At 43.9% G+C, this 70,741-nt stretch overlaps 4 protein-coding genes across 10 annotated transcripts; 2 read left to right on the forward strand and 2 right to left on the reverse strand.

The window, feature by feature from the left end:
- The first annotated feature begins 3,544 nt into the window (after nt 1-3,544).
- On the forward strand, nt 3,545-23,019 carry slc44a1b (solute carrier family 44 member 1b). 4 transcript variants are annotated; one of them, XM_027016366.2, is made up of 16 exons: nt 3,545-3,650; nt 5,343-5,432; nt 6,198-6,340; nt 9,533-9,669; nt 11,435-11,528; nt 11,684-11,853; nt 12,433-12,522; nt 12,844-13,010; nt 13,143-13,329; nt 13,764-13,932; nt 14,337-14,493; nt 14,849-14,932; nt 15,214-15,351; nt 15,472-15,708; nt 18,404-18,508; nt 19,676-23,019. In XM_027016366.2, exons 1-16 carry the CDS (start codon nt 3,591-3,593, stop codon nt 19,697-19,699), a joined length of 2,052 nt encoding a protein of 683 aa, XP_026872167.2. In that variant the 5' UTR covers nt 3,545-3,590; the 3' UTR covers nt 19,700-23,019. The 4 variants fall into 4 exon arrangements, with proteins under 4 accessions (XP_026872167.2, XP_026872166.2, XP_026872169.2 ...); XM_027016368.2 differs by having other exon boundaries at nt 3,575-3,795; XM_027016367.2 differs by lacking the exon at nt 3,545-3,650 and adding an exon at nt 4,085-4,623.
- A 118-nt stretch (nt 23,020-23,137) lies between these two features.
- Nucleotides 23,138-37,331, reverse strand: tbc1d2 (TBC1 domain family, member 2). The gene is given in 20 exon segments (XM_035536015.1): nt 23,138-24,270; nt 25,023-25,144; nt 25,307-25,492; nt 25,586-25,706; nt 26,993-27,111; nt 27,113-27,165; nt 27,168-27,249; nt 27,251-27,286; nt 27,288-27,391; nt 27,394-27,420; nt 27,423-27,517; nt 27,709-27,877; nt 28,142-28,256; nt 28,738-29,130; nt 29,259-29,479; nt 29,591-29,757; nt 30,346-30,469; nt 34,688-34,835; nt 35,654-36,121; nt 36,877-37,331. Coding segments are annotated over 20 exon segments (2,976 nt in total). The 5' UTR covers nt 36,907-37,331; the 3' UTR covers nt 23,138-24,074.
- Nucleotides 37,332-37,827: 496 nt separating this feature from the next.
- On the forward strand, nt 37,828-49,436 carry elp1 (elongator complex protein 1). Of its 4 annotated transcripts, none has more exons than XM_027016345.2 (37): nt 37,828-37,916; nt 38,338-38,502; nt 38,628-38,780; nt 38,891-38,972; nt 39,093-39,173; nt 39,291-39,376; nt 39,812-39,911; nt 40,000-40,090; nt 40,293-40,416; nt 40,570-40,663; nt 40,817-41,047; nt 41,321-41,491; nt 41,624-41,708; nt 41,860-42,021; nt 42,152-42,258; nt 42,448-42,551; nt 42,643-42,696; nt 43,061-43,166; nt 43,737-43,852; nt 44,034-44,107; nt 44,229-44,307; nt 44,398-44,477; nt 44,573-44,719; nt 45,042-45,175; nt 45,259-45,407; nt 45,555-45,678; nt 45,778-45,875; nt 46,286-46,487; nt 46,806-46,867; nt 47,113-47,175; nt 47,285-47,345; nt 47,453-47,566; nt 47,716-47,827; nt 48,020-48,147; nt 48,741-48,892; nt 49,182-49,260; nt 49,347-49,436. In XM_027016345.2, exons 2-37 carry the CDS (start codon nt 38,353-38,355, stop codon nt 49,412-49,414), a joined length of 4,023 nt encoding a protein of 1,340 aa, XP_026872146.2. In that variant the 5' UTR covers nt 37,828-37,916; nt 38,338-38,352; the 3' UTR covers nt 49,415-49,436. The 4 variants fall into 4 exon arrangements, with proteins under 4 accessions (XP_026872146.2, XP_026872147.2, XP_026872148.2 ...); XM_027016346.2 differs by having other exon boundaries at nt 46,286-46,454; XM_027016347.2 differs by having other exon boundaries at nt 45,042-45,127.
- A 14-nt stretch (nt 49,437-49,450) lies between these two features.
- Nucleotides 49,451-54,163, reverse strand: smu1a (SMU1 DNA replication regulator and spliceosomal factor a). The gene is made up of 12 exons (XM_027016352.2): nt 54,076-54,163; nt 53,198-53,408; nt 52,923-53,075; nt 52,392-52,502; nt 52,102-52,230; nt 51,759-51,878; nt 51,494-51,610; nt 51,250-51,377; nt 50,705-50,831; nt 50,346-50,513; nt 49,915-50,067; nt 49,451-49,787 (listed from the first exon to the last, which is right to left on the reverse strand). Exons 1-12 carry the CDS (start codon nt 54,099-54,101, stop codon nt 49,689-49,691), a joined length of 1,542 nt encoding a protein of 513 aa, XP_026872153.2. The 5' UTR covers nt 54,102-54,163; the 3' UTR covers nt 49,451-49,688.
- Between the last annotated feature and the right edge of the window lie 16,578 nt (nt 54,164-70,741).

Here is a 70,741-nt window from a genome sequence, read left to right on the forward strand (position 1 = left end):
AATCCGAGGTTATTTGCATGGGTGTCGTAAATCAGTTGTAGCTATGCATATCGATTCACCGTAATTATCCACATGTAACCTTTGTCTTTTAATATGGGGGAAAAGTTAAGTGACGTCACACCCCCGTACCCTGCGTTTGCTCTCGAACAGACGTCTGCTCTAGAATATTCTTAGCCAGCGCCGTCTGGAGGAAGTCATAAAATGCTTGTACAAAATTTTTAAGTAAAGGCTAACAACATTGAGGGGTGAGCGGGAAAGCGAATAATCCTGATAACAGGTCTCTGGCGGGTCAGCTGTTGTGGCGCTTCCAGTAAACTTCGGTGAAATTGAGCAAGTTTTATTTGCTACAACTAAATGTGACGCAATCAACAACTAGAACGTTGGAAGTAGGATATTTTGTTTTCATGTGCTGATATTTAGACCACTTAAGATAGGCTGCGTAGAGGCCTAGCGTAGCTTGGCATATTATTGATTATCCAGTTTCATATTGGAATTTAGTGTTACTTAAATGCTGGTTTGCCACTTGTGTTAATGAGAGAGTTCTGTTGTCTGTGCTCGGACTAATATTGATTACTAGTCTGTTTGGGAAATGTTGGTGAGAAAAGGCCTCAATTGGACTTGTGTTGAACTTGTCCTTCATATAAACATACTACGTCATACACACTTACTATAAATATCTTTATATGCTAAAATCCTGTTAAAAATCTGTAATGTGTGGGTATTGTAATGTTTCAGTTTGACAACACAAGTAGACCAAAGCCTTCTCTAATAGGTGTTTCTTTGTAAATTTAGCAATCCTTAAAAATATTTAATTGTATAATCTCATTGGATGAATGCAGCTGACTGTAATAAACATTCCATTTTAAACGCATTGCACAATGGATTTGAGTTTAACTCTTTTAAATCTTGTGAGATGAGTAAGCCTCTTGAATTCTGTGGAGTAAATGTGCACGATGAAGTAACCTGAGGAAGTTTTCCATTCTCTGTGCCTGAGCTCTGCTTGTCCTGAGGGACAGTACATTGTTCCTGCAGTATTTAGCAAGCTATTTCTCGGGATCAGGTTCACATAAAGTCAACCTTTTGTTAATACAGCAGGTTTCCAGAGGGAAGCTCACATAGTAAAATTACATTTACAACATTTGTTTTTTAAATGTTTTATTTAATTTGATATATATCCTTTTTAAACATGTAACTTATAAATGTCTTTACTGTAAGTATAATTCTATGATGCCATATGTCATATATGACATACAACAGTATGTGAGCTCTCTGGCATTCAAATTCATGACTGGCATCTTGCTCTACCAGGTATAGCCATTCATAATGAAATTTAATGATTTTTTGAATATATACACGGAATGGCCACTTTATTAGACAGAGCATATAATCAGAGTGAGAAAGCTTTCCGTGGATCGGTGTTAGTGTGAATCTACATGAGAATGGGAAAATTGATTGATCTAAGCAATTTAGATCGAGGCATGCTCATCGTTGCTAGACTAGCCAGGTACAGTATTTCAAAAACCACCAATCTTGTGGGGTTTTCTCGTGCAGTGGCTTTGTGAGTATCCAGAGATTGGCATGATGGAGGAACAACGTCTGATGAAAGGATGGGCTATAACGGATGGCCTATAACATCAGATGACCATTTCGAGTGCCATTGTTGTCTAAGCGAAACATAAAGGCAAGACTCCAGTGGGTGAAGGAATGCAAAAATTGGAACACTGAGTAGTGGAAAAACATTTCCTTGTGATTTGAATCCTGATTTTTGTGAATCAGTGAGCCCTTCCTGTCAGGGGTCAACAGTTCAGGCTGGTGGAGGTGGAGTGATGGTGTGGGAATGTTTTCTTGGCACACCCAGGGTCCTCTGATACCTGTGGATGGAAGTTTGAATGGTAGAGTTTACCTAAGCGTTGTGGCCAACCAAGTTCATCCTTTCATGGCAGAAGGACACTTTCACCAGGACAGTGAGCCATGTCACAAGGGTTGTATAGTCATGGATTGATTCCAAGAACAAGACTGAGTTTTCCTTGCTTCCTTGGCCTGTACAGTCCCCAGATTTTAATCCTATAGAGCAGCTATGGGATGAAGTAGAACAGGCTATTCAGAGCATGTCAGTACCTCCATCTAATTTGCAGCAACTGTGCGAAGCTGTCCTGTCCGCATGGGCCAAGAGTTCAACTCCTAGTGAAATCTATGCCATGATGAATTGCTGTGGTTCTGAAGGCTAAAGGAGGTCCAAAGCGCTACTAGATGGGTGTGGCTAATAAAGTAGCCATTCAGTATATATGTAAGTTCTTCAGGCAATCTCAACCTGTCCCTTGGAAGATCTGGTCCTCCTACGTGCTTAAATCTTGACAGATGCCCAGGCTGCAATGCATGTACAGAATAACAAGGCCTGATTTCACATAGAAAAACTGAAGAAAAAAAAACCCCATTGTATTTATCTGGGTTGATTCATGACATCTGGGGTAAATGTTCAGATTCATGGAATATAAGGAAGAACAGATCCTCAGTGCCTGAGAAGGGGGTAAACAGATCCTTACACCACAGAAACCATGTACTCTGTCATATTCAGTGATGCTTTGTGTCCTTACAGACTTTACAGAAGCGGGATGCCGTGCACTCAGTACCTTCTCAGCAGTTTGCTTTGAATTTGCTCTAACTAGGCATAATACCCATAATCACCAATTTTCAACAAACTTCTTCCTGGTTTTATACTTTTCTAAATCTATTTAGACATTAACTTAGTTAAACATAGTCAAGTTTTAAAAAATGCACAATGCCATCTGTCCATAAGAATTGGCCACATTGGTCTTTCCTTTCTTGAGACAGAATAAACAGCTAATTTGGTATTATTCACATCACTGCAATGGCATATAATTGCATTTCTGAAAGTCTTTTTACCTCGGTCATAATGTGTGGAGTCCCCCACAGCTAAACTGGGATCTGGCCTGCCAGATGAAAATTAATCTTAAACTAGATTAAGAAGGACTTTCAGTGTTGAATCGTCACTATCAGTAAAACAAGACTAGGCTGGTAACAAAAGAGAAGGTGCGATCCATGTCCAACAAAGCAGTCCTGTATTTCTCAAGACAATACTTTTTATCTGTAATTTACAATTAGAATCCATTTGTTAAGGTACGTTAATATTTTTAATATCACTAACACATTTTAGTCATATATTATGTGGGATTGCTTGTTTGTAGCATCGGATTCCTTGGTCATTTATTGAAAAAGGGACAATTTACAGGACATAGGCCGATATCTTGTATGTTGCCATACGTGACTGCTCTCTAGTGGACAAAGAGATCAATGCAATTTCCAATTTGACAATCGAATTGTTTGCTATTGGTGTTTACAGTAATCTGGGTGGGATCTATTCATCTGCCAGTATTCCACCTCCCCCACTCTCTCTCATACGCGCGCACGCACGCACGCACACACGCACACACACAGTCCCTGACCCATGCTCACCCTCTCCCTGGTACAACAGCAAACAATAGAACAATGACTCCATTCACTCTCTCGGCTTGGCAACTCTGCGGTAGCCTATGGCTAAACTCCTCCTGTAATGCAGCAGGCAGACGAAGATGAGCGAGCAGAGGAGGACAACATCAAGTCCCTATCATCCAAGGACCATTTGGAGAAAGGTGGATTAATTACTTTGACGACTGACAGAAGAACAGATAAGTTGCAAGCCAGTGGTTCTAGGTTTTGAACGGCCAACCAGAGACATTTTGGGAAGGTTAAAGCAAAACAAGAGAGCAGTGAATCATCATGTTGACAAAGCTTTTGGTGTGTTGATGAAGCTCAGAACTTGGCTATCTCTGGTCATTTAAGTGTAGATTCGAATAGTTTCCTGGTTTTTATCCTGGGCTTTTGTTTAAGATTATAGACCAATATTACCTTTATAAAAAGGTTCATAAAAATACTTTAAAACGGGGTGCGGACAAAGCTCTTACTATAATTCTTATATATATATATATATATATATATATATATATATATATATATAAAATATGCATTTGTAGGCTATCTCAGCGATATTCATAGTTTCTGACGTTGTCAAGCGATGAAAGGAAACGTTACGCGCGTTACGCGCGACATGACGTTTCGGTCCATTTCGGAACAGGGCTGCGATTGCTTGCGAGCGTCCGGCGCTGTCGCTGACCGTGGTGCTGATGATTGTACAGTTATGGAGGAGTTTAAAGTAGCTCCATCAGCTTGTCGTCAAGGTTTTGAAATTCGCGGCTTCCTCCAGTGTCCCACCATTCCGTGTGGGCGCCTCCTCGAGCTGCTCCTAGTGTGAGTGGATGAGGCATTCCCTTTCCGGCTACACCTGCTCGATCCACCAGGAAGTGTAGCGCGACAAACCCTAAAGTAATAATCCCTTTCACCTGGCGCAAGAGGACCGAATAATACTATGCTGCGTTCACGGAGAAATCCGCTTGGATGGTTAATCTAACGGGTATATCGTTTTAGTGAGTGACACACAATTAATGCAGGGTAAAAACGTACCGTCAACTCCCTGTAAGTTGGGGTTATTATTTTCTTGTGGTGTAGCGTTTAGTTCTTTGCTATTCTAACCTCTCGCCTGCAATGGGATGCTGCGGTAGCACAGAGGTAAGGGAATCATGTCCTCCACCTTCGATGGCCCTATGTCGAATAGGCTAATTGCAGAAAATCCTGCATAGATGTGGTGGTGCTTTGTTGCGGCCGCTCTGTTCACGTCTCTGCTATGTGCGGGTGGGTTTAAGAGTAGGCTGCAGAAGGTACGATTGTGTTGTTTGCTCCCGTTCATTTTCCCGTATCGATGCATGCATTCGACTCTCCGCCGATGTTTAGTCATTTTGCATCTTTATGTGTGAGTGGGCATCCCAAGTTCTGTAAATTGCAGCGCACTGATGGACGAAACATCGATACAGCTAGTTGCCTGGTAAACATGAGCTTGTCGTGCTCAGGTTGCGAGGCTTCTGGATAGGGGGATTTCAGTGGGGATCCTGGACACACATTAAACCCGTAGGAATACATATGTTTTAGGTTGATGTTACCGACAGCCATATTCACTGTAGTGCTATTTAGCAAAGTAGGCGCTATTCAGGGCTTTGCACAAAAAGGATGTTCAGTGTGCCGTCAGATTCTGTCAAAACATGTCATGTATGCAAACCCACTCAGTGGACAGCTAACAACGGTTTTTTTAGGCCTTGTTTTGAATCATGAATACATTAAGCCTATTTTCTTATGCAGGAAATTTGAAGTAAGCAACAGTACAAGGTTATGCTATGTAAATCAAATAATGTGATGGCATCTCACTTGGATGACATGGTATTTCTGTATTTTAGAGGGCAAAAAGAGAATGGAAACCCCTGGAGGATCGAAGTTGCACAGATTTGCCATGGTTCCTCTTATTCACATTGTTCTGCATGGGAATGGTGAGAAACTTTTTTTAATTTTTAATTTTTTTTTATTTTAGGTGTTAGAAGTCTAATGAATCATGGTTCTGTCATCAACATATATATTTATCATATTTAAGATAATCACAGTTTAATCTAGACGCTGTCAGAAATTGAATGATTAGCTAATTAGATGTTTGTATCTTCGCTTTGCTTCGTGAAGGGCAGTGGTGGTAGTGTTGTTGTTCAAAGCTCTGTTATCATTACTTATTTATCATTTGGGGAAATTGTGCCATATCAGCTGTTATAGAGGATCGTCAGGGATTTGCATGCTTTATCAAAGCATTTCTGCTGCCTGAAAGGGATATATTAAAAGTGTTCGGCATGTCGTGCTTACCAGTTCATAAATCATAGAAATAACGTCTAAAGTCTTGTTCACAATTCCAGTGGCCTCTCTCCTGTAGCATTGATGATTTAAATGCTTCATAAAAACAAATTAAAACAAGCAAACAACAACAACAAAAATACATACAGTGTAACAGCACTGTTGTAGCTCATAATAGCGCAGAATGGAAAAGGAAAGGTTCCATCTTAATGTGAAATTTATTTTTTAAGTATATATATATATATATATATATATATATATATATATATATATATATATATATGACTATTGATATAGAGAGACCCTTGTCATGCTCTTGTCGTGTAAACGGGTATAAAAAAAAAAAAGTGAGTCTCATCTTTTACTGATTTTTGCCCTTTGACCTTGATGAATGCTGACTTTGAGTCCGCTTGTCTTAGGGCGCCATCTGTGGGTATACCATAGTGACTGGCGGGGCAGCACGCCTGGTGTTTGGATATGACAGCTATGGGAACACGTGCGGCCAACGCAACGAAGCCATCGAAGGGGTCAGGCTGAGCGGCCTGGACCACACGGACAGAAAGTGAGTCAGCGTACCCAACGCCCTCCCCCCCAACATCTTTCTGATCCCCTTCACATTTTCTGCTTTCTTAAGGCAGAAATGGCACTGTGCGCTTGGATTATCACATCAATGCACACATCCAAGACAGCTGTGGTTAATCTCTGGACGCCTCTTGGCCTGGCAGTGCCCCGCGCCGGCTTTAATAACTCGGAGAGGCCCTGAAGGCGCGGTTGTCACACCGAGCACAGTCCCCACTCCTGCCGGTAGGGAGAGGCAGGTATATCGGGGCCTTTCATTTGCGTCAATGTCACATCCCTTTGTCTGCCCTCTGCGCGGCTGGGGGTTAGGAACGCTCTCCGCTTTTGTCAGTATCTTGCAGGTTCAGCTTGGCAGAAGCGCAGCAATTCATTAGTGGAGCTTTCACTGGTGTGCAAGCGAGATGTTGACTTCTTTAATAGCTTGAAAAGTCTTGATAAATATTCCTCTTTTAGAGATGGATGTGGTGGATCGGGGACTTATTGGGGATGTTTATTTTTTGTTTCATTGAACATGAGAAAATGAAAAATTATGAAATGACATGGGACTTAATTTACTACCTTCTAGATATGTTTTTATGTTTGTTTAATGAATAGTTTTTGCACTGTTTCACTCTTGTATGATTTGTTGAGATTTAAAGGAATTAAGGATTCTGAATTTGAAGCAAAATCTGACCGTGCTCTCTTTATCAAATCTCTCTGTGTTTTTACTCCGCATTCTCAGTAGTGTTTCAGGAGCGTGTTTATATCAGTTACAGCCAACACGGTTGAGTTTCAAGCTTGGCTTAATGAACAGCTGAGCTTATAGTCTGAGCCAAGTTTAGCATTCATTCAATCATTCTTTTTTGCTCTGAATTCTTTACTGACTCATACAAACAAAATCATATAGGCAGAATCAACATCTGCTCATGATTGTTCATGATTGTTCATGTTCATGATTATCCTTCAGATATGTCCTAGAGATGCATTTTCTGATTTTAATCTGTTCAGTACTGCTCTGAAGGTCCTCATACTGCTTTGGATTTTCCTGACTTACTTCATAATTGCCACATTAGGTGGATATCACACGCTTCATTAGGAAGACCTGACAGCTGGCCAGCAGTACATTGACGCTGCTAGCTCAAGTCGACTCTATTAACAACGGGAGTCCGGACTCGTGGGTTAGTGTGGTATTGGCCAATCGGTGGGACTGGTTTTAAGGTATGAATCAGTGGTAGCTGCTTGACGGTGCACGAAAAAAGCAAGAATCTTGGAGGAAGAATCTGTGCTTCTTTAGATCACCTTTAGATACAATGGCACTGTTTGAATGCACTTCCATGGAGAAGTGCCCACACGCTTCCAGCTGAGAAATCCGCTCACGCGGTCAGTGGTGCTTCCTGACAGGGTTGGTGTAATATCGGTGTTGGAGCAGCATCAGTGGTGGACAGAGCAATGGTCTTTTATATGGACCCATAGCCAATGCTTTAAGGGCCACCGGTAGCTTCTGACCATGCAGATAACGAGACGAGAGCGAGCCCGTGGTTGGGCAGGTCCCCCGTGTGGGGCAGGGCCGGGTGAGTGACAGCTCGCCAGGGAGCACGCAGATACCTCTTGTAGAACTCCAATGAGCCGACAGCTGCCACTGGATTCAATTAGGGTTTGCACAGCTGTCAGTTCCCACTGGCACTGCTCTTTCTGTTTGTCTCTCTCTCTCTCTCTCTCTCTCTCGCTCTCTCTCTCTCTCCCTCTCTCTTTCTGTCTCCCTCTTTCTCTCTCTACCTTCAGGTTGTTGATGATTTCATGATGTGTGGGCCTTGGCCTTAAAACAGTTGATTTCTGTTTCACTGCCATGACGCACAGAAGCACTCTGTCCTCTCCCTCGGGGCAGGGCTTGACTGTGAAAGGTCAGCGGTCTTGCCATTTAAATGCAGTTAATAGGAAGCTCTTGCACGGTGAAGTAAACACTGAAGATGTAATTGGTTCTTGTAGGGTTAATGGACAGAGGAAGGTTGAAATGCTAAGGCTTTTAGCTAGTCAAAGTTCATTTGGTTGACATGGGTTAACGTACATTCATTCATTTAGCTGTTTAATGCTCCCCACTGCACTGCCCCACTATACCTTTCACATGTACATCTGCCCCACTACACCCTTCACATGTACATCTGCCCCACTACACCCTTCACATCTACATCTGCCCCCCTTCACACTTTCATCTGCCCCTTTCACACTTTCATCTGCCCCTTTCACACCTGCATCTGCCCCACTATACCCTTCACATCTACATCTGCCCCACTACACCCTTCACATCTACATCTGCCCCACTACACCCTTCACATCTACATCTGCCCTTTTCACACCTGCACCTGCCCCCTTCACACCTGCATCTGTCGCCACTTTACCCTTCACACCTACATCTGCCCCACTCTTCCTGTCACACCTGCATCTTTTTGCCTCCTTTTCATGTCATGAAGCGCTTTCTCCTAACACACCACTACTCCAAAGGTCTCTAAAGTAATTACATTTACCAGTGTAATCCACGGCCTTCATTTAAAGTGATTTAACTGCTGGTTGTGTTATTTGGGCCACGGGTTGGTACAAGTCTGATCCACTTTTCAGTCAGTCTGACGTTCGTTCACCCAAACCTGAGAGGAGGTAACGAGGGAAGTGGTCTGTGGTCTCTGTCCGACCCTCCCACTTCTGCTACACTTAAAAGCCCTTCACACCAACCATGCTGATGGCCCGTTTACACTCCCTGTGTTTCCGACCCTTTCTTGCCACCCCCGGTCGTACTTGGGCATCTGACAGGCTGCTTTTGTGCACGGCGCGTGGGACAATGTGCCTTGCTTGCAGATCCATGTGGGCGCAGTTGCCCCACTCCACAGGCCGGTGCCGAGGCCCAAAACATGCACCTTTCAGTGTTGATGCTTATCACACGATGCTGAAGGCTGTGTTCTGCAGTATGGTATCTGATTGGTATCTGATTTGCTCAGCTGAGACGAACCATTCTCGTCAGTTTGAATAGCTACTTTGTGTTCTAGTTTGGTATGTTATCAGTTTTGATGCCCCCATGGCTTCTCTTTGCTGGAGACAAATTCCAGTCTATTACATTTTATTAAAATAAAATAAAAATACTTTTTTTTTTTAGTTAAAGACTTTTATTTTAAGAGAAATGTAATGCATTCAAGCTGATGTTTTACAGATATGTGTTCTTCCTGGACCCCTGCAACATAGACATCATTCAAAGGAAGATCAAGTCAATGGCCCTGTGTGTCTCGCAGTGTCCAACCGAGGAGCTGAGGACATATGAGGACCTGCGGAGGTTTGCCATGATCAACGGTGAGTCATGTCCGCTGCACCTGCCAACCTGCTCGGAGGCAGCCTGCCGGTTCATTGCAGACAGCACAAGCCAAGCCCTCCCCCCCAGAGATAGCATGTAGCCTTAGCTTTCCAATACCAAAGCATCTATAGCCTCAGATCATGCAGAGGGAGCCTCATCTGGGACTAGAGTCTTCCTTAAAGTGGGGCACTGCAGTACAGTAAAATGAGAATATACAGTAAATAGATTTGAGTAGACTATAGACAGACATGAGTCAATAAAAACGATTCACCAACCAGTATAACTGACATGACCGCTGCTTGCGTATCGGCAGAATTGTGCGGTCAGACAGTGTCCTCTGATGCATGGCTTATAAATGCGGAGAATGCTTCTTCAAAATGCAAATGCAATCTAACCCTTCCCATAAATGTAATACATGCATACAGGGTCATCAGAAGCCCTAATCAAGCAGAAAGGGTCATCACGCAGGAGCTCGAATCAAGCAGAAAGCACTGGAACTGAATCTATGCTTGTGAGGTGGCAGCTGCATTGATGTGCGCTGTATTGCCACCATAGTTGGGTTGACTGGACCGTTTCTTGTACTGTCCCATATAAAGTATCCCCAGTTTAGTCCTTATTTGTTGATCGGTGTGTTGTCAATGAAGTCACATAGACTTACGTGTTAAGACCCAGTTTGTCACCCGTTCAGTGACAAATATAATCAGTGAACGTGCTGTTCCCCGAGAACAGCCTACTGAGAAAGGACAGTAGAGCAGGCCATCATCCCAGATGCATCCATCACACCATGGCGGCGAGGGGCCGACCAGAGCCTCGGCCACTGTGCAGACAAAGGCTTTTCTCACGAGCGCCGGTGACCCCGGCGCACTGTCTTCCTTCACACTGTATCTCCATTCAGCGGTTTCCATGAGCGCACGCGCACACACAAACACAAACACCTAAAGCACACACAAGGAAGTGTGCTGTGTGAACAAAGGCTCTATTGAGCCAGTCTCTCGTGCGGGGAGTCTGTTGTTTGGAGTCCACTGGTTCAGCCTTGTGTGTCTGCGCTGCTGTGTATAGGGTCTGACACATGCCTGCTGGCACCGTGATAGACTCATTTACATGATAGTTTCTGTGAAGGTGTGTTCTGTTGCGGTTTACCTGCATGGGGAGAGCGCTTTGTCTTTGCAATTAACCCTCAACCTTTGTAGATTTGCTTGAACTTTTTAGCGTGAGCTTGGATCGTTGAAACGTGTTGTAGGAATCCTATTGCTCAAAGCCGCTACAGTCCTTCATCACTATCAGTCCTTCACGCTATGGTTAACATCTATCTTCTGTGGATAATGCAAATTTTACATTCATTACATATTACATATTTATAATTAAGGCTATTATCACGCTTAAATGTGTAGAAACATATTTCTAAAATGTATGATGAATGATTTTTGCCTATATTTGACCTCAGTAGCATTCCTCTTCAGTGTCCAGTAGTAGTCTGCCAACACAGAGCAGATCCACTTCCCTTGGGGCGGCTTTTCCATGTTATACATAATAAAGTATGAGTATACTGGAACACTGGGTGATGGAGAAATTCTGAAATGTATTTGGATCCAGCATGCAGGTTTGAAAATCACTGTTGGCCAGTGTTAAGATAAGCCTACTGTAAGCCTCATAATGTTCTCACTCTGATCAGTTCTATTGTATGAATGTCTTTTAGGTTTTAGCATTAGCTCCAGGTTGTACATCTTGCTTCTTCCCGATGGTCTGTGGTTTCTTCTTTTCCAGGCTCGGAGCTCTGTTCCTATGAGCTGGCAGGCCATAAGTACCCAAGCCTTCCAGAGCGCTTCGACAAGTGTCCCAAACTTCCGGTCCCACAGAGGTATGCCGTTCTGTCCTGCTCCTTGACGCTGCATCCTCGTGTGGGGTGGGGGTATTCTATTGACCTGCCCCATGCCCTGCATCTCAGGAGGGGTGAAAGAGCAACTTTTCCCCGATCTTCTCTTCTGCTTACTCTCTGCTGTTCCTCCTCTGCAGTAAGCCTCTGCCAGTCTTTAACCGCTGCACTCCTGTGGATATCTCTTGCTATACGAAGTTCGCCGAGGCAGTGATGACGTTCGTCAGCGATAACGCTGTGCTCCACCGGCTAATCGCTGGAGTGGTGGCCAGTAAAGAGGTCATTGTGGGGCTCTGTCTGCTAGCGTTAGGTAAATGTCTTCACGGGTTCTCTGCTGTGTAAACATAGTCCCCCACCAAATGCTGCGGTGATGCTGGAATGCAGTGTAAGGCCAAGAGTATAGATAGGTTAAGGCATGTGACTCATTTCTGTAAATGGAATCTAATTTATTCATGTTTAGCAGCACTACATTAATTTTAATATCAGTTGTTGGTTGTCTCAGCGGTACTGTTCAACATTTCCTCTTTGGGCTTACAAGAAATATTGACTGGAATGAAGGAATAATTATAGTGAGTCATTCTTTAATTTGAAGTACTTCCTGTTTTGATGTTTGCCTCTTATGGAGACTTGGGTACATAAAACACATACATAATAGCATATAAACATTATAAACATCATTATAAATGATGTAAATAATGACCTATAAATGGGGGCTTAGCTGTAATTGGACCTGAAAATATAGGGTTTGTTTTTTTCGATGAGACGAGGACTGTGTTTCCATGCGACTCTGTTTGTAGCTAAGGTCTGTAGGGAACGCAGGTGATGGCGTTTCTGTGAGACGATGAGTGTCTTAACGTGTGTGTGTGTGTGGGACGTGTGCGTGCCGCAGTGCTCTCCATGGTCCTGATGGTGGTCGTTCGCTACATCTCCGCTGTCCTGGTGTGGATTCTCACCATTATCGTGGTGCTGGGCTCTCTAGGCAAGTTTCCTCTTCCTTCTTTCTCCGCCATTTGCTCTCCGTCTCTTCTGCTCTTGGGCTTTGGAGGGGAGCGCTTTCTTGCCGCTAAACACACTTTTGGAACAGCCTGGATTTCCTGTCAAGTGCCTACAGTAATTCTGAATAATTTCTTGCCAAATGACATAAAATCATTGTGCTAGGATCAGTGCTAAAATCAGGTATAGATAGACCTCGATATCTGCATCTTAACATCTCTATAAGTAGATCTGGGGTGGGTGCGATACTTCTTGCTTCTGCTTGAATGCGTGAAGGTGTGTTTTTGCGCTCTGTGTGTGTTCGTAGGAGGCACCAGTGTTCTCTGGTGGTTATATATAGACCACAGGCTGACGAGGAATGAGACTTTGACTAAAGATTTAAAGGAACCGAAAGAGACAAACGGGGAAGCTGAGGCGTCCAAGGACCACATGCAAACCCTGCTGGTGTATGCCATCGCAGCAAGTGTGTTCACGGTGAGTCACAGGCAGAGCGCAGCCGAGAGCATTCCATGAATAATGAATGTGGAATGGGAGCTCCTATTGGCTCCTCTTGGTGGGAACCTGCTGAATTGAGAGCTGCTGTTCCCCCCACCCGGTCTGTGGCAGGTGATCTTGCTCTTGCTAATGCTGTTCATGCGCAAGCGGGTGGCCCTGACCGTCGCGCTGTTCCACGTGGCCGGCAAGGTGTTCATCCACCTGCCCCTGCTTGTGCTGCAACCTTTCTGCACCTTCATCGCCCTCTTCCTCTTCTGGGTCTACTGGATCCTGGTGCTTCTCTTCCTTGGAACCACTGGTGAGTTCCAGCCCTCTCTGGTGCCCCTGCTTTGTCAGGAAGAGCTATTAGACAGGTGCAGTTATATAATTTTTCTAAGGGTTTTTTCTTAGGGTATCATTAAAATTTTTTGGAGCTAGCTATGAATTTCTTAATCACGTTTTTGTTGAGCAGTACATTTGTTACCATTTGTTAACTTTCACAAATCCTTCTAATTATTTTTTGTCATTGCCTAAAATTCTTGGCCTAGTGTAAAAACATCGACATCAGGACAAGAATATTGATATATGTGCCCTAATGTTTTCGAAGGACATTAGATCAGCAGTATAAACTCAGTACAAACTTCCACTAGATAAGGAAATGGAATTTAATTCGGATTGTTTTGATATCTCTCGACCAGTTTTTGTGCATGGTTCCCTTGGCATACACTTCCTCAAATTGTCATGCGATGACAGGAAATCCGGAAAAGAATGAGAAGACGGGTCTGACGGAGTTCCGTTTGAGTGGTCCGCTGCAGTACCTCACGTGGTACCATGCCGTGGGGCTCATCTGGATCAGCGAGTTCATTCTGGCATGCCAGCAGATGACTGTGGCAGGAGCCGTGGTGACGTACTATTTCACCAGGTCCGCCAGACACCACTGTGCTGGCCCTTTTAAATCACTCTTTTGAGATCCACAATCAGAAATCAGTAAAAAGCCTTCTTAAAATAAAAACTATTTCAGATGAAAAATGTACTACTGACCACACACAACAATGCACGCATTCCCATTGGTGTCTTTGTGGCATAATCGGCACTAGACCAGGGGATGTTTGGCCAGTCCTTCACTGGGCCTTGAACATTCAACCTAACTTTCAGATGCAGCCAGCCAAACACCTTATTAGTGTTCAGGCCATGAATATTTTGGACATGGTTTCATTATATTGGCAACTCTCGGAATAATGGTGTGTACTTGACATGTGCTTGAAATAGGGTCAGGAAATTGTATATGTTGCTGATGGCATGTCCAACATCTGTCTGCGTTTGAAGGGACAAGAACAAGCTCCCGATAACACCCATCCTGTCATCGGTGGTGCGTTTGATGCGGTACCACCTGGGCACTGTGGCAAAGGGCTCCTTCATCATCACCTTGGTGAAGATTCCACGCCTCGTCCTTATGTACATCTACAACCAGCTGAAAGGAAAGGTCAGCCCATGGCGTCCCGGGGCCCTACAGCTCTGCCCCCTCTGGTCTCTAGACAACCTCTAGAATGTAGACTGCAGATCTAGGTCTTAAGCTAGCTTTGTGGGAACCTTCGGAGGTGGAGGGACCACCGAATGTGTAAGAATTTAGCTGGGCTTTTTTAAAAGAATGTTTTTCATGTCACCAGTTGTATGCTCTGGCTGTTTAGCACCCTTTTCATGATTTTAGATTCTGCGTGGAGATGTGATTCTCGTTATCATTTAGTATCAGGAACACGACGATGACGTGTGAGAGAATGTGTGTGTGTGTGTGTGTGTGTGTCGTGATTCTTACCCAAAATACGTTTGCCTTCCGACAGGAAAACGCGTGTGCACGCTGCATGCTGAAGGCGTGCATTTGCTGCCTGTGGTGTTTGGAGAAGTGCCTCAATTATCTGAATCAGGTACTCCCGTGTGACGAGCGAGATTAATTCACTGTGGGATGTTTTAGAAATGTGCCTGTTGTAAAGTTTGGTGGTTGGAGAGGTCCAAGAAATGCACTATAGAACCAAGTAGGTTCTCCATATGTTGTATCCATGGAGGAGTGGTTCTTTATTCATTAGAACCAGTTTTCCATGACGCTTGTATTTGTGCATGATTTCTGTGATTGTGTGTTTATTGCCGTTTTGGATTCTAAGGCCCCGTGTCTGTCTCGTTCTTCTCTGTGTGTTCACTTCCTGTCCAGAACGCGTATGCAGCAACAGCCATCAACAGCACCAGCTTTTGCACGTCGGCGCGCGACGCCTTCATCATCCTCGTGGAGAACGCACTGAGGGTGGCAGCTATCAACACCGTGGGAGATTTTGTGCTTTTCCTGGGCAAGGTGGGGGGGCTGGGAGCCGAATTCCCCGACCTGTGTGAAGCTACTTTGCCTTTAACAAAAGAGACTTTTAACCTACTCCCTGTTGGCCACTGCACTGTGTGTGTGTGTGTGTGTGTGTAGATCCTAATTGTGTCGTGCACAGCGTTCGCGGGCGTGCTGGCACTGAACTACCAGCGTGACTACACGGAGTGGGTGCTGCCGCTCCTCATCGTGTGTCTGTTCGCCTTCCTGGTGGCCCACTGCTTCCTGTCCATCTTCGAGATCGTGGTGGACGTGCTGTTTCTCTGTTTCGCCATTGACACCAAATACAATGATGGCACGCCCAGCAAGGAGTTCTACATGGACAAGGCTCTCATGGTGAGTCAGAGCGTTCGGGCTCAGTGAGGTTTTGTAGGTTCCAAATTTGAGTTCCTTCTGCTGCTTGGAGCTGCCTGAAGAATTCGCATCGGGTTGAAACGAGTGAGCTGGCCTCTAAGAGCCTCTAACTAACCACACACAGCCCTACTGCATTTAGTACACCGGGGATTTAGGAGTGGCATGAACACAACACTCTGACAGGGACCGGCAGCCAATGCCTTGGGGGACACAGTGGTAGAGGGGAAACAAAGGGAGGGTTTGGGGGGGGACTGTGGATGGACACTGGTGTGGTCATGGTCTCGAGGCAGAGAATGACCAGTCTTGGTTCAGGGGTGTGTCCTGTCATCCAGGCAGTCTGTCACATCATGGGGACATTAGATGAGAGAGAGCATCTTACAGCCCTGTCTAAGGTTCAGCCTGCAATAGAAGAGACGCGAGATCGGTTTTTTTTTTTTTTTTTCCCTCAACATGTATTGTTTTATGGGTCCAGTTGTGGTGACCGACAAGATCAAAACAACAAACATGCCAGCCTCAGTTTTCTGCTGCCTTTGGTAAGTCTGCGGTGAGGGCTCATCATCCCCTACCTTGGTCCTGTCTCTTGTTTACACAGTGGGGGTGTAGATCAGTGTTCTTGTTGACTGGGCGCTGTCCGTGGGGCTGAAGGTGAAGCCTAGGTGAGGCGCGTCCCCGGTGGCCTGGCTTGACATCACATACACGACATCTGCTAGAGTGTTTTATTTTTGTGAATGTGAAAAAAGTTAAGTTGTCAGAAGTACAGGTAGGACTCATTTAGTTAGCTGACATCTTCAGCAAGTTTGGGTATCTTGCAGAATGCAAAGTATCTGCTGTCTTGGATACGGAACAGATATTTTAAGGTAGTGGTGTCCTAGATACTGTCTGGGCTTATGTCAAACTTTAAAAAAAAAACAAAAGAGCATTTCTGCATTTGTGAAAAGGATGCTATAATCGAATGCAAAATGCGAGTCCTTTCATGTAGTGTTCAACCTTGAGTGAACAGATCTCAGTGCTCTAATGCACTGACATCAGTAGAAAGGTGGTGCAGCAAAGTCAAACTTTGCCATGGGAGCCCAGTGCAGCTGCAGCGCTCGGTGAATAGGGGCTGATTGCAAGCTTTTGAAAGTCTGCGGAGAAATGCTTGTCCTTTGCAACTTATGCAAGGACAAGTTGCCAACTACCGAAGTGCCTTTAAACCCAGGTGTCTAGTTGGAATCTAGCCAGGAAGTCACAGGAAAGAATGCAAAGGCCAGGACTAGGGCCTCACTTCTTCAAGAACAGGCTCGGCCTTTTTTGGAACGCTGTCATCCGAGTCCTCAGATGTGTGCAAACCGGCCTGTTCTCTTAGACAAAAGCACCTCTAGTTCTCTGAGTGAGAAAGAAGCTGCAAATCCATGCCATGGTCTGCACTTAAGAGCTTTGCCTAAAGGTTAAGTGCTGTTTAGATCCTGGTGTTCAACACCCACCGTTTAAATCTGAATAGCAGTGTAATACTATAATCTAATAATATGAGAACATCATAAGTGTCATATACAGTCAATATACAGTTTGGACCTGGTGTATAAAACAAGCAGTCATAAGACATGTAGAGCAGCCATGGACATTTCAGAGGTGTCACTTACATCCTTTGGCTTTCTCCCAACCCAACTGAAAGGAGAATAAAAATGCTAAGAGCAGCTCATCATAGCATGAGTTTTCATTGCACAGGGGTCCAGGTTCTGCGTTTCTTACACCAGAAAGGACACATCTGGTTTCTGACCTTTAACTGGAGGACAGTTTTACTGAGTCTAGGACACACAGAGGTCCTGATTTAATTGTTTGGTTTTGACATTTTTTGAGGCCATATGGGTCGATCCCTGTTGGCAAGCTTTGTCATGGTCGCGTTTGGTATTATGTTGTCATGATTCCCCTGGCTAAAGCAGAAGGGAACCGGTTTGTAACCGGTTCACATACAGACATGTGGACTGACAGACTTCTTGAGTAGCTGACACATGATTACATAAAACCCAAAGGTCATTACTAGCAGTGGCGTCTCACGCTGTACAAGATGCTGCAGCTGAAATAATTTACCAAATTCTACGACGGATCATGTGACCTCACTTGTGCTGAAAGTCTAACTACTACAATAAAGATTTTCTGGCAATATACCCACAATGACAGAAAATGACAACCTTCTGCTTTTGTCGTCCATAATGACATGCCTTGAAAAAACAAGGCTCCCGAGTTGAGAAGACGAGTCTTGGAGGAGACCTTCAAAGCACGTTCTCTCTGCTGCCTTGCTTCCACCGAACGTTCTTCTTTTGAGTGCCACACATTTCTCTCTTGTTTTGTCACGCTGCCGTTTATTTGTAGCTGGTGTGTGAACTGTCCGTAATTCCAGGCCGCTCCCTATTGGCTGTTTTTAGATGTGCGTTATAGCAGTGGTCACTTTGCGAGATTCTGGAACAATATTTGCAACACTGCCGGACGATATTTGTAGGCTGATGATCGCAGAGGCAATAAATCGGCCGCTGTGGAACGTCACGCGTTCACAGACTACAAACTTTAACTCCCAGCCAACAAATTCTTTCACGATTTGACATTGTCCTATGCGACATCATAATCATCAGTATGTAACATCGCTGAACTCCGATCTAGTTATGCTGAGTCGTCCTCTTTCCCTCTCTGTTGCCCCCTTCAGGAATTTGTGGAGAACAGCAGGAAGTCGGGGGCGACAGCAGAGCGTGGGCGGAGCAAGAGGTCTCGCGCTCGTGATGAGGCGGAGCTTACAGAGATAAAGGCCATGGTGAGTGGCAGGGGGGCCGTGGCAGGGACGGAGTGGGAGACCCTGCAGGAGTTCCTGCTCTACTACCTGCTGCTGTGTGTGCTGGTGGATTGGGCGCTGTCTGAGCGTGCGCTTGTGGTCTGCCTCAGTCAGGACATGATCATCTTCCTGTCTGTGTGTCTGCCTGCCTCCCCCCTCTTCCTGCTGACCACGCTGCTTCAGGACCCAGCCGTCACTGCGGCATCCTGACTAACGTTCGCCATTACTTCCGACTCCCTCTCTCCGTCCATCCTTTCATCCATCCATCACGTCTTCGTTTGCCCATCACACTAACAGAGCAAATTTTTTTTTCCGTATTTCCTGTTTTTTTTTTCTTCTTTTTTCTCCAGTAATTCTCGCTTGTTGTTGTTGTTTTTGTTTTTTGTTTTTTTCTTCCTCTGGCTGTCTCTTGAACCCAAAGTTCAACTGTGTAAATAACATCCTGTCTGTGGCCTTATCGTCACTTTGTTGCTCTTGGAAAAGGCGATGGGCTCGTCCGTGCACGGAATGGAAGTGCCAGACTGAAAACCGAGCTGGAACGAACGGGGAGTGGGTAGAAGGCCAGGCAGAATGCGAAGCCCCGCCATGATGGCACCATGGGGGCCATTATGAGCTACGCTGTAACTTGGTTCTGCATCAGTGCACCAGTGTTAAAATAAATAATATTAAGTTGCTGGAGTGTAAAGTAAATGTTTTATTTTGTTGGACATTTGATTTTTTTGGGATTCCAGGAAAGGTTAAGATTTCCATAATGCTATGAAATGCTATAGAAAGCAACACCAGTCTTGCTTGAAGATGGATAGCATTTGTGACAGGATATAATGTCCAGCTGGACACATTACTGACAGGTCTCGGATCTCTTGAGTCCAGTGTTTCAACTGAGCTATGAGACTTTTGGGCTGAAGACGGTGTGTGCACGTTGCTGCGTGCCCCAGTATATCTTCTCTCTCTTTGGCATTTATGCCTGCATCTCTTCGCTCACTTTTGTTTTATTTTCTTGGACTTGTTTTTGTGTTGATTTAACCAGTTGTTTTTCATTCAGTGAAGTTCCTCATTGGAGTTACTTTTATTTATTTCCTTCAGGTTTCTTCCCAGTGCTTCACCGGTGTTTTATAATAAAACTGTTGCTTTTTTTTTTTTTCCTTTTAGGCTCCTGGAACAAGTTCAGCTTGACCTAAAGCAGCCCATGGGACTTTTTAAAGACATTCCAAAATGTTTATTTTTACCAATGTGTAACATGTTTACTATGGTTTCACTCCAGGGAATACAATATTTTAATAAGAAACTGTAAAAAAAAAAAGAAATAACAATGTAATGAAGCACTTTATATTGAAGCGCTGCATATTTTAAAAGGCTGATGCATTTTTCGTAGGGATGTCCTTTTTATAAGACTAAAAAACGATTGCCATCTAGTGAAGCGCAGTACTAATAATGTCTAGGATCACTGTTTTTCTTATGTAAGATTTTCATAACAAACTTTTGTTCTTTTTCTTAAATGGGTTTCTCGGTGTAATCAGAAACCTTTGTGTTATGCAGCAATGAAGATTCTTCTTCTTCTTCTTTTTGTTATCATTTTAACTCTGGACCATCTGAACATATTTTGCTCTTATTGATGTGTGATTCTTCTCAGTTCCAGTAAGCACGTTAGCTGTGTTTGGGATGGTCACTAGCAGCTGAGGTTTTTGGGTTTATGCCTCACTATTACCACTCGGTTAATTCACCACCAAACCTAGTGATTTTCGGATCTTCTTGTCGAACTGTAGTAAAACAAAAACAAGAGAGATTGTCCAGCAGTGACTGTTCCTGCACATTAGAGGGTTGTTTTTTTTTTTTGGTTTTTTTTTTCTGAGAGGAAGAAGTCTATGATTTGAAGTTTTCAAAGGAAGGTGGTTCTTTATAATTACTGGCAGCAAAGGAGCAGGCCTTTGCCACACTGGCTGCGGTGGCAGCACGCACCCTGGCAGCCAATGCGGCAGGGTCCCGCTACTTTTCCAGGTCTACGCTGTATGTATTGTGTGTGTTGTGGAACCGATGCACTGGATTAGTGGCTTAAGACACAACCCCAATTCTAGACCTTGAACAACAGTCATACTTTTGCAAACTGTGATGCATATTGCCCAGAATCACGATAGCCAGTGCTTAATGCCAGTATTTTGTTCTTCTGAGCTGTAAAGGCCTGCAGTCTTCAGACACACAGGGTGAGTATGGCATAAAGCTCTAGACATGTATCCACCAAGAACATTAGGACTGGATTGATGATTAACAATCAGATTCCTTGCATGTTCACCCTGACCCGAGTCACCAACTCTGACCGCAGGTCAGCACTTCACAGATGATTGAGTCAAAAGCACAAGTACCATGCTTTCATTTTTCTCATGACTGATCGCGTTGACTAATGGATAATACAACAGTGCTTTTTGGGTCACTGAGCTCTGCACTCTCCTCAAACGCGGTGTGTTTTTGCTAGGGCTATTTCTGCAGTTCCTCCTTCAGATTGTAGCGGGAGAAAGTGTGGATAACGTTTCTGAAAAGAAAATGCTTCTGCATGTGCAGCTTTTTAAATATTTCTTTTATAGCACGTACGAATAGTACTTGTCACCTGGTCATTTGTTGCTCATTTAACAAGGATTATCATAGTCACACCGTATCCTGCGGAGAGTCCAGTTGCTTGGTCTCTGTGTGATGTTCGATCATCCACTTTTACACCTCCGGCAAACTCAAGTCTTCCTATGTGCACTACATTTCTCAAAATAATTTTTTTTTTCCTTTGTAAGGCATGCTTGTGACAGTAAATGATGGGGAGAGGAGAGGCACACAAAAAAACTCGCGTCTTGCCTTAACCTACCCAGGGGGCGGCCCCCCCCAAGTGAATTTGATTTGGTTCGTTCCAGTGCAGTACAGTATTTTCCCCCATGACAGTCAACAACAGAACTAGTAAGCCTTAATACAGTTCTAACTTTCCACAAGATCTTCACAACCATGTATAATGCCAGGATAGGACAGGAGCAGCTGGGAGAAAAATGCTTTTTTGCTGGTGCGTGAATGGGATGAATCAATATTTTCACTGGTACCGTTTATTGTGTAGTTTTACGTTTTACTAAGTGAATGTTCCACAAGAGAGACTTTGGCTAACATTACCCAGGTTCTCAAACTGGAAACAACACACGTTAGCTGTACAGCAGGGGTCAGGTCAGTTTGCTAGTTTGGGATAAAGTGTGACTATCATCTTTAGTGTACATAATGCTATATTATATCTGATGTATAATGTTTCAGATAGGATGATATTTCAGAAACTACAAAGTCGAGACATAGCTGAGATTGGTTCATTTGTGTCCTTATTAGAGAATGATCAAATGACTACTATTGGCTCATTGCACTCAGCTAGAGTACCTGGGAAATGTTGGCAAAATTCCTGACAATGTGTAGAGAGTAGCATCATAACGCTAAGGATTTTGTGTGGAATTCTGAATTCTTGTTGGGAAAAAAAAAGAAGTCGAGTTGGGTGAAAATGAAGTGAATACGACTGTGACGTCTACAGCTTTTTAAATGTACAGAATACATGAACATGCAATGATACATGTTGACTGATAATAGAATGTCTTTTTGACAAGGGGCCTGAAAGTGTATTGTGTGGTTTTTTTTTGTTTTGGTTTTTTTCTCCATGTGTGTTATTCAAAGTCTCACATTTGGAGTGAGGGAACCGTGACGTTATGGGGTAGTTTGAAAAACTTTTGTGGAGTGCAGAAATGTGCACAGACGTAGCTATGAAATATTAAGAGCATGAATAATAATAAAAGTTACAGATTCAACATTTTGCCATATATGGTTACAGAAAGATGGTATTTAATACAGTGATAAACACATTTGTAAAGAATATTAATATTTAAAATGATCTTATAGTACAGTCATTTCATGAAGAAAGTGTTTAATAAAAAATTTAGAGAGGGATATCCCTCTGATGACAAATTTGTCTTAGAACGCTTGAGAATGCAGTAGACAATACATGAGTAAACCATAGAAATACATAGTTAACAAACGATAGCAAAAGAACTCATTGGATTTGTTGGGGGTGAACCTAACACTATACAAGTTTGCCTTTTCCTGAGTATAGTGTTGTGCTTTCTGGTTCTGCTCTACTGCTGGGGGATCTGGGGCAGGAACACTGTTCCTAGATCAGCTTCTCCAGCCTGAACCAGTGCTGAGTAATGGCAGTCCCTGGCTCTCTGTGCTCCCCCTTGTTGCCAAACGCTTACACAATGGGAAATTCAGACTGGGTGAACAAACACTGTATTGTGCTGGCTGGTTGAGAACCAGTTTGTTTTTGTTTTGGTATTTGGTAGAGTTCTTGCTCCTCCCACCACCCACCACCCCCCACTCAGCCAACCTGGCAGCTATGCAGCTGCACTGGGGTGTGACCGTGTGGTCTCACGCTGTCTGTTTACTACATCTCTCTAAGTTAGCAAAGCCCACAGCTACAGTGCACACGCACGCACCCCCCCCCCCCCCCCCCCCCCCCCACACACACACACACACACACACACACACACACACACAGATATGACCTGCATGCTTCCAGTCTGAGCTTTTTCTAACTCTTTAAAACAATGAGCCATTTTTGTAGGTCGTGAATTGTTCAGCATTAGAATCCATGTGACTTACACTGACTTTAACTTCTAGAACAATAGCTTTATTCAACAAGTCACCGTTTGTTTTTGTTGTTTTTTTATTTTGTTGGACATGTTGGTCTGTTTATCCTCTTCATTATGGGAACCTGTGCTTTTATTCTCTTCACCCTGGGCAACAGGCTGTTTCTGTCGACAGATATTGTTATGAATAGGCAATACATCAGTTTACTTGTCTGGTGTAACATTAGCTCTTAGATTTTACCTGCAGTAAAGTTGTTTGTAACGTTTGAAAGTTTTTCCTTGTGTTCCTTTTGGTTTGCTTTGATTTTTATATTTATGATTTCATATGTACCTTGTTTTTTTAAAGTAATAAAGTGAAAACATTTTAAGCCCATGTCCTCAGCTTTTATTGTATAGGTGCTGAATGGTACCCAATGTGGTATGTGTAGATGATCGAAGGGTCAGTCCACACACGTGAATCTAAGAGGGACATTATTTTAACAGTTGTATTACAAAATGTTTATTATAAATGTAAATATATTGCATACTAATATAGGTGCCTCAGTATAAAATTATTGTTTAAGTGATAAGTTTATATTTTCTGATGATCTTACACTAAATATTAGTGTAATGCATTGTCTTATTTTACTCTGTTCAAAACCAGGATGCTTTCAATATTTCTCTTATTTTAATAACAATTCTTCACAATATTTGACGTGCAAACCTCCTAGATAGTTGTTTTTTGTTTTTTGATAATTGTTTAATTAAGAGCGTTTGTTGACAGCTTACTCTACTAGACCCTACTACACATTATAGGCTCTAGTGCCCCCTACTGGTAAATCCCTTGTTTTTCCCAGTTGTGATGGACCTCATCAGTGTGTGTGTGTGTGTGTGTGTGTGTGTGTGTGTGTGTGTGTGTGTATCTATGCGTCTTCGTCATCCTCGCTGGCGATCAGGTCCAAGTACTTGTGCGGCTCGTTCTCGGAGGTGTACTCCTCCTGCAGCCGCTCCAGCTCCCGCAACTCCGCCTGCAGCCGCTGCAGGTGCAGCGCACGCCGGTTCCGCAGGACCTTCATCGGGAACGGGTTCAGATCCCCAAAGGCAATGGCAGTCAACTTCCTGTGCAGAGAGGAAGGGGCAGGGCCGCAGAAAGGGTTAGAAGTATGATCAAAAGCTAAACTTTTAGGGTGTTATTTTATTCAAATAAATTTAATAATTTTTCAATCTGTAAATTTTAATTTTCAGAGTAATTTGGTTCTTGCTAAATTAAATCAGTTCGATGAACCGTCCCGGGCAACAACAGCTCGGCGAGAAAGGAGGACCATCTGTACACCATCCATCCCGACGGACTGCTCCGACACACTCAGCCTCACTACACGTCGTGCTCTTAAAAAAACTGAAACAATGCCAGGCTCTGATGGTCCAGCCAAAATAGAGCCTTCACCACCCCTCAGACCTTTCATTTCAGAGGCAAAGCCATGGATGCACCGTTGCCATGTGACCCAAATCTGGCCTGAAAACCCGTGTGACTTGGGTGTGAGCGGCGCCCTGTGCTTCCTGCACGCCTTTAAATCGCAAGTGCCCGGGTCCATGTTTATGGCAAAAACAGCAACGCCATCCACAGCTCTGAGAACATCCGCTGTAACAAAAGACTCACGGCCAGGGAAGCGGAGGGACCCCGAGAAACTCCGATCAGACGGGGTTGGCGAGGACAGTGTCGTGGATCCTCTTTGTTCTAAAGAAGCTAAAGGAAACAGATGCTTGGAGGCTAGGAAATGGAGATGTGTTTTCAAAAACAACAAAGCAGGGTGTTCATCCTGCGCTGGGCCTTTTGCTTCGGCTTTCCCCGGCAGCTCGCGGGATTATCTGACCTGCTGTCTGTGATGGTTTTGGTGAAGAAGCGGAGGTACTGATAAATTTCCACGCTATCATGGATCTTCAAGATTTCCTCCTCGTTGTATTTGAAAAGGGCGAGTGCATACCGAAATATCACCTGTGGATAAAGATTCACAGCATAAGATAGTCTGGGGTGAATTGGTAGGTGAGAATCTTCCATGGATTTAGTGTATATGACAAAGACTAGTTCTGATTTAATGGCTGGGATTCCAGCTATTGGGAGTGAATAGACCAGCTGGCTGTGGAGGAAGAACCGTACCTTTGTTCCTTCGTAGAAGAAGGCATCCCAGACCTTGAGCAGGATGTCACTGGGAAGACTCTCCACAAACACCACCAGGAACCAGTTAAAAGTGATCAGCGAAACATCCACACTGTGCACCTCCAGGTGGGCTACCAGCCTTGGCATCTTTTCTGCCATGAAGTCCTTAAACACACGCTGGTCCGCCTGTGTGGGTGTAGACAGCTGTTGAGCACAAATAACGGGCACTGCTTCACTGATGTGGTGGGGTTTTTTTTTTTTTACAACACATGCTGTTACCTGCGAGCCCAGAAGAGTTTTGGTATAGTAGTCCTGAGGCACGAGGAACTGCACTATAGCCAGAAGACACCAGAAGGCCTCTTCTTCACTCTGCAGTACCAGCAATGCAATGGCAGCCAACCTGAAAATATTTCATACACACACACACACACACACACACACACACACACACACACATCATTGCAGGAACTATGCTGGTTTTCCCCCCTATACAAATGCTAAAGCAATAAAACTGCTTCATTATTGTTTTATTGTTTACTGATGCTACATTGTTTGCTAATTACAACTGGTCAACAATAATTTAGCTTCTCTCTAAAAAACACCCCTGCTTATCATGGATTTTTTGCATGCTGAATCTAAATATGTTTTCAGAATTTCTCTAATCAATCACAGTTTTGTTTTTTTTTTGTTCCAGTACACTCATGTCATTATGTGTGAAATGGAAACACCATACCAAGGATCTACTGGTGGACACTGAAGAGGAATGTTACTCCTAAAATGTTATGCCAAATATAGGCAAAAATCATACATTACACATTTTAGAAATACATTTCTACACATTTTAAACTGTGATAATTATAAATACGCAATATATAATGAATAGAACCATAATGTAACCAATTAAAGTAAACCACAGATGATTGAAAAATTCTAAAAACAGATTCAAATTCAACATCATGCACAGCATAAGGCACAAATCATACATTATACATTTTGGAAGTACGTTTTTACATATTTTAACTGTAATAACAGCCACGAATAAGTAATATATACTTAATTTCCCTGTCACATTAAAAACCCTACAGGACAGAAAAATTCTAAAAACAGATTTCAATTCAGTTTAAAAAGTATAAGCTGCATCTATTTTAGTTTGCGTTATTGTTCATGGAGTGTACACCAGAGGTTTGGATATTCCTGAGAAGTAAAAGCACCATACAGTCAAAACATGTAAGGTCACATTACACCTTCTACTGCTTGTGTGTCTTTTATTCTTAACTAAAATGAAGGAAATATGATGCTGAATGTAAGGAAATTTCCCTGAAAAAAAGTGATGAAAGGTGATTATTCTGCTATTAGGCTTAGAATTTGCCAGTTCTAGTGCTGCTTTCCTCAACACGGTGGCCTGTGGAACAGACTCAGTGGATTGGATGGTACTTTTATTAACAACAAAATGATGAAATATCTGAGCATGAACTGCAGGAAAAGGGTATTACAAAATTCTTACCTGAGCTCACCAACCTGTTCATCCGGACTTTGCTGTATATTGCTTGGCACTGTGCAAACTTGGCTTCTAGCTGAACTGGGATTTTCCGTTTTGGACCACAGACGGGAAGCTACACTTGCCAACTCTTGGCCTAGGAGGTAATTCTCAGTTGCAGCGGTGTGTGCAGGAGGACGGCCACGCACCTGTTGAGTCCCTGGCAGTAGCCGACGGCGGGGTTGTGCCAGGAGAAGGCCAATAGCACCCTGCGGAGCTGCCGCAGCTGGGGACTAGAGGGTGAGCAGAAGTGCCGGTTGGTGGTGAGGCGTGCGGTGCAGGTCCAGCTGGATCTGCCGGGAGACTGGGTGCGGTGTGGCGGGCTCTTCTCGCACAGCTGCTGGGAAGAGATCTGGGTTGGAGGTCGCGGAGCTGCCGAGTCCTGCTGCCGCACCATCCAGCGCCAACACGCGGGGCCGGTACCCGCGCGGGACGCCCGCCCGTTAACAGGGCCTTCAGCTCCGGGCCCGGGCAGAGGTCGTCGGGTGAGCGGCCACCCAGGTGCTGGGTCCAGCGGGCCAGCAGTGAGTGCTCTCCCATGTCCCGGTGAGCAGGTTGTGTGAACGGATCTCCAGGCCTGGATTTTAGCCAGCAACCTCATGTCCTCCACCTCGTAGTCAGGGAGGATCTTAAAACCGTACTCGTCATACTCCATGAGGAACAGTGGCATACACCTCTCAGAGTGGCATGACCTGCTCTCAGGGTCTTTATGAATCTTATCATCTATGAATAGCCTTGATTAAAACTATCTGAAATTGGATTACTTGGATTCAGGCACTGAAATTCAAGTGCCTAGGAAATACATTTCTAATTAAAATAAGGTATCAAGTGTTTTATATGATTTTAACATGTCTGTGCTTTTTACCTGACAGTGTCGAGTCGGAGAACATCCTTCAGATTGGCTTGCAGTGCTTCCTCTATTAACTTCCCCACGGCATCCTTTTGCTCTGCATTTAGTTCCTTTTTCTCCTGGAGTTTTCGCAGGACCCCGAGGTACCGACTCTCCATCTGACAGTTGCTGGCCTCCAGATAGGGCACACTGACGCACGACGCACACACACACACACACACACACACACACGAAGCATTTATTCAATATTTATCCATTACCGTAGCAACCATTGGACTACCAAAACCCTAAACAAAGATGTCATTATGAATTATTTGACCATCCATCAAGCTACCATGTCATACGTTGAGATGCTTGTGTTATATCACAATGGGGTGTTCTGTGGTTTCATGATCATACAAATCAGAAGTCTGTCTCATTCTGTGAGAGAGTTTTACTTGTTTTTTACCCACCTTTACCATAAGGCTTTTCTCCTGCTCCGAGCTGTTCTGCCACAGTTTGGTCAGCTGATGGATCTCAGAGTTCAGAAACTTGTTCTGCGTTTTGTAGGCTTCCAAATCATCCTGGAAACAACAGCATAAAAACACAAACGAAATGTTCCATATGAAAGGAAGCATCATTGTGGCCAATGGCCTACTCCCTGAGGAAAGACAGCCCTTTGGGGGACTGGAAACTTTAACAGGGATTTAGCTATAAACCACACATCACAAAGGGGCCATTCCTCTGTTCAACACAGTCTAGGCTATGTTCAAAAATGAGTTGGGTCATGATCTCAATGAGTCACCATAAATTTTCTGATGACATCGGTTATAAGCATCTTGCGAGATGCAACACAATACCAACTTTTAAAACACAACCCACATACATAGAGAAATCTTTGAAAAATTAATTTTTTTTAAGACACTTCCCCCACAATCTAAACCTAGTGGACAATCGAAAGCTAATTTAGAATGCAGATCAAAATAATTTTAAAATATTGGACTATCTAATGTGACCATGTGACCATGCAGAGAGCCGTGTTTTGTAGCAGTGGGTGCCGCGCACCTTGAGGCCGTCTGTCTCCTGCATGAGGTGCCTGAAAGTTTCAGCGCTGCGGTGCTCGAAGCTGAGGGTGTGGCGGGGGTCATCCATGCATGCTGCCACTTTTTCCGAGAGCTTGAGGATGACCTCTTGCTTGGCCTGGTTCTTCTCCAGCAGGAGGCGGAGGCTATCCTGCAGCTCGGCCACGTGGGCATCCCGCTCGGCCAGGCTCTGCCGCAAGGCCTCGCTCTCTGCGCGCAGGCGTTCCAGACGCCGCTGTAGGTCAGCGGCGCGCCGCTCGCCGTGACGCAGGAGCTCCAGGCGAGCCTGCTCGCCCTTGGCCGCCATGAACTGCGTGCAGGTCCGCTTCTCCATCTGCGCCGCCTCCAGGGCCTGGTGCAGCAGCCACACCAGTTCCTTACCATTCACACGAGCACGCACACACACACACACAGCGAGATGTCTTTATGGCAGGTTCATGAGTCCGCGTACTGAACAAGAAACATCTCTCTAGCGTGCTCTTACGACCCGTCTATGAGCGCTACCTTCTGGGCTTTGACCTCTTCGGCCAGCGTCAGGTTCTCCTGCTTGAGGCGGGCGGCTCGGTCCTCCTTGTGGTCAATGGGCAACGTGGCCGAGAAGCATTTTTCCTTTTTCCCGCTGGGCAGAGCGGAAGCGGGGGATCGGCAGCTGTCGCACAGCTGCTTACAGCGCGGTGCAGTGGGACCCATCCTCTCAGGAAGATCAGCAGGGGCCACTTCAAGGGCTACAGGAGAGTCAGTGGAAATGAGTACATTTACATCGCACTGAAGTCTGCTATGTGCCGTTTATATCAAGTGTATGTTTTTTTGAAGTCGCAGTTAAATTTGGAGCTAACCGAGAAGAGCATGGTTTGAGTCAGGGCACTGGGGCTCACTGGGTATACTGGGTGAGGGATTGGATGAGTCTGTTTTGAGGCCATCAGTGGGGCTGGTATTGGATTCCACCCAAAACATACTCTGTTCCTGAGAGGGCCGACGAAGGAGCAAGCTATATACTGAGTTTCTGCAACACACACGCACACACACACACACACACGCGCGCGCACACACACACACACACGTGCGCGCACACACACACACACACACACACGCGCACACACACACACGCGCACACACACACACGCGCACACACACACACGCGCACACACACACAGTTTAATACAGGTAATATAAAATACTTTGAGTAGGATATCTGGAGTTTTTACTTTTTTGACCAGAGCAACTAAAAAAAAAAAAAAAAAATCATAGTAACTAAGGTTTCAAACATTATTAGTATGAAGTGACAATCCTGCAATTGTTTGGAAATAGGATTGTTTGTTTGGACATAGTGTGTGTCTAAGAGCCTGTTCTGTGTTCTTACAATGACAATAAAAACACGATCCTAAGGAACCAGCACATCACGGGTGGGCAAGACGACGGATTTCCGTAAAAGTAAAGAGAAACTGTGGGGAGCGATGACACAAGCACTTTAAGAAAGAAGTGCTGATGAATGAACGGACACCATTGCTACATGCCTTTACACTTTTAAACCGTGTTACTTTTTGCCCTGGTTATGCGGCCAATGGGGTTTATGAAGAAATACTGCACTTACTGAATCTCGATGAGCGGGTGCTTGATGGAGACGTTGAGGGGGTTCTTCTGCACAGGCTGACGAGCTGCTTCCTCCCCCACCAGCCCATGGGGTAGCTTCACGACGGGCAGGAAGTTTGCTGCGACTAAGCAAAAGAAGATCAATGATGCTGGAAGCAGTGTGAAGCCCTGTCCTGGCTTCCTTCCACCAGGAGCGGCCGAATTCGGCCGGGAAGTCAGGAAATATACGTAACAAACAAGACCTTTTGTAATGTTGTGTAAAACTATAATGGGCTGAACTTCCCACATAAGGGCGAGCATTGAAGAGCACATCACTACGACCTCAAACCCTTCTACGGGGGGTTTGCAGGGCTGTGAGACATGTTGACTGCTTGGCTTTGTGGAAGCTGCAGCACGCAGTGAATGAATTTGCAAAAGGCCCTCATATGAACAACAGGAGTTCGTAAGCAGCATTCACCGCCAGTTGTGACTTTGCTTTCTCAGTTGGCCCTCCAATAAATGCAAGCGGCATATGGCTGCGCTCTGTGACCACACAACACGCTCACGCAAAACAGGACGCCAATCATGCTTAACTGTAAAGGATCAAGGAAGGAAATGCGTGAGCCTGAAAGCTACAACAAGGTAGAATGTAGTGCCAGCGCAATGCTATGCGGCTCGACGTATCGAGGTGCAGTCGGTGTGGTCTCCGGCAACCTGTGTGCATGCACGCACGCACACACAAACAGCTGGGTGAGGTGCAACCAAGTTATGGCATGTCTAAAATAGCTCCCCAGTGAGTCAGTCAAAGCTCTCTGCTTCAGAATGAAGAAACGGCCCCAAATGCTCCAAATCCAAACAATTTTTGCAACCAAACTAGGTGTCACCTGCTCTAATTTGTCACAAATACTTTTTAATATAAACAAACACCGTTTTTTGGTATATTATGTATGCTTTCTATATAGCCTATTGTGTAGCCATAATATAAATATACCCATATAAACACAGGCATGTAAGACACTATTTAATTTAAACAACAAAGTTTGAGGCCAAAATAACCTACAATGACCCTTCCGTTCAGCAAGCCTATTTCATATGTGAGTTAGGGGACACAGTTATAATTAGCCCAGTTCCTCTGGCAGGCCACCTGCCTGAGCTGCTCAGATGTTTGCTTCTTCACTTCCTGTAATAGTCACTGCCGTGTGGCGCCTTCCCCTAAAACTCAGCACTAATACCCGGGTAACAGGGGAACCATGGGCAATGAAAGGCAACTATGCCTTCGGTGGCGCTTGGGTAATTTATATGAGCCTTTATGAACATTTAAGATACTCATTCTTCGTCAAATGAAATGGACTTCTCAGGAAAGGCTAACACTAAACCACGTGTGTTAATGCTGTAGTTCTTTGCCATAATCATGGGTAACCAGATAGTTGCTCATATAGGATGTGAATCATAATTGGGTATCATTTGTCTGGTATGGTAGTTTGCCAAATACAGGAAATGAAAACTATTTGCAAGCCACGGAAAGCAACATCAAAGAAATGCATCAGAGGCAAGATTCTGGCTCTACATAACATCCGAACTTAGTCACAAATGAGCATTATACACAGGCTCCAACCAGCTCCCACTACTTTAGAGTTTCTGGGTGAGATTCCTTTGATTGCATATATCTAAAAGGTACAGAAAAAAGCAAGGAGTTAGAGTTGTACAATACCAATCAAAGGTTTGGAGACACTTAGTGGAAATAAGGTTATGATATATATTAACAGCAAAACAAGTTATAATATAAAAACTAAACGTAAGGGGTACCAAATCAATATTCAAAGATGTCTTGAAATATTGGATTTGTAGCCACTCTTAGCTTTAGTAAAACAAGTTCCAGCACCTCAGCACCAATTATGTCTTTCCAGACTTTTAGCTCCCACGAACATCAAACCAAGACATTCATTTTCATCGAGGAATAAACTAAAATTAAACCTGAATACACTTCACTTATTATTATCTGCTTATATTGAACCACTCTATATAATGAAATATTACGTGCTGACAGATGCGTCGGTGAACTGACACAAAAGCACAAACCACAAATGAAAAGCCATATTTCCCATAGCAGTGGAGATGGAATTCCAAAGTATTGCACAGAAACAGCGGTGATTCGGAATTCCAACGTATCGCACAGAAACAGCAGTGATTCGGGTTGCAGTCAACAAGAAGGTGTGGAGGCAGCCAGCCTAAGACAAGGTGGTGCACCTCCAACACTCAGGCCAACCCACAGTGACTTTCCTCTGGGGTTAATCCAGGTAGCTAGGCAGCAACATGAAATGGAGGATTTACCAAGTGATTAGGAGTAATCTGTAGCATTATCTTGCCTATTCAATGGATTAAAATAATCCCTTGTCAGAGCGATATTGTATTAATGCTGGACTGACCTCTGATAATTTTAGTATCTGCACAACGCATTGAGTTAATATTTAATATTATCAAACGGTGTGATATTTGAAAAATGTATTGCTATTGTGGTGATATGTAAATAAGAGGCCAAGAATCCCTTGCTAGACAACTGAAATTCCTACAGTACATATGACTTTTATTACCACAGGATACCAGGAGATGGTAAGGATGGCAAGTAGAAAGATGTTTTTCCAGCGCTTATGTAACTAACATATGTAACACATGTAAGAAGCAACTTGATCAGGTTCATACTTTACGCTAAAGGGGGCCAGAAGGTGGGAGGTACAATATCAAAAGGGTCCCAGTGAAACATCATGTTGTAAGGCAGATCTTAGCTACACCAGCAGACAGTGATTTTCATCAACGATTTCCATCACGGTTTGCAAATATTTGCCTAGCACTTGCTGGAAATCTCAGGATCACATACCAGATAGAGAAAAACAGGAGAGAACAAGAAAGGAAATCCCTTAGGTCCTGGCTGCCCTGATAACTAAGGCCGATAAGGTTGGTTCAGATAACAACAGAGCAAATGTTTCAGAAATCCCACAAAACATGCCTGACACTGTAATTATAGGATGGTGCTGTAGATGAGTCACGAGACACTTCAAATCAGAAAGGAGTAAGTAGCATTAAAACGCGGCATCACTGTACAAACCCCCTGCGTCACATATTTACATCTGACAGTCAACCTAACCTCCCAGTTCCGATGAGGCAATAATGAACTTCCCAAACTCTCTACATCCACATTTTCTCTCTCTCTTAATGACACCAAATCAGTCCATAATTACCCTGCAGATTAGCCATTGTTAGAGTTATATGTAAACAATGCTTTCTGGTTTTGGAGGTTTTTACTGTATTTGGAATATATGCGGTTATGAGTGATATATGAAATTGTATATATATCATGTAAAGAGAATACACAAGATACAAACATTTCAGAAAGTGGCGAACTTAAAAAATAATTCAGGAATCAGTATTCAGTCTTAAACTTGTACAGAACTATCTGTGGGAGGAGATTGTGTGCTTGTTAGACAAGTCCATGTGGGAGATGGAGAGGGAGTGTTGAATGGTTTACTGGAGATTTTTCTTTTTAAATTAGAAATTATTTGCAGTTTTCCCATGGATGGAATATTGTAGGAAAGACGAGCTGGGAAGCTGGAGACGAGACTCTAAGGCACACATTTGAACGCCCATACGTCCATCTGTGCCTACGATTTTTCATGCTACTGTTATTTTTCTCTGTAGGCTTGTTCATTTTGCTTTGATTTGTTTAAAAGAAGCCTCTAATCACTTCTGTTCATCTCCTAAGGGTCCTCCTATCCCTGAAAGGGCATGTCAAGTCACAGAAGTTTCTGTCTTAAGCTCTCTTGATTCAAGTCAAAACACTGAATATGAGGCAAAAGTACAGCTTTGAATTTCTTCACTATGAAAAAATGTAGCAGCTTTTTTTTTTTTTTGCATTTCTTAGCCTGTTTGCAATGACTGAGTAGACATTGTGCAGTGACAGGTGAATGCGCACACTTAACCCAGTGACAGGTGTGAGCAAGTTTATCTTCTGTCCTAGACATGGATGGTCCGTGGATTGAGTAGTGATAAACCAAAGCGAAGCACTCCTATATCACACAGGCCTGAAGCAGCACAAAATCACCTATCTGGAATATCTTGAGAAAGAAAGAAAAGTTATGGAGGGTACTGTGTGTTCTTCATTTTGCACTGAGTGACGTCAGAAAGGGAAATGTACACTTATTTAAGAAACTTCTGCAAGAATGATTGTTTTTACCCCCTGTTGGCACACCGGCTATGTCACATGGCAGGCAGCCTCACTGAAAAAGTCCCTGACCATGTGTCGACATGCTAACCAGGCCAGCACTCCCTTGTCTCATGATCTGGCGTTCTTTTGCTCTCTGCGGTCTTACCAGAGCAGGCGTCGTGCAGCTGCTGGCTCTCCTCCTTGCAGTTCTGTGGGGCCGTCACAGAGGAGTACGCAGTCAGTTGTTTTCTGTGCTGCAGCCGTCTCAGCTGCAGCTGCTGGAGCCAGTACATCTTAGCATCCCTATTCGCTGCCTGCAATGACACACTTTACTGGAATGGCTGTTGGGTGTTTTACAGGAATGGGATTGTATGGGAAATTCCCACCCTGACATCACTGATCGAAGTGATCATGGTTTTCGGTACTGTCATGGAACTGTGATAAAATATACTGAAAATACACTAATTTTGAGACAAATATTAAAAAAGTGAAGTGTACCTAAAGTGTGTATATTGCATTAGCTTGTGTATGTGTGTGCAACCGTGTGTGAGAAAGAGAGACACACACAGCAGAGTTGAAACAGGCTAAAGGCTGGATTCAAATGATTAGGTCTTATGTTGTAGGTATTATTAGAGCTTTGCCCTGTTATGCTCCTCTAAGGATCTGCTTCAGAAGAATCAGTCAGTGCAGGATCAATAATGCACTGCACTCATGCTTTCTTTCAGGTCCCATAGAGCAATACTGGGCCAACAAGTCACTCATGTGTAATTGATCATTACACATTTGAAAGTCAGATGAAAGATTTAGAGATATCGGGATGTAGAAATAAACTCTGGACAGTGGCCAAGAAAAATGGTAAAGGCAAGCAAACAGTCTCTCTTTGTACAACTGAAGATAAGAGTTGAGAGGTCAAGAAGAGTGTCTGCTACTGCCTCGGTGACTAAGAAGATGTTACTTCATTTCTTGTCTGTTATTCCTCCAGAGTGCAGTGCTAACTGTACTTCTTACTGCACAGTATGTTGTAACCCACAGCCTGCGCACCACAAAGCCAATCGAATGAACAAAAGATGACAACTAACACACGCCGTCTACTTTTTTTTGTTTTTTTTAAACCCCGAGACCATAAATATACCTTGAGCACGAATGTGCGTTCTGGAGTCTGTATGTGGAATGTCCCCTCCTCGCTTTGCAACGGGTAGCCAAAGGTAGCACTGTAGAGTTCTACCCTGCCGAGCGGATTCACGTCCTGGGCTGTGCGATAGTAAAACAGTTGGCATTTATTCTCTTCGTAGGTGAACCAGCGGAACTTCCAGGTTTTGAGGGGTCCGCCCTGCTTGTGGAGATAACCGCACAGCTTGGAGGCTGAAGGAAGCTCAGGGATCCCGGGCCCGATGACAGCGGTGTCCTGCCGGGTAGTGTTTGCTTCTGTGCTGCCCTTGCCCTGGTCTCCTGTGGACAGACCCATAGCGTCCGTGTGTGTCTCCTCCGGTCTCTCTGCCGCTGTGGAGTTCTCGCCTCCGGCAGCCGCATTAGTTTCTGTCCAAGAGGGAAGTGGCTGAGACATATCAGTGCTGGGATTTCCTTCACTCACTCCTTCTGCCTTCACCATAATAAGAGAAAAACAACCAGGCAGAGAGATCAGCCCAGAAATATAATGGCTACAGTAGAATGGCCAGATTTCTGTCTTATTTAGGTTCCCTCACACACTTTGAATGACACACTCTGAATGCAAGAAACATATATTCAGAGGTGGTGGTTGTTTTTTTTTTAGAAGGAGCAGAGAAAATAAAGAAAAATCAGACTATATTTTGCTTAGCTGGCCCTATATTTTATTCTTTCACAGACATATTGGCTTTCATTCAAACTGGTAAAGGTTTAAATCTGTAAACTCGAAACCACAATCTGAAACTTTCATAGCCATCGGGAACTATGTTGAAAGCTCTTGCGCATGCTAATATTTCAGCTGCGCCCCCAAAGCCCCACAGGGGTTCTGACAGCGAAGCGCTGGGCAGCCACTCCATTCCTAACAAGAAAATAAAATCATACCTGGAGATTTTATCTGAGAAATCTAACACTTCAATTCAAATGCAGTTGTTCAGCAGAAGTCTCCTTACTTTTTACTTAACCAACATTCCGATCATATATTTTTAGATTTGAAACATACAGTATCTTATTCAAGAATTTGAGAAGAGTGTAATCCTTCAGCGGTCGGGAATACTACACAATCCAAAGCAAACAGGCTACCAGAAACAGTGTGCCTTTCAGTCGATCGTTCTGTATCATTGAAACCGATTAAAACTACAGATATTTACTTCACGGTACATGTTGCCCAAAATTGTGAAAAAAACTACAAACCTGCCAGGCACTTGTCAAGGCCGGTCTCATTTGCAGATCAGAGCGAACGGATGCCACGACAAGAGTGACACACTTCCTTGACAAAATTCCACGAGGAATGGTCGCGATTAGTAATAAAGCGAATCGCAAGGGAATAATCGATTACACAATATCTTACTCGTTGCACCCGCCAGGTTTTCAGGCTGAATGTTCGGGTTTCCGGTTTTGATTTCCATTTGTCCGTTTTCTTACGAAGTTCTCCCGAATTGTGGGGTGTTGGAACAAGCAAAGTCACATTGGTCTGTTTGTTTGGTTATTCTAGGACTAATCAAAGTCAAAAGTCTACATAATCAAAAGTCGGCCGGCAAAGTCACATACAAATGTGGAGAACAAATGTAAATCTTGAAAAGGTGGCATCCTCACTTTAGGGAATAAAAAGAAAGTTGTCTTGTGCTTCCCTTCTCTTCCCGTGTCCCGTGCGGGTCGTTGGCAAGTTGTGCCTGTCGGCTCTTACTCTGAGACGTCCAGATAATATGGGACAAAACCTACTTCTGCCTATGGAAATCATGGAAAGATTTGAGAAACGTTACCGATTAACTTCCAAAAGTAAAGAATGGGAGGAAATAAATAGTAATAATAATAATAATTATTATTATTATATATCTGTGTCTGTGTATATACCACACGTGTGTAAATATAGGCACGTAAATATACTTGCCTATATTTGACATTATAGTGATTTCTAGTGGAATCGATGATGCAGTATATAAAACTGAAAAATATTGTGTCAGCAAACAATGTATATAATATTTTTGTCATATGAAATAACGCTCTATGTGTCCATGTGTTTTCAGCTCTATCGACTCTTATTTTCTGATGATAGCAGACGTTCACCTCCGTGGCGAGGGGAGGCGATAATGAAACATGAGGCCGGTCGTGTACTGAGCCTAGCGGGACTGCGTGCTGTCGAGGTGAAAGTTGAGACTGGAGGAACTAGACGGCGTGCTTCTGTTTTTAATATCTCTCATGTTTTTCAGTTTATTGTAGAAGGAGAGCTAACGGTATGAATTGTTGATAGCTACATTTATTTGCATTTAAATTGACAACGTTTAAGCGTTCATAATTAGGCTATACTTATCGTACTTGTCCTCGTTCATTTTGTAAAGTTATTTTAGCAGTATTAACTAGCCAGTTAGGTCCACAGAATGGCGTTTATTACGTGACCATAAGAAGATACGACAAACACATGTAGTATAGGTTAGTCTAATTGTAGGTTATATTACACATATAGCATTGGTTAGTTTAATTAGCTAGCTATACTATCTAACAAGCTAATCCAGAAAGCTACTTAGGCAACCCATACTAACGCTACGTGTTTGTCATCTCTTTTTTGGGTCATGTAGTAGACAAACGAAACATTAAACAGTGTGCTTCAAACGTTTTTATCCGATAGCTAGCGTTCTCTGTTTCTGTTGTGTACAGTGTACGGAGGACAAAATGAGGAATTTGAAGTTGCTGCGCTGTTTGCGCTCGCCGGAGTTGCGGAGTCCGGGCTGCCCGCGGTGTTTCTCTGTAAGGACAGACACTGGCACTTTACTGATCGTCTCTCAGTTTTCCCTCACAGAATACGATCCTCAGTCAGGAGAGGTAAGCTGGAAATAAGACGAAGCTCCAGAAGGGCACGCTGCCCTGCATTGACGTTTAACTCTTGTGTGATGAATTGGGTTATATTGTAGAAACATGAAGAATGCTTTCATTGTCACTATTTTTAGGTTGTGAATGAAGTTTCTTTGACCGCAGAGGGCTATCTGTCAGAGGATGGTAGCGGGGTTGTAGCAGGTATTCAGGACTTGCCGGATCAGGAAGCAGTTTGTGTGGCCACTGCAAAAGGCGATGTCATTGTATACCACCTTAACACTAATGAGGTATTCATCCACTCCGCTTGCCCTCTGATACACCCCAAAGCCTTCATGAGCGCAAATGTGCGTCCCCCTCCCCCACATCATAAACAATGTTTTTTTGTCTCTTTGGGTAGTTGGAATGTGTTGGTAGTGTGGATAGTGGTCTAACTGCAATGAGCTGGAGTCCAGACCAGGAGCTGGTGACCCTCAGCACAGGTCTGAATCAATAAGCACAATTCATGACGACACATTCTCTGTTCACTTCGCCCAATGCAGTGTACACTGTGCGTTATGTGTGGGCATGTCAGAAGGATTTCTTGTGTGCCTGCTGTTTAGGCCAGGAGACCGTTATCTTGATGACCAAAGACTTTGAGCCTTTATCTGAGGTGGCCATTCATCAGGACGAGTTTGGAGAAGGTAAGCCCCTCACATTTATGGAAGATGGAAATCGCCAACGTTTCCTGTGCTCTAAATGATTCTATAAGGTTGCTGGCCCTGTCATGGTAATGAATTAATTGTGTGCTTCGGTATCAGGTGAATTCATTACAGTAGGATGGGGGAAGAAGGAGACTCAGTTTCATGGCTCAGAGGGGAAGCTGGCAGCTCAGAGGAAAGCTGCTGTAAGTCCTCATCCTTCTTTCTATGTGCGAGTCATTGTCTACCAACATCAGGCCAAAGCAGCTGTAGTCAGGGTAGATGCTCTTTGGTTGGGGCAGACTGAACATTTTCTTGTTTAATTGCACATATGTGAAATAAAAAGCTTGTAACTGTTAACCTGTGTATTTGTGGAAAGGCACTGAGTGGGCTATAACGCATGTCAGATATTGAGAATCTAGGAAACGTCCAGTAGCCTTTAACCCATGAGGTGAGCTTCAGATCAGCTATTATTAGTGTTGTTAATATGTGCAGCAGTGTTGTAGCCCAATTTGTGTGCTTTTACATTGCAATCTTGCATTTATGATACACCTGTCATGCATTTATGATACACCTGTCATGCAGTTTTACATTTATGATACACCTGTCATGCAGTATTACATTTATGATACACCTGTCAGGAAGTACAGCCTGCAGTGCCATGGGATGATCGCAGGCCAAGGATCACGTGGAGAGGAGACGGACAGCTCTTTGCCATCAGCGCCATCTGCCCTCACACTGGTGAGTATATGCCACTCTCTAGCCCTTTACTAATGTAGGAATCTGCACAGATGAATGCTGTTTCCTGAGTGCTTTGGTGCCATTCCAGGGTGTAGAAAAGTCAGAGTGTGGAACAGAGAATGTATCCTGCAGGCCACCAGTGAAGTTGTCAATGGCCTGGAACAGCCACTCTGCTGGAAGTAAGCAATGCTGAAATTGGAAAGGTGTTGTGTTGGTGCTTATGACTGATGCGTGGAATGTAGGGCATGAGTTACCTTTTTATACTGATTTATACTTCCTCTCATCAGGCAAGCTGGCAGCAGCAACCCAAGCCTGTTGATCTATGTGCGCTTTTACTATAAAATCTTAAATGCTTACAGCACTTGCATGTACCTAATTTAGACCCTCGGGAAGCCTAATGGCCTCTACCCAGCGGCACCCTAACAAGCACAGCGTCGTTTTTATGGAGAAGAATGGGTTGCTGCATGGAGATTTCACTCTGCCCTTTACCAAGGACCAGGTCAAGGTAGGCCACAGTTTCACTGCTCTGTCTTCAGAAAAACGAACAGACCATGTGCTTTATTCTGCCCTCCACGAATGCTAGATAGGCAGTGGCGGCTATGCACGCTTTCTGTATAGGTGCACTTATGTCCGCGTAAATGTACGTGTTGTGTTTCAGGTGAAGGAGTTGCTTTGGAACAGTGACTCCACAGTGCTGGCCATTTGGCTTGAAGACCTGACCCCAGGAGAGGATGGCAACCCCAACACCTACCGTTAGAGACTGCCCAACACATGGCATTTTCCACAAGATGGCTACCAACCATTTGCTATAATTGAGATCACCCTGACCTTTCTGATGTGACTAGCTAACCGTGTGTGTGTGTGTGTGTGTGTGTCTGTGTGTGTGTGCGCGCGCGCGCTTTCAGTTCAGCTGTGGACAGTAGGGAATTCCCACTGGTACCTGAAACAGAGCCTGCACTTTGGGTGCGAGCCGTCCAGGGCCCCGGCCTGTGTGTGCTGGGACCCGGAGAAGCCCCTCCGCCTGCACGTGCTGACCCAGGGCTGGGCCAGCTTCACCTACGATTGGGGCTGGTTTACAGAGCGCAGCCTTGGAGATGACGCGTGGGACAACGCCAATGTGGCGGTGATCGACGGAGGTGAGGGCCTCATCCCTGGAGAAGACGCTTAGCAACTGCTTAACACTCATTGCTCTTAGGTGCAGTCTGTTCTTACTTAATTTGTCGAATTTGCCACGGATACGAAGCTTGTTCATAGGTTAAAAAATGAGTTTGGAATTCCAGCGCTTCGTTATATATATATATATATATATATATATATATGGTGTGGTGTGTAGCTGTGTTGTTCTGGTCACTAGTCTCCAGGTGCCTGGCGTCTGGCCTGCATTTCATCAGGCGCTGTTTGTTTTACAGCTAAAGTTTTAGTGACCACATTTCGCCAGTGTGTGGTGCCTCCGCCCATGTGCGCCTACGAGCTCCAACTTCCTGCTGCTGTCAACCAGGTCACCTTCCGTGCACAGCCTCAGAGAACCAATGAGCTTGCGGTGTTAACAGCCGACGGGCGGCTGCATATCTACGGTCCAGGTGGGCTGACTAACTGCAAATGTCCTCTTCTTCCTGTTCTGTTGACCTCTTTTGTGAATTTGAATAGTTCGATATGTTGTGTGTTGTGGTGCTTTTGCTAGAATGTATGTAGTTTCCCACCTTTTGATTCAGGCACTGGAGAGGAAAAGGTACCTGAAACGGGGCCATGTGGGTTTAGAGTCGTCAGCCAACCGTCGGTTTTACAGAGGACATACAGGTTAGCTTGAGACACTAATGCCGTTATATTGAAGTCCTCTTTGGGCGTTGTTGCTGAGCTATGGCAACTGTTGTGCAGTGGCTCTCATTCTGAAAAGATGAGGTGTGTGTGTGTGTGTTTGTATTTCAATGCCTATGTGTCCTGCCTGCAGTGCTTCAGTGGACCAGCAGGGGGTGCTGCTCATGCGCTTGCTGCTCTGGCTGAGGGAGGATGTGTTTGCAGCGGTGGGATGTGGAGACGGCCCGACGGAGTCACGCATACTCATACTTGCTCCAGCCGAGAGACAGGGCTCCGAACGCCAGCTGGAGATCAGGTACTGGCCACACAGCCCCCGCCTCCGAGTCAGTGCGCTTTTAGGTCCAGTGTACCACGTATGGAGCAGAACAGGTACATTTTATATTTATTTTTACTTTTTCTTCCCACTTTGTCCGTGGGACAAATAGGTCAGAGGTTAAAGTGGAAGGTCATGTGATCAGTATGTGCTCCAGCCCCAGGAGTGGCACTCTGGCTGTACAGCTGGAGGATGGCCAGATCAGGAGAGTGTTCTGGGGTGAGTGATGCAGCATTGCTCACACTGGGGTGGGTCGGGGAGGTGGAGGTGAACTGCTCACTTTTAAAGGGCCTTTTAATTCTCCCTTCTACCCTTTCACATTGTGTTTACATAGAATGTCACAGATGCTGTATTTAAGCACAGTGACTAAATCTGACCACAAGTAATTATTGTAATGTTCTTGTTCAGACACTTTGAAGGTAGCAGTAACAGACTGGAAGGATTCCATGGGGTGCAGTGTTAACTTTCCCCTGCCTTGTGTGCACACTGCACTGTGTGCCATTAATGGACAGGTAACAACAATGCCAGTAGCTTTCAGTTTTCATTTGACTGTGTGTGTATGTATGGGTAGGTACATTTTATGTGCATTTTGTGTCTTAACAGGAGCATTTGATAGGTCTCACAGAAAGATCTCACCTCTATATTGGTAACTGTGAGGTATGTATGATTTGATCTAAAACATTTTTATTGGACCATGAGTAATATTTTAACCATTCAGAGTAGAGATTACTTTAAAACCAACACCTTCTAATCTTGGCATCTGTGTACAGATATACTATATAATTTAATGATTTCCCTGATCTCAACACATAACAACAACAACAACAACAACAACAATAATAATAATAATCCTTTCACTAGTTAAAAACACTTGGATGCACAGGTCAGAGTTGCTAGAGGACCAGCACTGGGGAGATGCCCATTTTCTGCGGCATCTTTTGAAATGTTCCTGCGGTGACATGCATGTGCCGGGTTGATTTTTCTCCTGCCTGCCTGGTGTCACCGTGCTTCTCCTGTGTAGGTGGCCTCAAATGTTTCCTCCTTTGTGATGTACGACGAGTTCCTCCTGCTCACCACACACGCACACACCTGCCGCTGCCTCCACCTGGCCACGATGTCTGTCAAAGGTGGGCAACTGGGGAGGGGTTAAAGAGTCCTTGTAGGTGCAGAGCCAATCAGCAGCTGGCAAGATCCTCCACTCAGCTTGGGACTTGCCCTTGGTTTAAAGTGATGGTGCTTAGTGCTGCATGGTTTAACGTGCACCAACATTACTTGCCGTGACTCGGTGGTGCTGCTTCAGTGTTCTATATTTGCATCGCTGGGAGCAATGCACAACCCCTTATTTTGTTTTATCAGTGTACTGTAATGGGGATACAGGCATGATTTCACTTGTGGTTCCAAATTGATTTCCAAAGTGATTTTTCCAAATTGCTTGTAGTTTAAACTTTTCTTATCAGTGATACCAAGCAGTGACAGAATAACATCATCCATTATACATCTTGCAATAATGCCTGTGACAGCATTCACAAAGCAATCTCCATGACAACAGGATGAAACCGTAGGTGGTACTTTTGAGCCTCTTTCTGAACAGATGGTTCACATATGCATAGTGTGGGTTTTGCGCAGCATAGAGTTTCTGGAAGGTTCTTGGATCTGTTGTTTTTTTTCTTTTCACTGTTGTCCTGGTGTGTCTGCAGACGTGCAGGCTGCCCTGAGTTCAGAATCGGCTCAAAACGATGAGAGTGCCCGCAGGGTGGAGAGAGGCTCACGCATTGTTACTGTGGTACCGCAGGACACCAGACTCGTCCTGCAGGTTAGCACCGAATCCATCCGCACCTTTACACGTGTATACCTAAAGGGCAGATATGTATTATTGAAAAGAAGAAAAAAAAGTATTATTGTCTTTTCTTAGACAGCATCTGCTGCTTTGCGGTGGTTACTGGTGACTTTAAATGAGCTTTAAATGTTCATTTTGTCTGTGGATTATTTTACAGATGCCCCGCGGTAATATAGAGACCATCCACCATCGAGCTCTTGTGTTGGCTCAGCTCAGGAAATGGCTGGATGAGTACGTGCCAGCTTTGTTATTAAATGTTAAAAATGCCCAAAATGGATGACTGGACGTTTGCTTATGCACAGTAAGGGATTTGGCTTAAAGTTTAAAGTCCTGCTTTTTCCTGCTTTCATAGTCTGAAATTTAGAGAGGCTTTTGAAAGCATGAGGAAGCTGCGGATCAACCTCAACCTCGTCTACGACCACAGTCCCCGAGTGAGTGACCTCACTGCGATATCGTCCATTTCCTCCGGCTGTGACCTCCGTGTGGCTTAGTGCCGTGAATATGCTCTTTCGTCCGCACAGGTATTCTTGGAGAATGTCGAGTGGTTTCTGAAACAGATCGACTCAGTCAACCACATCAACCTTTTTCTCACAGAGCTCAAGTAAGTCGGGACATTTCTGCAGGTTTGGAATTCTGGAACGTCTGCAGTGCCATTTGTCAAAACGTGTCGGCATGCTGGGATTTGTCACCCGATAGGGAGGAAGATACCACAAAGACGATGTACCCTCTCCCAGTGGGTAAGGCATGTCAGCCAGCTTCAGAAGCAGGAGGAGGGGTGAGGAAGAAAGTGGACCTTGTCTGTGATGCTCTGCGGTCTGCTATGGAAACTCTCGACCCGCAAAAGTGTGTTTCTTTACAGCGCAATTTCTGAATGCATTTCAGTACATGGACTGACAGGGAAACCTGGGTTAACATTTCCTTTAAATTTGAACAAAAATATTAAGAACCATGTAGCTTCTGTTTTGCATGCTGACATAAAACTCTTGACTCTAGACTGCAAAATGTTTTTGTTGTTCCTATGGTATTAACTTCATTTTGGTTTACCATGCATGATGCATGGTCTTCAGTTATTAAGGCTACCTATTTGACTTCACAAATGTGCACACTATTTCAAATGACAACATGTGTGAGTCCTTATATATCATCTCTTCTTCTGTTCCTTCAGATATTGTCTGTGCATTTTGACGTCGCATGTAAGGAAGACCACACCCGAACTGGAGATCGCTCTACAGAAGGTCCATGAATTGCGTGGTGAGAATTACCCTAAGGGACAAGTGTTTGTGACCAACTGTGTGCTCAGTAAGCACAACATGAGGGAAGAATTCATGTACGCGCATGTGTGTGTGTGTGTATAGAACCTCAGTCTGATGTTCTTCGTTTAGTGAACCCACCCAGCGCGGAGCATGCAGTGGGTGCAGGGGAAGCGCTGAAGTATCTCTTATTCTTGGTTAACGTGAATGAGCTGTATGAGCACTCTCTGGGAACCTACGACTTCGACCTGGTGCTCATGGTAGCAGAAAAGTCCCAGAAGGTCAGCGCCGTGTTTCCCGTGCTGTTAGTGTGTGTTCACGTTTGACTTGTACACCTGTTGTTAAGACCTGTGATGGGGGGGGGGGGGGAATGGAAGTAAAATCTTAGACCTACACACATTTTCCCCTTCCTGTCTGCTCACTTTTAGGACCCTAAAGAATATCTTCCCTTCCTGAACATGCTGAAAACCTTGGAGCTCAACTACCAGCGCTATACCATCGACAAACACCTGAAGAGATTCAGAAAAGCCTTGCATCACCTCAGCAAGTGTGGTGAGAGCTTCCCCCACGGTTCCTTCACTGCGGCAACAGAAGCAGAAAACAAACACCACAGCCGCGGTATTTCTCTCCTGCTCTCTCTGCGTCCCTCAGGTGAGGAGCACTTCACTGAGCTGGTAAACCTGGTGAAGGATCAGCGGCTGTACAGCGAAGCTCTACAGCTCTACCCGTCAGACAGCCAGCAGCACAAGGTTAGCTCTCCTTTAAGGGCCCATTAAAACAACAGCTTGAGCTAACTGGCATCACCTAGTGTTTTGGCTCCTGGCTGTCAGTCACATGGGTGGCTTCTGCTCGCTGAGAAATGGAATGCCCTCCAAGATCTCCAAGTCTAGTGGAAGCTTGGGGATCATAACCTTTTGCCTGGTTTTCCTAGGAGCTACTGTGCCATTTCTGTTTGTTAGTATACCACGTATGTGAGGAAGTGAAAAAGGAAGATGGGTGAAAATGCACTAACCAGCATTATCAGTTACACATTTTCAGTTTCCTGGCTGATTTTACTCTTCTGTTAAAGAAGATTGCAGTTTTTTTTTTTTTTTTTTTTAAAAGGTGACAGCGGGTGGGTCCCTCCATGACTCCTGACCTTCCTCTGATGCTATGACAGGTGCTGACTGTGGCCTATGCCGAGTACCTGCTGGAGCAGCAGCAGGCTGAGGAGGCGGGGTTGTTGCTATGGCGATGTGGAGAGATGCCCCGTGCCCTGCAGGCCTTTGTCAGCTGCACAAGTTGGAGGCATGCCCTTGCCGTGGCAACACACATCCCTGTGACCCAAGGTCAGCTGGCACAGCTCGCCCGAGACCTGGCAGGTACTGTGTGTGTGTGTGTGTGTGTCTCATGTAGGGGGTTGTCTGTGCATGCTCATCCATCCATCTTCTTAATTACCTAAGAGAGTGATTATGACTTCATGATTAATATTTCCTCATTAATTTTTGAAGTACATTTTATTAAGAGCAAAAATTGAACATTTTAATTAGCAAAAATTGAGCCAGCTAATGGCATGGGGGTAGCAGAAATGCATAAACCAATCACTTCTGTTCATCTCTGCGGTGCATAACCACACCGCTGTAGCGTTCCTAATCCATGTCAGTAAAGTGTCTGGCGTCTGTGCACCCTTTGTGTTCTAGAGAAGCTGCTCGAGATGAGGAGAGCCACCGAGGCCGCCCTGCTGCTGGAGCAGTACGCCAAGGTGCTGAGGCCAACATGCTCCCTGACAAAGGGCTACCCAGTGGGCCGTGATCTAAACTTAGAAAGCCCCACGTCAACAAAGAATAATTTGAGCAGAATGACATTGTAGGCTCTCAAAGGCTTTTGCTTCAGGGATAATGATCAATGACAGTCACCCAGCACAGCTCTCTGCGGTCTGCCATAGTTTATAGCTTTATTGTACAAATCGCGATGACTGCTCTGAACTGTTAATTCATCTTTTGGCAGGACTGTGAAGAGGCCATCTCTGCCCTCGTCACGGGAGCGGCGTGGGAGGAAGCCCTCAGACTAGTAATTGATCTTTTTATCCTCCACGTGCATTTCTTTGACCAATTTATTTCTGCCACGCTATTCTGCGGAACAGAGCTCAGATTTATGACCTGCTCTTCTCCTTATCCAGATCTACCTCTACAGCAGACAGGACATCATTGAGACCCATCTGAAACCCGCTCTTTTAGAAGGTACTGGAACTCTTGTCTGCATGCCCTTAAGCCTGCCGCGACACGGCATGCGCGGTCCTCCTTGTCGGCTCCCCCCCTGAGCGGGCTGTGTTCCTGGTTGCGTCTAGCCCACAGCATGCAGGTGGCCTTCTTGGAGTCTCAGATGGCCCTGTTCACACGCTACAAGAGCCGGCTGGCAGTGGTGCTGGAGCAGAAGGAGAAAACCAAGCTGCTGCTCATCGGTGAGCTGCCACTCTAAACGCCAACGTTCAGGATTTTTCACTTTTGGTACTTGTGAGGATTGGGGGAGGCTGTCTTTGAGTAACTTCTTAGTATTCTGAAGTAACCCAAAGACACATCTTTGAATAAAGCACCGTATTGTGCTTCTCAGACGAGGACGGCCCAGACTGCGGCGAGGCCGAGCTGTACTCGGAGGCCAGCAGCGTCCTGACCGGCAGCCGTTTCGGATCCAAGTACTCGCACAGCAACTCGCGGATCTCCTCGTGCGTAACCCTGTCGCCGACTTTGCTTTGCCCTGAAACATGTCACCGCTGGCCAAATGCTTGCTTTGTGCCAAGTTGAACGTGGAGGATGTTGAGGAAGAGGCTGAGCCGTCCCTGGCCATGGGGGCGAAGGAACCTCTAGCGTGTGGTCAGTGTTTGAAATGCTCTGCCTGACTCCACTCTTCTGGTCAGGCGGTCATCAAAAAACCGCAGGAAGGCAGAAGGGAAGAAGCACAGCCTAAAGGAGGGAAGCCCCTTTGAGGACATCGCTTTGCTCCATGCCCTCATTCAGATTATCCATGTCACGGACAAGATGAGGGGTAAGAGTTAATTACATTTTTTAATATATATATATAAAAAGACTATTTCAGTTTTGCAACATGGCCCGTGACAAGTCGTAAAAACTTGGAACAGGATGAATTCTCCTAAGCGGAGCCACTTAAGCGCAGCCTTCTAATGGCTCCCTGTGTTCTGCTGGCATTAAACTACAGTAGGACTTAATGGGACGTTCAGAAGACAAGGCCTCTATCTGTAAGAGTTGAAGTGCTCTCCCTGCTGTAGTCGACTGCTCTCTGCAAACGTGGGAATTTTTCCCTAGCGAGCTTCGATTCCTAGTGGTAGTTTTGTCGAAACTCCCCCAAGCAGCGGCTGCTGGCGGCTGTTTACTTCAGCCGATAGTTTGGGTTGTAGCGAGCCAAACCACAGAGCTACTGGAAGGTTTGTTTGTTATTTACTTACTGGGTTCTAGACAGGCGGAGCTGTTTTTGGGCATGGAGACTAAAAGACAACGAAAGCAGTAAAGCAAACTAACCAAAGGCACTCGGCACTTCGCCCGCTTAGTAGAGCTGTTCCGTAATGTTCTGTAACATCAGAGAAACGTCGCAGACTTCAGTGTCTGCTCTGCTCTCTACAGAGGAGATCCACAGCCTGCTCAGGGCTCTGGTGCTGTTTTTGTTTGACGTGCGGGCCAGCAGCCTGCAGGCCAAATACAGCGAGCTGCTGCAGCTTATCGAGACCAGCATCCCTGAGATCTGGCATGAAGGTCTTCAACCGGGCCCAGCACCAGTAAGACGCACGCACTTCTTTTTGCTTAATAAAATTCTTAAGAGGTGCTGTATTCCACAGAGCCAAAATATTACCACCTCACATACATCATATCATCTAATGAAAGTTCCAGCACAAAAGCATTAGGAGCCTTTGGTTTAAGAAGTTTTTGAAACATTAGGTGGGAGTTGTACTAGTTCACTGTATGAGACTGTATGCATCTCTTGTAGGAGATATTCCAAACCAATAGTTAATATTTTAGCTATGAGTTCAAGTGGTTTTAGAAACATTCACTTTGTCTCCATTGTAGATTACAGGGCCTAACTCAACCACCAACAGCATCACCGCTTCTCTTCAACAGCCTAGGCCACCCCTGGTGTCCCAGCAAGGTGAGTGCAAGCCGCAGGTGTTGTAACACGTCAGTCAGACGGCGGTCTGAGCCCTGTACTTACAGCTCAGTGTATCTCTCGCACAGATGCAGAGATCCTCATGCCACCCAAGATGCGACAGTCTATCAGATGGGAACTCTCTATTCTTAAGTAACTGGTTTTGTTTATAAATAAGTAAACTATTTCCACGTCATTGTGATAAATGTTTAATTGCAAAGATTAAAGCATATTTTAATGGAAAAACAGAATTATCTGCTGTTATTCAGTTCTAATAAATCACAAACACCTACAACTCTCCAAAGAACCCAAAACTTACCCTACTACACTCAAATAAAAAAGGAATATGTACAAAAAAATGGACTTAAAACATGAACCTTGACCCTTCTCCTGTGTGACACCCAGGCAAAAGGCTGGTCCTGTCTGATATCTTAAGGTTTCCAGAGCTTGAGCAGACCATCCTCACTGTATGTAGCTATCATGTTCTGATGAGGGTGGTGGGCAATACCAATGACATCCTTCTCATGGACCTGGTAGGGAACATGCAAAACAATGACCATCACAAAGGAACATTCAACACAGGGAGCAAAGCCAAAAACATCCAGTCTAGAACCCTTTCCGGCTAAACACTGGGATTGGAGGAGCTGGAATGCTTACCGTTAGGGTTCTCTCCAATTTGCCTGTGACTGTGCTGAAGCAGTACAGGACAAAGTCTTCTCCCACACAGTAAATCCACTCGCCTCTGGGGGACAGCGTGCAACACACAAAGTCTCCCCCCTCGCGCTTACCGGAGCTGAAACTCCTCACAATCTACATTTGGGGACACGTTAGCACAGCAAGACCTCATTAAGCACAGGAAATAAACAGCAACGCTAAGAAATTTAATGGACAAGACATTTCTACAAAAGCGTGCTGTATATTGAATGCCATCAGTGCTCTAGCATAACAGAAGTCACAAATGGCAATATTTCAGTTTAAGTGTATAATGTAGTTTAACTTTGGACTTCAGAACCCCTGAATGTGCTGCTAAAGCAGACGTTGTCCACATTTGGGCAGCACTGGCATTTTGTCTCTGCGCTCGTCCTTACCTGGCCCTGCATGTTCATGATGACCACAGTGTTGGAGCGGTTGCACACCACAAAGTGCTCCGGGTTCTTGGGAAGCAGGATCACGTTGTTCACTGTGATGTCTGCGCCGGCCGAGGCGCCCAGAGACTTAAAGGTGCTTGTGCACTCTGTGGTCTTCACGTTCCAGATCTGAACAAACCCAAAGTAAACAGATTACACTTTACACTAAAGAAGCCAGGCCAGGCACTGTGCAGTCGGTCACTGAAAAGAAAACGCCCCTTTGTTGGGGGAAAAACACTGCCGTGGTCCACTGCCTGCAGAACTCCAGGATACGTTAGAGTCCGACAGACGTGGGGAAGGAGGATCTGGAGGGTGCGTACCTTCACAGTTCCATCGGAGGAGGCACTGATGATGTGGTGGCCATCAGGCGTGAATGTGGCTTCATTAACAAAGGATGAGTGGCCTCTGAACTCCTTCAGACACTTGCCTGACTTCAGACCATGAACTCTGATGCACAAAAAACACACCATTTCAAAGGAAAAACTTCAACTATGTAAAAAAAAAAAAAAAAAAAAAAAAAAAAAAAAAAAAAAAAAAAAGCAACATTAACAACATATTCACAGAATGCACTTGCACTGATGGATGAACCTTCATGGATTATATGCAGACTTGTATTACAACTGTAATAAACACTAAAAATAAATTCCACATTCATCAAAAATGTATGGTTTATATAATTCTCTATAACAGCATGATGTCAAATATGTTAATCCAGAACTCTGAAGTCATATAATTTAGACAGGCATCAAGAATCTTGAAATATGGGACCCAAATCCTTCTCCTAAATGTGATCACATCCATAATCTGTCTGTATGGGACCCAAAACAGATCCCAGATCAGCTCAGGGTGGCTCCAGGGTGCTCACCTGATGGTCTGGTCGAAGGAAGCCGAGAGGAGCTGACTGCTGTCCTTCGAGAAGCTAACACACGTCACGCCCTTGCTGTGGGCGCGCTCGAACCGCCGTAGACACTGCCCGCTCTGGATCTTCCACACCTGAACGGACATGGGAGAAAACTTGGATGCATTCCTACAGCCGTGTGTCCTGTGACATGGCCCTTCACAGACATGCATGACAAAAACCGGAATCCCGTTCCCAGGCGAGCACAGACCTTCACTTTGCCGTCCTGGGCTCCTGTGGACAGCATCTCTGTGTCCCTGCTGAAGCACATGCAGAGCACGGCGTCGTCCATCATCATGAAGTTATCCTGCGCTTGGTATTTCAGATCCTGTGCAACACACACAGTGCTTAATAAAGCAATTAAAAATATGAACACACAAAACCATACAAACTACAGCATCTACGATTATACCGAGAACAAATACGCATGTAAGAGGGTATTTGTTGCGTGGGCTGTGAGTACAAAATGTCTCTACCTTCCTGATCTTTCCTGTGGTGAAGTTCCAGACCTCGATGAAACCATCGACAGATCCCGTAACCAAATACTGGCCATCAGGGGAGAAACGGGAGCACTCGACATGGGACTTCTGACCAAACTGCATTCACACACAGGCCCATTTAGTTAGCCACCCATTTACACAAGGATTCAAGCAAATAAACTGAACATAATCTGCCATCACACAGAAAATTACTGGGCCTGCTTTCCCCAGAACATAAAGGAGTTAAGATCTTAACTCTCAGAAAGGGTTTTCATTTATATCAGTGTTACTGATCCTTTGCAGTGGACCCGATGTGAGGAATCCAGGTTCTGAACTGTACCTTGATGTGTCTGCTGAGCTGGGTGGGGAAGCGCTCTTCCTCTACGTCCTTGACTGCTGCTTTACCTCGGAACAAGTCGATGGTCATGCCAGGAGGCAGGAGCCCCTGGTGCTGCTGCCACTTCAGAGACTAGGGGAGAGAGGGGCCACAGTACAACAGATCATGAAACCCTCCGGTCACATTACGGCCACCGATGATAAACAAAGACACGCATTCGCTTTGCTCTCATTCGCATGAGTGCCATTGTGTAAATGAAGCAGCAGTAAGGGGGGGTTGGGGAGGCTCCTTACCTGGGCCAGAAGGGCCATGAGACGAGACGGTGGCACCACGCTGACCTCCCCGGCCAGCGCCTGAGCAATGGCTGCCCGCCGCTTCTCCTTACTGCTGCCATCAGGGTATGCCTGCAAACACACACCAGACACTCGAACTTCACATATACTGCAATAACAGGGTATGCCTGCAACCACACCCCAGACCCTCATAGAACTTCACATATACTGCAATAACAGGGTATGCCTGCAAACACACCCCAACCCCAGACACTCATGAACTTCACATTTACTGCAACATCAGGCTATGCCTGCAAATACACACCAGACCCTCATAGAACTTCACACCGACTGCAACATCAGCTGCAATTGGTATTGCAATTTACTGCAACAACAGTATAATACACAGTTGTTTGACATTAGCCACATCTAAGATAGGTTAATCTGCTAAAGTCTCAAACCCTTTTAGTAACGTAGGCACCACTAATGTTGATACAGGGTTGTGTTGATTCATGCACGCGATCGCCTCTTCCTTTCCGTCTCAGGACGTACCTCTCTGGGGTCAAAGTAGGACCTGGCCAGCAGGTTCTCCAGGTGGATGTATCTCTCAGGCTGAGTCTGTTTCAGCATGATCATGGGGTCAGTCTGCCTCAGCAGAGACCTGGCAGCTCCCAGCTCTCTCAGCTCAATCAGTTCCAGCACAACCTGCGAAGCAAATACTGGACTTGGTCAACTACAACAGTTATTTATGTTACGGATCAGAAGCCATCCACAGCATAAACGTCCATAACGCGATCAGTACTCTACTGCTGCTCCATGAGTCTCACCTGTTCATACAGGTCAATCAGGGTCTTGTCTGGGAGCTTGAGGGACTGGATAGCCTGAAGCACAGTATCCCAGTGACCACTGTTGATATCTGCCACAAAACTCTCAATACTGTCCACTGTATTGAGGGACACAGTGGTCTCTTCCTGCAGCGTTGCAAGGGTGCGATGCAAGTTATTCTCCTTCAAATACTGCATGATCAGACGAATAACGCTGCAAAAACAAACATATTTCAGCATACTGTATTTTAAATGTTTGTTTTGGGCGGTTAATTGTGCCGCAATATTTGATGGGGCACTTTTTTTGTGCACCATAATCATGGTAGACAATAATTCAGTTTTGTTTGGACTGGATCCTAGTTTGATATTTTGTCACCCATTAACCCATTTCAGAATATAAAAGGTCCAGCTAGCATTGGTAGGAGGTCGGTTGTAACCTGAAACTTCGAAAGTTACTTAAACACAAAACGCACAGTAACAGATTGTATTTTCAACGACAACGTTTCATACACAAAGCAGCCCTCCAAGCGGCCGGCTAGCTAGCTAACTAGTCGGCTGGCCAAGTTTAGCTAGCCCAAAACAATCTCTGGTAACCCCTGGTTGCTTAATTAAAGTACAAGGGGATTTTCAGTAGGTGGAGACAACATTAAACCCGCTTTACGAAGGGCATCACTGTGAAAAACACCCAAATGCAGCTAGGCAGGTTAGCCAGCTTAAGAAGTCGTGAACACAAGAACTCATTAAGCTAGCGCTAGCTAGGTTAGCTTGCCAGTCCGCCAACTCTATTCTGCAAGGCTTTAATCTTTCAGAACGCATGTTAAAGGCCAGACAACATAAATGTGCGTATTACAGTTGCGGAATTCGTTTAATCGTTTACTTACTCTGCCGATTCTATTTCGAGAGACATGGTATAAAATTGCTAAGCACGACACGCACTCAAACCGGAACAAAGCTTCTTCCTCTGGCTTGATCTTCTGAGGCCAACTTTATATAGCGCCACCTTGTGTTTTATTGACACCATTGCACAGCGTTACAGATGCATTAAAAGTAGCTAACCTCTAGTTATAGCGTATTGACAGCTTCAATACCAATTATCATGTTTTTATTTATTTATTTATTTATTTATTTTTTTAACTAGGCCACCTACTCTTTTATTCTGAGATGAGACTAGGCTATTTTGTCTGTCACATAGAGATGTTCCAATTTCCAATTATGCTTCTCTAATAGGAAAAAAAACCAAATTATTGACAACCTTTATATAATAAACATACATAAATCGCCTGTGACAAAGGCGACCGATTAAACACACAGCAAAGTTTTGCACTTGTTTGTATCTTTGCAGACACATTCAATCCAGGAATCAGCTGTTATGAGGTTTGTTTCTAAACGGTGTTTAAATTAAGCTGGAGAGAGAGCTTTTTATTTGAGCACCTCACAGTTCTCCAACCGCAGTCAACAATCAGCCTGTAATGGTTATAAACACTCGAAAATCTCGCTGCGACTGCATAATTGATATCTCAGGCCCTGTCTAGGAGCACTGATGTGCTATTACCAACCTAATCTTAATCGAGTCCCCCAATCAGTCCTTATTAAGAATAAGTTGTGCTTGCCAGCATTGTCCAGTAGGGGGAGAGGGCAGTTGTAGACGTAAGAGATAATTTATTGCAGTGCGGATTGCGAATGAAGGTCTTTCAAGGTTAAAACATTTATTCCTGCCTCGGTGTCAAACGCAGACCTTTAGACGAATGGGAATATTGGTCCTGAGTGGTACCCACAATATACCACGTTGTCCATAACAACATCGCTAAAATCGATGTTAAACAAGATCTACGTAGTCTGCAATAAAGCATAGATTTCAGATAAACAAATATGAAGACCTCACGTGTTATTATACAGATTCCACAGTGCCTTTATTTGGAGCAGAGCATGCACTATTGTAAGGTTATTTGGAGGTGGGTGCAGCCTACACTTTCATGTGAGTTAGGATTTTACACCAAGGAGAAAGTTCTAGCACAGCCAGGAAGACACTTTATACAGGTTATATTTAACACATTAGTTCTGCTCTGGTTAAGCTATGTTTGTCTTGTTATTCTTTAGAAGGAGGTAAAGTAGGAAGGGGTGCATTGGTCTTGGAAGATAAACCTCCGCACAATTAAAGTTCAAATGTACAGTTTGAAGTGAAGTTATTCCTCAAAAATGTAAAGGACATGTGGGACTAATCTTGTATTTGATCATGTTAAATGGATGTGAGTGTCGGAATTCATACACATTTAATTGTCTGTTTTACGGCCGAGATTTGTGTTGAGTGCTTCTGTAAATTTTGAAGCTCTGAATGTCCATGTGGCTGGTTCCCATGCCGTGGCACGATGTGTCTCTGTGAAAGCAAAGCCATTCTCTGAGCTGAGGCCTCCCAGACCTCCTCTCTCTCTCTCTCTCTCTGACCTCTCCTGCGTTTTTAGAGTGACCGATGTTAGACCAGAACCCTCATGCTGGAAAGCTGATCCTAAGGTATGCTATGCATGCAAATAAACACAGAGTAGCTGAAGATCAATACAATTTCCTGACTCGTCCTTGTCAAATTTCTTCTGGATGTGTGTGTGTGTGTGTGTGTGTGTGTGTGTGTGGGTGGGGGTGTTGGTCTGGATGTGTGTGTGTGTGTGGGTGTTGGTCTGGGTGTGTGTGTGTGTGTGGGGGGGGTGTTGGTCTGCGTGTGTGTGTGTGTGTGTGTGTGTGGGTGGGTGTTGGTCTGGGTGTGTGTGTGTGTGGGGAGGGTGTTGGTCTGGATGTGTGTGTGTGTGTTGGTCTGGGTGTGTGTGTGTATGTGTGTGTGTGTGTGGGAGGGTGTTGGTCTGGGTGTGTGTGTGTGTGTGTGTAGGGGTGTGTGTGTGTGTGTGTGGGGGGGGGGGGTGTTGGTCTGGGCGTGTGGGTGTGGTGGAATGTGCCAGAGGCAGCACACGGGGCCATTTAGACTGACCTCAGCACATCCCGTCTACAGGAAATGGAAAACAAATCTGATGGCACTGTGGCTGTAAGCGTCTAAATGCCAGCGTGCTCGGTGGTGAGAGCGTCTTCTCCCAGCCGCTGTTCTCAGACTGTCACTCACGGGAGCCGCATCAATTTCTGAAGCTCTGACACAAACTAGTGTTTAGCCTTATGTCTAAGGTTTGTCACTTATCTCCAGTCGCTGGTGTAATGTTAGGCCCAGGATGAGCTCCACACTTAAGCATGTGTAAAACACACAGCGCATGACGCCCCCCCCTGCCCCCCTCCAGCTGCCTATGCACTGTTATTCATTCGATTCAGAAATGCCAGGCTGACATTTCTGTGTTGGTTTCATTGCTCATGCTGTGTCTGACATAGTGCAGTCTAGCCTTATTTGTCACTTTTCACTATAGGCGGCGATCCAAAGGAATGCTTATTTACTAAAGACCCTTGGGTACACAAACAGATCATTCAGTTACTTAATTTAAAACACCTCTCTCATATCTGCACTCACTAGCCACTTTATTAGCAACACGTTCAGGTACATTTTGTCATTTGCACCAGACAGTTCATCAGCCCCTACACTTCACCTATCCTTCATCAACTCCACTGTTCTGCTCCTGACCACAGGCACACTGCGTTTGGGTGGCTGACCAATCTAAACCCAGCATTAGCACTATAATAATGCTATAATAATATAACACTATAATAATACTATAATAATATAACACTATAATAATACTATAATAATATAACACTATAATAATACTGGCACAAAGTGTGTAGCTGGTCCAGGCCCAGTAGTAGCAGAATTGCCATTTCACATGATTCAGCATCACTGCTTGTTTGAGTGCTTGCAACCAAAAAATATTCAACTAACAGCAGTTTTGTGGTCAGAGAGTGTCCACTGAAGTGTTGCTGAGGAATGTTGACACAAATGGTGCATAACAACAGAGGCCGACACATACAGGGTGCTCCTGACCAATTGGTGTTTCCAACAGAGTGAGTATAATAAACATCTGCACCGTGCCGTCGTTAAGGCTGTTGCGCAGCTGTGCCAGGATGCAGAGGAAAGAGAGAGCTGTATTAAATAGTCCAGCAGAAAATACAGTGTTAGCAGCGTAAACAAAGCATCCAGGGGTGCAACAGCAGGCTGTTTGATGGATCTTAATGAGTGCAGGGGGGCGTAATGACAGGGCTTGCCAGGAGGATCTGACGAGGACCTGGGACTTAAGCTTGTTAAATGAGTACTGTTCGAGAGGGAGATATCCTGTTTTGATGGTTAGATGTAGGGGGGTAAGCTGTTTTTGGATGGGGTAGGCCACATCATTTCTGCTAGTTTGACTTTTCCCCCATCCACACCTTCTCTCCTCCCAGAGCTGAACAGTCTGTGATGGGTTCACAGTCTGTGATGTTTTCTCCCCCAAAACATCACAGGTCTCTGTGGCTTCGACAGTGGTGTTAATGTGCCAAATGGGTGTCCCATACACCAAAGCTATAAACAAGCCAAGTTCAAGTTTGGTTTATTCGAGTTCATAAACCAAACTTGAACTTGGCTTGTTTATAGCTTTGGTGTATGCCAAATATTGCATTGAGAATTTACTTGTACACTATACAGTTTATGGGCTTTGATCATAATTTAAATCCAAATGTTGTCAAACCTATGGCTTGACAATGTTTAAGTTTCAATTTCCAAATTGGCGGATGCTTTTGCCATACTCACTTTAGAGAACAATGTCTGTCATTACTGACAGTAAACAGTAAATTAAGGATCTGTTTATTCAGCAACAGCAATAGACCCATGTATTGAATGATATCATAACTGCACTGCTGTTGCAGGTGTCAAGGGAAGATGTAACGTCTTAAGATGTAACATCATTAAAGTTTGACCATGTTGCACTGAGGGCTTTTTTTTTGTGTGTGTGTCCTGCTTTTATTGACAGGTTACTCCACGTGGACGTTGCGAGAGGAGTTGCCTTCTGATATGCTCTGCGTCCATCGTTGACAGGAGGCGTGTCTCTACAGGGGGCGTGTCTGAAGGCTCGCCCTCGAGCATGCATGTTGTGATTGGCTGACGAGCTGATTACCGTCCCTTTATACTGCTGTGCCTTGAGCTCGCTTGCACCCCGTGCTGTCTCGAGCGGTTGATAGGTTCTTTACCGGAGCCTCTGGGTTGTACTTTGTGCTGGTGTTGTAGGTTGTTTAATGAAGCCTTGGGCTGGCATTGGTAGCTTTGCGACTTTATAGTGTGATGCTATTACTGGTTCTTGGAAGAGAGCCATGAGTTAGTAACGTTAGCTCCCTCTGAGGCTACATGCAGGGTTTGAGCGTGACTGTTTTGAGCTCTGCACACACTGTTACCTAATATCTTTATTATTTTTGTTTGGAGTTTGTTTGGAGGGCTGGGTGGCATTTTCTGTGTTGTCTTTTTCCATTAGCGAGTCAGGGAAGAGCTGTTGTTTTGGCTTTCTTGATCTTAAAGGAAGAGGAAGGGGGTGGGGGGCAAAGATTGCTTTGTTTGTGTTGGCCTTAGCCCACCCTGATGCCATACTCCTTTGTTTACTTTTAATTTTTTGTTGTTATTGCTGTTTTTGATGTTTGTGCATTTAAGTTCCATCACTTGAGATGAGATAAACGAAACTATTTTGAGATTGATCACATCTTGGCTTTGCTTCTTCTGTATTTTTGTTGTAAATGTGTAAATAAGGTTGTAACAGAAATTGGTGGGCTCATCTGCCTTTTTTTTTTTTTTTTGGTGTTTCCCCATTTTTGGTGTAGGTATAGTGTACTCGGCTGCTTTCATTCAGGTGTTGAGTATGTAGCACTGTTTTGACCATATTTGATTTAGACATACTTAGCACTACACCTACACCGGAGCAATTCAGCATGTGCTGAGAAAAACCCTCCTATAGAGAACTTGCTCAGCCAGGATCCTCTGTTTTGATTACACTTGCGATAGATACCCTTTCACCCCTCCCTACCAAAGAGCCTATTGATTTCTAGTGTCTTCCACATGGCTTAGGCAATGAGAGATAATAACTAAATCCATCTTGTGCTGGTCCCAGTTGAGAAGCGCACCTCCTAATAGTGTGTAAACCGTGCACACAGTCCAATCAGAAGCCAGACACAGGGCTGATGCAACATTATCTTGCTGGGAGGGGCTCTGGATGGAAATTACCCTCTTCCACTGATCTAGGACAAGCCTTCCTTAGCCGAAATCTGCTTTCTCAACCAATATCCAAACCTCAAAACTGGCCTCAAATCAGCATGAATTAAAAAAAAAATCTGCTTCATTAGCAGACTTCGTTATGATTAGTCAAGCACCCGGCGGTAAATTTAAAGCAAGCAGATTATAGTGGATTTACTGTTAAGTGGGGGGTCTGTTAGGTGGAGTAAAGAGCTGGCAGGCATGACCACCCCTAGCAACATACAAAAGCTTCATGTGCAGATAATTAGTAGCATAATTGGCATGCCTTAATGGAACCTGCCTAGAACAGAGAAGAATATGATGAAAGCCTGTAGGATGATGACCATTTGGGCCACTAGAAGGTGCTAGATTACAAACTAGAGCTTTGGTTTGACAGCCTGGCTATATAAACATAGAAAAGGATTACGTATGCAGTTCAATCACACACAAAGAATAACAGCAGTAGAAGAGTATTCCTTCTCATAGCTATACCTGGCATCATTAGTGGTTTGCCCTCTGTGGTGATTTAATCTGTTTCAGCAAAACAAAATCAAGTGTTCAAGGCAACGAGTAGCATCTAGCCAAGAGGCATCTTAGCAAAGGGCAGTTTACCTCAGAGTAATTTTATGGACACGTGAAATATGTATCCAATACTATTTTTTATTCCCTATCTTGGATAAACTCTGAATAGAAAGAGACGGAAATGTCAGGCTGCCTCAGTTGCCCTTGCCATCAAAGTGCTGCAGCACAAACACAGAAACGCTGGAGAACCTTTGAGCAACGTTTATGGCCAAAGGGAATATGTCTGTTTGTCTGTGATGCCTGAAAGGACACTATAAATTCAGCCTGAAAAGGTCACCCAGCTGCAGTGAAAAATGGACTTGTGCTCCATTCTGAAACAAAACTATGCAACTATTCTTCTCCAGTGTTGCTCTGTGACAAAAACATGGTTCAACTTACAGGGGGGTCTGACCCTCCTAATTAAGACTTGGACCCCTCAAAAGAGGTTAAGTACAACAGGTCAAAATATTATATATATATATATTCTTCTTACCCATAATTACAATATATTTCTTGAAGAAAACCTTATTAAATGTATGTAACTATGCTGAATTCCAAACTTTAAATCACATCTTAAAATATTTATGATCACCTAATTAAAGACAATGGTTAACTGTGTTTGCATTAATGCAATTCATAATCTGATATCCTGCAGAGAAGTCCAAACCACCAGCTGTGTAATCTTGCAGCAAGCCTCTCCTCAGCTTCTGAGCAATTATCTGAGTAATTATCATAATTACACATTGTCTAACTATTACATAACTTAGTGTGCATAACATAATTGCACCTTAGAAAGCTGGAAAAATGGTATGTGATATACCTCTTTCATTGGACATGTTTTGTGTACTACAAAAGGGGTAGAAAACAATGTCAAATGATATTATTTTTAAGATGTTTTTGTAAGATGACTTACGAAAGTTCTATTTAGGGTTCCACTTGGACCTTGGACCTTCCATCTTTGAGCTAACCAGTAATAGACCAGTCTCATCACATGATATTTTCTAATACGCAAGTGTCAGATCTGATCTCATAATGAATTTGACAGAATTATGAGCAGCAGTGATTTTGTTGGGCTTCATTTACAAAAACATGCTGGTGTTACAGACCTCTTGGCATTGTTAATAGGCTCAAAAATGCTGGATCAAAATCAAAAGCTACCATACTGAATTCATTCTTATGATGTTCATTTGGATCTAAGTGGACCTACATAAAACTGTAGCTGTTAATTCGACAATTCAGATTTGTGAAATGCAACAGTGACATCACTTACCTGTATAATTTAGTTGTGTGAAATGCATCAAGACAGGAACGTGTGTGGACATACAACAACTATACAATACAGTTACAATAGTTTTTGTGGTTTTGGGTTATAAACATGCTGTATGGGTACACATTTCATTGCCCAACCAGTTCTAGATCAGATTTTTTCATATGTTCAGAAAGAACAAGGGAACAATGAGGGAAAGTAGAAGAGGAGGAGGCATCTAAAGAAGAAAATTGGGAAGAACCACCCAGAGCACGATGCAGCTTCTCCAGATGAAGAGGAAATTCCCCAAGATAAAACAGTAATTTTTGTCCAAAAAAAAGCAAAATAACATCCCTTTTACCATATGACGATCCGGGCAGGATGGCAGCATGGAAAATAATAAGGGTAATCCCAGGGCCCACACCATATGCAGTTGCCCATGCCAAGGACATCACTTCAACATTCTGCATGCTCTTCATGCAATTTTGGAGATTTCTGTAAATAAGGAGGCAACTGGGAAAGGATGGATGAGACTGACCTGCATGCTTTGATAGGGCTGTTAATCTTAGTGGTTGTGTATGGGTCCAGAGGCAAGGCTACATTAATAATAATAATAATAATAATAATAATAATAATAATAATAATAATAATAATAATAATAATCCTCTACTTTATTAAAGAAAACAATTAAGACAGGTATGCTGTAATAATAATGAGTTGTGTGCAGTGATTAAATGCATTGATTTGTCTTTTTGCACTGTTACTGAGGAAAATCTCAATATTCACAAAATTTGTGATGAATGACAGGTTGGTTCTTCAGGCAAAAATGAAGTCATTTATGCTGTTTTATTTTAGGAATTTAATGAATGCAGGTCATTTTTGAGCCTTAGGACCAGGAGAGTAAACAGAATGTTAATACAACACAAAGGGCTAAATCATGAAACGTAGTGACCCTCTGCAGGTGGGGCTGATAGTGGAACTCATTCACTAGGTTTGAACATGCCAGTGCTGACCTATCTTAACTGCATCCAACAAACCTTTCCTTGCAGAAGGACAATGATGCCTAAAACAAACAACTTATCAAAACTAGCAAAACACACTGCTAAGTAACAAAATATATTGCTAATAAAGCTAGTAAAACTTACTCCTAACAAAACTAGCAAAACATACTATGAGCAAAACTAACAAAACATAGTTCTTAAGCAGCTCTGGGTTTTTTAAAACTTGTGGTCAGTATTTACAAAGACTCCCAGAGTGATGTTACCCATCTAGGATGTTGTTTTGTGGTTAAGATCACTATAAATGCCATTGAAGATTTGGTCCTCAGTTTTTCCTTCTCTCCTCATTTCTGTATATAGCATGATGCCTGAATGTACCCTTGGAGGACAAATACATAGTTTACAGTTCATTAATTTAGCATTCTTGATGGGAACATGCTGGGCTAACCGGTGCCTGAACTAACCCAGAGATGCTTTAATTGGCATGTTCAGGAATGCACAGTGTGAAGATAATTTGTTGCTCCAATTATAAAAGGCATGTGCGTGATACCATGGCCTCCATCATTGTATAAGCAAACATTTAATTCCAGTTTCTGAGAATAGACTCCACCTGACAGGGAGAATAACATAGCCTTCAGATCGAAGGAAGGAGCTTTCTTTTGTTGGAACATAAAGAACTTGAGTGTTCTGCTTCCTGACTGAATATAAACACACACACACACACACACACACACACACACACACACACACACACACACACACACACACACACACACACACACACACACACACCAGTCACTTTATTAGGTACACCTTGCTAGTGTTGCCTTAATTCTTTGTGGCATAGATTCATTAAGGTGCTGGAAACATTCCTCAGAGATTTTGCATATTGACCTGATAGTATCACACAATTGCTGCAAATTTGGCTACACATACAAAATGTGAATCTCCTGTTACACCACATTCAAAGGTTTCTCTGTTTGATTGAAATCTGGTGACTGTGGATAGAATCTGGTGACTGTGTTCAAAGAAACCAGTTTGAGATTATTTGAGCTATAAAACTTGGTGTGTTATCCTGCTGGAAGTAGCCGTCAGAAGATGGGTACACCATAGTCATAAAGGGAAGGACATGGTCCACAACAATACTCTGTGGAGTTTAAATGATGCTCACTTGGGGTATTAAGGGGCCCAAAGTGTGCAAGAAAATATCCCCGACACCATTACACCACCACCACCAGCCAGAACTGGTGGATCCATGATTTCATGTTATCTATGCCAAATTCTGACCCTGCCATCCGAATGGCACAGCAGAAATCAGGACTCATCAGACCAGGGAACATTTCCCCAATCTTCTGTTGTCCAATTTTGGTGAGCCTGTGTCAATTGTAGCCTCAGTTGCCTGTTGTTAGCTGACAGGAGTGGCACCCGGTGTGGTGATCTGCTGCTGTAGCCCCTCTGCTTCAAGGGTTGACATGCACATTCAGAGATGCTCTTCTGCTGTAACGAGAACTTATGTGAGTTACTTTTGCCTTTTTATCAGCTTGAACCAGTCTGGCTATTCTCCATCCAACATTTGGAATCAACAAGGCATGTTTGTCCAGAGAACTGCCAGTCATTTATTATTTTCTCTTCTTCTGACCATTCTCTCTAAACCTTAGAGATAGTTATATGTGAAAATCTGTAGAACTGCAGTTCTTGAAATACTCAAACCAGCTCATCTAGCACCAACAATGCTGCCGTGTTCAAACTCACTCAAATCACCTGTTTCCCCACATTCCGATGCTCAGTTTGAACTTCAGCAGGTCATCTTGAACATGCCTACAAGTCTAAATATACTGAGTTACTGCCATGTGACTGGCTGTTTATATACTTGCATTAAGGAGCAGTTGAACATGTGTATCTAATAAAGTGGCTGGTGAGTGTCTATCTATCTATCTATCTATCTATCTATCTATCTATCTATCTATCTATCTATCTATCTATCTATCTATCTATCTATCTATCTATCTATCTATCTATCTATCTATCTATCTATCTATCTATCTATCTATCTATCTATCTATCTATCTATCTAGTAATGTAGTAATATAGTAATATACACATATAGGGTAATATAGTAATGTGTATATATAGTAATGTGTATATATGTGTGCATCGATAATACTTTAGCTATTGTTAATTTAATTTTTAATTAATTCTACAATGACCTGATCAGTTTGCCTCCTGCTGCTTCCACACCTATGTATGTATCTATGTGAATACTGATGGATGGATGGATGGATGGATGGATGGATGCATGGAACTTGTTCCCTGAGGGAAATCATTTTAACAGCAGCACAAATGGTATATCAATGGGAAGAAAAGTTCTGATCAGTATTAGTCAGTGATTATGATAAAGCACAGAATAGAATAGTGAGCCAAAACAAAGTGTTGATAGTAGCCAGTGGTAACTGTAGCATTTTTGCAATACAAAGCATTTTGGGATTTTAGAATGTACTCAAACTATAGCATTAGAATAGTTTTGACGCCCTCAAATAAAACCAAGTCATTGTACTTCCAGGACCTCAGTTCTGCACCACTATTCCATGACACATGTTGAGTATTTGACTCTTTCTTCACTCCATCAGCTGCAGTGCTCTTAGCTTTGCTCCGCTGAATCAGTCTATTCCCTACCAGGTTGCAGTAAGATGACAAACAGAATTTAAGTGACACATGGGAATTTCAGGGCACAGTACTGCAGATATTAAAGGCCATCCAATCACTCTCCCATTTTCTCCCAACTTGTTTCTTACACTCAAAGCAATAGAGATTCAATTCAGTGCCAGCACCGCTGAGGATCCAACAGCAGCTCGACACAGGCAGGCTCTTATCCACGGCCACACTTTACTTCGTCAGATCCAGATTTGTCTTAGATTTTTATTTCACCGACACCCCGGGATTTGAAATTTCCAGGCTGTGCAGCTGGTGTAGACACACATCCAGGATTTGCTGGGGAAAATGGATGGAGCTTTGAGAGGAGCACCACAAGTTAATCACACATTCTTTCTCCTCCCCATAGATTGGCAGGTCAATGGTCAATTCTGTACCACTGCAATGACTGTATGGTTGGTTTTAGTGAGATTTTTTCTGCACATTGTGCTATGTCTATTGATAGAAACATTTATCTCCCTGGGAGCAGCAGTCATCAGGGTACTTAGAATGCTCTGAAATTCAAATGATTGCCGGCACCCTGGGGAAATAACAATAGTGCTCTCTTAAAAATGGTCATCTGCTTGAGACACTTAAAGCCCTTCAGCAGGTCAGCCGATCTTTGAAAAATATCATGGTCATGCTCTTGTCCACCCACTGCTTGTTTCACCTGTCTCAGGATAACGCTTAATATTTTTCACTGGAACGTGGTGAAGTCTCACCACAGATTCCAAGTGCATTTATCCCCCAAATTTGTGAATCTTTGATAAACAATTCCATTCCTTTCTCTGTGTTGCCAAAGCAATACATTCCGCACAGCAGAATGTGACCGCTGCCCATGGTGGGACGTACAACCTCTTTAACCATGCCTGCCTTTTGCTTAGTCAGGGAAACCAGCCAGCATGGCTCCAAGCGACGCAGCTGTTACAAGCTGGAGCGACACATTCTTACAACAGAAGCACTCCCGCCTCAGATTGTGATGAATAGTTCAAGCTAGCAGGGCGTCTGTTTAATGGAGAAGGCCCTCACTGGCAACAGTGCCACTGTTTGCTTTGAAATGGGCACAAATACACATGAGCGGCTTTTTAGAAGCTCCTCACTAAAAGATCAGCACAGATGTGGCAGCCGATCCTGCAGAGAGTCCACGGGAATCATATTGTCCTTTATGCATATGGGCTAAGAGTTCTCATTATCATGCAGAATATATGTCTCAATGTGTGTACCTTCCTTGAAGGGTAGCTAACATAATTTGCACTGGTGCGCACTCTATCTAAGGTGAGCCGAGTGTATTGATACTACTTGGGTGCGCACTTTTGTGTTGACATTGAGTGAAGTCCAGTCAGCTCTGAAAGACTGTGAAAATGAAGCTGTACTTTCAGGTTTCAAGATGTCAGATTAAGTGGTGGATCCACCGACTCACACATTAGTTTTTTTTTTGTTGTTGTTGTTGTTGATTTTAAAGCATTTGGTTATTCAGGACAAATGTAGACAGTAGACATGCCTACTGACCTTATCATTAGAATGCATGTTAATTCTAAACCAAATGATTCAAAAAAAACAAAAACAGATTAATGTGTTTTTTTTTCTGTTAATTTAAGATTATTGAATTGGAATGCCACCTTATGTAGCTCTCCTTGTCACAAATACACAGATATGCATGTGCAGTGCAGTATATGACAAACTTAAAAACTTACCTCTCACACTCACTATCAAACCCCTTACACACCATCATACTCTCACACTCACTATCAAACCCCTTACACACCATCATACTCTCACACTCACTATTAAACCCCTTACACACCATCATACTCTCATACACACTATCAAACCCCTTACACACCATCATACTCTCTCACACTCACTATTAAACCCCTTACGCACCATCATACTCTCTCACACTCACTATCAAACCCCTTACACACCATCATAATCTCACACACACTATCAAACCCCTTACACACCATCATACTCTCTCACACTCACTATCAAACCCCTTACACACCATCATACTCTCTCACACTCACTATCAACCCCCTTACACACCATCATAATCTCACACACACTATCAAACCCCTTACACACCATCATACTCTCTCACACTCACTATCAAACCCCTTACACACCATCATACTCTCTCACACTCACTATCAACCCCCTTACACACCATCATACTCTCACACACACTATCAAACCCCTTACACACCATCATACTCTCACACTCACTATCAAAACCCTTACACACCATCATACTCTCACACACTATCAAACCCCTTATGCACCATCATACTCTCTCACACTCACTATCAAACCCCTTACACACCATCATACTCTCACACACTCACTATCAAACCCCTTACACACCATCATACTCTCACACTCACTATCAAACCCCTTACACACCATCATACTCTCACACTCACTATCAAACCCCTTACACACCATCATACTCTCATACACACCATCAAACCCCTTACACACCATCATACTCTCACACACACTATCAAACCCCTTACGCGCCATCATACTCTCTCACACTCACTATTATACTCTCTCATATACGCTGTTATACTCTTAGGCATTGTTAATAGTGAATGTGAGAGTGTTTGACGGTGTGTGTAAGAGGTTTCATAGTGAGTGTGAGAGAGTGTGATGGTGTGTGTAAGAGGTTTGATAGTTTGTGTGAGAGAGTATGATGGTGTGTGTAAGAGGTTTGATAGTGAGTGTGAGCGTATGATGGGTGTGAGAGTATGATGGTGTGTGTAAGAGGTTTGATAGTGAGTGTGAGAGTATGATGGGTATGAGAGTACGATGGTGTGTGTAAGAGGTTTGATAGTTTGAATAACGGCCTAAAGGACCTCTCATATTAATTCTATGAAAAGCATGACACTTGAGTGCCTTTCAGGATTCTGAAGCAGAAAAATTATGTTGTGTATAGTAAATGTGCCTTTGTTCTTGTACAGTAAAACTCCAACATACTTTATTGAAACTTTTGGAAATGTATTATTTATTGTGGTTCTAAATAAATTGTTCAGCTTGCTGGCATCATCGGTCATGGAGAACATAATGTTCTGTAACACTGATGATAAGATTGCAGTGCAGCAGTGCTAATGCTAGATAATAACATTCTGATATTGCCATCAAAATTTTTTTCTAGGTTCAATGAGCTGAAAGTCATTAAAGTTTTCTCTGGTAGATCGGAAATTCGACTTCATTATACACCAATAATATATTTTTTAATATGATGAGAAATTATCTATTTTACATAAACTGTCATGTTGTAATGATTTTCTGTTAGTATAGTTAATTATATAGGAAGAGAACCTCATTAGTGGCATCATGGTGAAATAAACATTACCTATATTGCACCAGGACTCGTTTAATGAACTTTCCCTGCTCTGATATTCACACTGACATCAGATACAAAAACATCAACAATACATACTGCCGTGATAAGAAATTTTAAATGGTCATACTATGAAATGAACAGGTCTTGAATTATGTCAATGAATAATCCTGCCAAGCTGTCTAAAAATAAAATCTCCATAAATCAGAACTGTTAAAACTCTGTCTTGTCAGGAAATTATAGTGGATGTTGGGCATGTTTCATGAAGAATGTTCTAGAATGTGGAACCTTTGCATAATTTAACATCAATTAATGATGAATCATAATCAGATAGAGTTGGAGGCACCAGACTGGAATCATCAGTGGAAATATAGATGGGGTAAAATGAGCTGCAGGGTTCGTAGATGATGAATGTGACAGATAATACCACTCTGATGAACTGTGCGCAACTACTGCACACCTCAGGCAGGCAGCAGTTGCTCCAGGTTACAGCCTGTGCCTCCTCTCCTGCAAGAACGACATTGACTCCACCACGGTGCATTGCATTTCTCTGCATGTCCCCGACAACCACAATCTCACTTTTTTTCTCTCTCTCTGACCCCGTCCTCTCAATTCTCCTCTGCTCCTGCAAGGTGCGCATATCGCCCAGGCTGGTCTTCGAGGCTTTGATAAGTGATGTCATCGAGGAGCACACAGAAAGCTCGCCTCCGCTCCTCCGTCTCCTTCGCTCAAACGCTTCACTCGACTCTCGCGCCCGTCTGCAGGACATGCCCATCGTGCTCAGGCGCGCTCGCATACCTCAAGGTGGGTGGGCACGTGCACTGCTGCTCCAGGAGCTTGTGTGCCACGTCACGGACGGAGGCTACAGGGGATCAGGTGTCAAGAGGGAGCACACTGCCGACAGTCCAGTCATTGTCAAGCACAGTGGAAAAGCAATAGCACACCCACCGACATGCCCGGGGCTTAGGGGAAATGGATGGGTCCTCAGAACATGACAGTATGTGCTGTTGAAGATGGCTCAGGAAGTCTAATCCTGACTTCATATCATTCATAGATTCGCCCTCACACGCTTCCCTACCGCCAGTCTGAAAGGTAGTTATACTTGATATTTATAGCACGGTAGGCATACATGATATAACATGGTAGGCATATGATCAAAAGCTAATGCTATTCAATATTATCATTCATGAAGCATCCCATCAGCCTCATTCTTAGTTATGTCACATCTTTCTTGATTCAACCAAAGAAAAATATTGACTTCACTACTACTACTGCCAAAAAGAAAAAAACTAAGATTCTGACATGCATTGTTTTTTTTCTCTTTACATGTAATTTATGTGCTAGTTTTTTTTTTTTGTTTTGTTTTTTTTTTTGCAAAATCCATATTTTTTGCCTAATTGTTTGGCAGTTATGTAAAATCTGCATCCAAGTTCCTTGGGGAAATGATTGACCCTTGTAGATGAGCTTTAATTGCATTGTTTAAAAGTAATTAAAAACATGGCCATTAAAATAAAACAGTTTTCATAATCTAACAGAAGAATCTTAGATTACTTTATTTCTGCCTAGGTTGACTTTTGATCCCATTGTCTTCTTTAGGCATTTCATCTTTGTCTCTGCTCTACCTGGTCAAAACTTTAGCAGTTAAGATTTGAACAAAATGTTGTTAAATGTCCTTAAAAACAAAATCAAAATGTTTTCAAGCCCATTTAGGCTAATCTAATTTACTCAGTCAACAATATCACTGTGCCAGTTAGTAACCAGAAATACCAAGACAGGTTTTGGTGGACAGTTGAAAAAAATAAAGCCCTCAAACACACCTACTAAAACTCAAGAGTTTTTAGATTCAGACATTAAATGATTGAGTCTGTCTGATCTGTTGATTATGGCAATGAGGTGCTGCTCAGAGTGCCAGGGTAAGTGCTGTGTTTGTAGTAAAGCCAGAAACTTCATATTTGCTCTCTCTCTCTCTCTCTCTCTCTCTCTCTCTCTCTCTCTCTCTCTCTCTCTCTCTCTCTCTCTCTCTCTCTCTCTCTCTCCCATGCTTGCAATCATTAGTACAAATGTCAGCAGGAATATGGGGAGCTAAATAATTTATCGTTAGATCTATATGTGGCTTTACTGCCTTCCTGCTCTCTCCTTTCAGCTCTGTGCATCCTCAGCAAATGTGTCAGAACTGGTAAGACGGGTAATATGATGAAAACGCAACAAGCAAAGGTGTTTGATGCTGTGCGTTTTTCAGTTGGAAGGGATTTTTACATAAGCAAAACATTCCAATAGGAATTTGAGCTGTTTGCCTAGGAAAGGAAAGGCTTCCTGAACTGAATTTGGTTGGAAAAAATATAACCATGATTTTAATGTTCGGTAGTGCTTTACATGTTAGCAGAGCTCTGCGTAATTAGCAATGTAGGATTAAGCCCAGATCAACTCCCATTAACCATCTGTAGAGAACAAAGAGTCAAGGGCTTGACTGTAGGGTTACCATCACCCTCACCACAGACACATTTCAAGAACACAGCATGCTACATCTTGCCGCGTCCTC

This window comes from Electrophorus electricus, chromosome 2 (assembly GCF_013358815.1).
Source record: "Electrophorus electricus isolate fEleEle1 chromosome 2, fEleEle1.pri, whole genome shotgun sequence".
Classification (NCBI taxonomy): domain Eukaryota; kingdom Metazoa; phylum Chordata; class Actinopteri; order Gymnotiformes; family Gymnotidae; genus Electrophorus; species Electrophorus electricus.

Bases quoted from the DNA above. Each gene is read 5' to 3' on its own strand.
- slc44a1b (XM_027016365.2), top strand. From the start codon at position 3,591: ATGAGCGAGCAGAGGAGGACAACATCAAGTCCCTATCATCCAAGGACC. The intron at 5,433-6,197 runs GTGAGAAACTTT...CGCTTGTCTTAG, and splicing joins CATTGTTCTGCATGGGAATG to GGCGCCATCTGTGGGTATAC. The intron at 13,933-14,336 runs GTCCGCCAGACA...CTGCGTTTGAAG, and splicing joins GTGACGTACTATTTCACCAG to GGACAAGAACAAGCTCCCGA.
- elp1 (XM_027016345.2), top strand. From the start codon at position 38,353: ATGAGGAATTTGAAGTTGCTGCGCTGTTTGCGCTCGCCGGAGTTGCGG. The intron at 40,417-40,569 runs GTAGGCCACAGT...GTTGTGTTTCAG, and splicing joins TTACCAAGGACCAGGTCAAG to GTGAAGGAGTTGCTTTGGAA. The intron at 45,679-45,777 runs GTGAGAGCTTCC...TGCGTCCCTCAG, and splicing joins GCATCACCTCAGCAAGTGTG to GTGAGGAGCACTTCACTGAG.
- smu1a (XM_027016352.2), bottom strand. From the start codon at position 54,101: ATGTCTCTCGAAATAGAATCGGCAGA. The intron at 52,231-52,391 runs GTAAGGAGCCTC...TCTCTCCCCTAG, and splicing joins TCATGGCCCTTCTGGCCCAG to TCTCTGAAGTGGCAGCAGCA. The intron at 50,068-50,345 runs GTAAGGACGAGC...CCCCAAATGTAG, and splicing joins TCATGAACATGCAGGGCCAG to ATTGTGAGGAGTTTCAGCTC.